Below are 72,089 nucleotides of genomic sequence, written 5' to 3' on the forward strand. Positions count from 1 at the left end.
ATCCCTGCAGACTTCTGTCCCTCCAATACAGAGCAGTATCAAGCAGATTACTAGCCAGCAAGCTTACTATCATCTGTCCCTGAAATCACTAACAGCTCTCCCCCTACACTATCTCTTCCAAGCACACACAGGCAGATTTTTCAGATACATTTTTGCCCTTGATCCCCCTCTGGCATGCCACTGTCCAGGTCGTTGCACCCTTTAAACAACTTTAAAATCATTTTTCTGGCCAGAAATGTCTTTTCTAGATGTTAAAGTTCGCCTTCCCATTGAAGTCTATGGGGTTCGCGAACCGTTCGCGAACCGCTCGCATTTTTGCGCAAGTTCGCGAATATGTTCGCGAACTTTTTTTCCGACGTTCGCTACATCCCTACCCACAATACAGGAGACCACACGGGCACTTAATGATATAAATTACCATTGTAGTGGTACACGTCATGCGATGTTTAATAGCGTATTTTTTACCAGTATGGGGGTGGGTGAAACTAAAACCCAAAATCAGACTGCTGCACATTATGCAACCGGTACATTTGAACACACCTGGTCGTGATGTTAAGAAATGCTGTCGCTGGTACTCGGTGTATTTGGATACCGGATCCGCAGAGCTCAAATTCTCTTTTAGACTCCGGCCTCTTTTGTAGCTGACTTTAGGTCTCGTGGGGAGCTTTTTGGTAAGTCCCCCATCACTTTGTACCAGGGGCCAATGCCTTAGTACACACTTACGTCTATAGTCAGCTGCTACATCATACCGACTAACATAATACATATCATCAGTGTGTTTTTTATTATTGGACTTCTCATCCGTTCTCTCAAGAAGCATTTCCTCCCTGTCGAGTTCTAGGGCCCATTGCATTGTATCATAAACCAATTTATCAGGGTATCCTCTCGCTAGGAATTTTTTTGACATCTCCATCAGATCTTCTTTTCTTTTTTGCCAATCACTATCGATACGGACTACCCTTAGCATCTGGGACTTTATTTTGCTTATATGTTTGTGTATGAACAAGAAAAGATATTGAGTGACCCGATATTCAGACAGTTTGGCGCCTTTTACCGGCGCTACATCGATGATGTCTTTTTTCTATGGTTAGGTACGGCTGAGAGCTTGGAAAATTTTGTCGCAAGACTTAATAATGAGAATAGTCCAGTCAGATTTACCCTTAAATACCATAGAGACAATATCGAATTTCTCGATGTTAAAATATACAAGGATGAAAACAGGTTAAATTCATGTATCTTTGTGAAGCCCACAGATAGAAATACTGTATTGCATTACCACAGTAACCACCCGAGGCACCTCTTGGACTCCTTACCAAAGTCCCAGATGCTAAGGGTAGTCCGTATCGATAGTGATTGGCAAAAAGAAAAGAAGATCTGATGGAGATGTCAAAAAAATTCCTAGCGAGAGGATACCCTGATAAATTGGTTTATGATACAATGCAATGGGCCCTAGAACTCGACAGGGAGGAAATGCTTCTTGAGAGAACGGATGAGAAGTTCAATAATAAAAAACACACTGATGATATGTATTATGTTAGTCGGTATGATGTAGCAGCTGACTATAGACGTAAGTGTGTACTAAGGCATTGGCCCCTGGTACAAAGTGATGGGGGACTTACCAAAAAGCTCCCCACGAGACCTAAATTCAGCTACAAAAGAGGCCGGAGTCTAAAAGAGAATTTGAGCTCTGCGGATCCGGTATCCAAATACACCGAGTACCAGCGACAGCATTTCTTAACATCATGACCAGGTGTGTTCAAATGTACCGGTTGCATAATGTGCAGCAGTCTGATTTTGGGTTCTAGTTTCACCCACCCCCATACTGGTAAAAAATACGCTATTAAACATCGCATGACGTGTACCACTACAATGGTAATTTATATCATTAAGTGCCCGTGTGGTCTCCTGTATTGTGGGAAGACGATACGTCAATTAAAAGAGAGGATTGGGATGCATCGAGCCAGCATAAGGGCAGCATTGGATCCTGACAGGGATGACAAAAGTAAGGGCAAGAAACAAGATATATCGCAACAACTAGTGGCGAAACACTGGGCAGAGGCTAAGCATAGCCCTGCAGCGTTCCGTTGCATGCTGATAGAGCATGTCCCAGAAAGAGCGAGGGGAGGTGATTTTGATAAGGCTTTACTCCAGAGGGAAGCCTACTGGACCTACGAATTGGACTGTGTGGCACCAAAAGGGTTAAATGGCCAACTGGTGTTGAGCTGCTTTCTGAATTGAAACTTCTAACATCCTTGCTTTCACGATGAGCGAACATAGGATACTTTAGTAAATAGGCAACAAGGTTTCGAATGTATCGTTTTTGTAGTCAGTAAAAAAATGACACAGTGTTTAAGATATAATGCCTTTATTGTGTATCTGTCGCAACAGTCAACATCACAATATATACTTTGTATGTTTTTGCAGGGTATACATGGAAGGAATCTCAGCTGTATGGATTGTTTTATGAATGCACACATATTCCACTCGGTGGTGGCATCTTGTGGTGAGAATGCTAACTACATGTCACATTTTAATCTATTATGTTCACTGAACCAATTATTCTAATGAGATTTTTTCGCACATGTATGACGTCATGACTAAGCGCCCTGTTTGGGTAGGGCCATGTGTATAAAAATGCACTCACTAACACTTGTATTTTATCCTTGATAAAGGCCCAGGCATGGGCCGAAACGTTGGATGCACAAGTTACAATAAAAAAACTTTTTTCACGAAACATTGGAGTGCGGGTCCTTATCGAATGATTGTATGCTGAAGCTTTGACCGAGCACCCACAGTATCTCCAAGACTGGATTTGAGTGCAAGCGTTTTTCTACATATATATATATATATATATATATATATATATATATATATATATATATATATATATACACAACCTTGGCAGGTCTGAGATGACAGATTTTTCATATTCAGACTTTTTCCATCCTCAGGGTATAATAAATCCTGAAAAATCTAGTTTTTTTCACTAAAAATTAAGATTTTATAGTCAAAAAAACACAAACACATTCTAAGAGTTCTTGACATTTTGAAATAACCCCCTAAGTGACTTGTCCAGGGTCTTAAAGATTTGCCACAAGGAATCAGATCCTTCCTTAAGTAAACTTTAAATAAAAGATGTAATCTGGCCACAAGATGTCGATACTTGCATTTGATTAACTAGCATCTCAGACAGAGCTTCCTTTCTCTGCACTGTAGGTCTAAAATATTGCACTAATCTGTGTCTGTGCCAACATTTGCAATTCAAAGCATTTTTACTGGATTATTCTGGAGCAATAAACATAATTGTTAAACAGAGTGGGCAAACAAAAATAAAACCACAAGTGTTTATGCTAATCAAACCTACATGGCATTTCCTGAGTCCCAGAACAGTGTAGGTACAGACTTGTAATCAATGAACAGTCAGTGTCTTGGAGCTTAGCATTGTGGATCCAGGTAAGGCTATGGCAGGGTCCTTCAGTATATTCTGCAGAACTTTGTTTTATTTTGTATTATGTTATGGAATAGGAACCACAGGAAGCAGCCATATAAATGTGTCATTTGTACATTGTATAAATAAACTAGCATAACTCATACAAGAAACCTGTAACATGTAGTTTCTAGTAGATCTCTACTAATACAGTCACCTACAAATAATTCATAATTTTCCCTCACAAATAATTCAAAATTGTTGTAAATAAGCAGTTAAATTGTAAACAGTTGCCAGTTTCACATCTGTGTGTGCCACAGCAATACATGCAAGGTAATGGCACAGTAGCAGGGCACGTGACTGTTATTTCTAAAAATATCATGAAATGTTCTGCACATGCGAACACTGGATTTTCCCCAAAAATCGCCAGAATTCATCACAAATTGGGGGAATGTATTGGAGTGTTGGGAGACCGGGGACAGACTGCACATTCTGGTAATCATGAAGATTTGGGCTCTGTTCTGCTTTTGGATTTTGTTTATCAGCTACATTTAACTGAGTTTATTTTTTAAAATAGCCGTACCAAGGATGCCAGTCAACAGCTGTAAGGGCAAACAAGGGTTTGTGCTGTATTAAAAGGGGCACTGATTTGAGGGAGGAGAGGATAATTCTTCTCCTAAACAAAGGACTGGTAAGGCCCTGTCTGTAATTTGCAGCTCAGCTTCCAGTGCTCATAAGGGATATAAATGAGAGTGTTTAAAGAAGAGTGACTAAGCTGATAAAGGGTATGGGAAATCTCAGTTATGAAGAAAGACTGACCAAGTTGGGGAAGGTTAAACCAGAAAAGAGGCACTTAAGGGAAGATTTGATACATTATGTATAAATTTACAAGGTGAATGTAAAACATACATAACTCTCTGATGCTTTATTCTCTAATATGTCCTTCCAGCAGACCCAAGGGCATCCAGTGAGATTAAAAGGAATTGACAGAATGTCCTTAAACCTTGAGCTCTAAATCCCTTCTACAATACAGCAGTTCTATAAAAGTGTCCTGATCTATAATCAAAGAGTACTATGTTTAAAAAAAACATGCAAAAACATGGAACTTTATATTTTCAGTCCCGTGTTATCAAATTATGCTTTATTGGTCTGTATACAAAAACATTGTACAACTAGAACCCTAATCTAAAGGTAGACTGCAGTCTGCAGTGTTAGCTAAAATATATAGAGGTACAATGAAGGCCTATTGTGGGTGGAGGGGGCAATGTTTTGTAAGTCAAAAGTAGCTGTTGACCTAGATGTAAGGACAGTCCCTGAAATGCTTGTTGGCATTCAGAGCCCACATGAATGATTTATGGTAACATGAAATAACACGTGTTGGGACCCAGAGGTGTGCGAGGCCTGATTTTTTTAACCAAAAGCAGTCGCACCTCCATGCATGATAGGATGGTTCCTGAGAAGTTTTAATGCATTCAAGCATACCATTTCCAAACACCAAAACAAACCAACAAACTGACTAACCTTTTTCTTCAAAGATAATGTAGCTCCTACTTTAAAATATGGAATGCAACCTGGTTCTTTTCAATATGACTTTTACTATGCATATATTTTGCAAAAGTAGGTACATTATTCTTTATATAAATAGTAATATAGCTTCACCAGAATGTTTACAGAAGTGGAGATTTGAAAAACCGATTTAACAGTAAAATACACTCTATATTTACTTGAAAAATGGTTTTATTTACATATGTCAAAACTGAATTTTAAAAAATTATGCATTTTTGCTACACAACAAAGCACATAATAAATGAATGCAAGTCTATGTATCCATACGTATGTATATTTTTATTTATATAGCACTACTTTTGTACAGAACTGTACAGCAGAACTATACATTAATAGAACAAACAGGGGTCATTACAATATTAAATACAAATAGAGATACAAAGTGTACAGTTTCATTAAAGGTTAAGAGCTAAATGTCAAGGAGACAAAAGGAAGGAGATCCTTGTCCCCTACATCTTACAATCTGAGTTTATTAGGATGACGTGATTTTAACTTTCCTAAACTTACCACAATGTGTTGATTGAGTTACATCCACTCATATTGCATTTGCATACAATTTGATGGGTTAAATCCTGGAGATGGTACATTTTATATTTCTTGGCATTTAAATGCAGTAAACTTTAAACAGACATCAAACAAACCCCCTACCATCTCAGCATATTACTCTAAAAATATTTAATTGTATATATGACAAAGGTGATAAGGACATTATTCTTAAAGGGCATGTAAAGGCAAAAAAATAAAATCCAATTTTTACTTTCTTTAATGAAAAAGAAACCTATCTCCAATATATTTAACTAAAAAATGTGTACCGTTTTTATAAGAAACTTGACTGTATGCAGTGAAATTCTCCCTTCATTGGAGGAATTGTCAGACGGTCCCTAACTGCTGAGCAGGGAAACAATTGTACTTATGAACAGTAGGGGGAGCCCCAGCCTTACTTTCCAGCCATGCAGAACTCAAGCAGCTTTGTTTATGACAATCCCTAAGCAGCCCAGACCACACTGAGCATGTGCACAGTCTTAGTCTTGCAAATATGTTTAACAAAGTTACAAGATGGTGACCCCGTGTAGCCAACTTTGAAAGCATAAATTATTTGTTTGTTTGTATGCTTGTGGTGCAGTTAGTTCATGTTTATATTTAATATATAAAATACAGCATTTTTAGCCTTATTCTATTTTAGACTTTGCATGCCCTTTAAACACAAAGGTTTATTAAACTTACCTGTACGTGGCTGGGGTTTTCACCTAAAACCTGGAAAGCTTTTTATTCTTGTGAAAAATCCATTGGTGTTTTTTTTTCAGATGTCATTCTCCAGCAAGTCAGAGTATTCAAGTCCAGAAAATATTAATTCAGGAGATCACTTGGTTTTCTGCAAACGAAAGCCCTGACCATGGTCGTGTAAGTTTAATAAATATGCCCCTTAGTATTTAAGAAAATGTCCTTATCACCTTTGTCAATACATGGGTATTCTGCCCTAGCTTGGTTACAACCTTTTCCCATTCAAAAATCTCAGGAGTTCAGAGATTCAGAGGGCCATTCTATTCAAAGGTGCACATCAGCATTTTCTTTTATGAAAAAATCTGTGGATTTACTTAAATCCAGTTCCAGTTCAGATAGTAAATCAAACCAGTATAAGCCTATAAGAATAAAAGCCTAAAGAGAATGTCACACAATTCAAGAATTTTTTTCTGGCAAAGAAAAATGTAAAAATAAATAAATTATAAATGTGATAAATGAACTAACAAAAAATCTGACATGGTCTTGTGATTTCTAACACTTGAATTCCATTGTAAAAAAAGACAATACGTCCGACCACAACATCTGTAATCATTCAGATACTAAAAGAATACTTAATATTTTTTCATACCTTTGAAAAATTTTACTAAATAATTAAATCAATTGCTAAAAAGATCAAATCATCAAAACAGTGACATAAATAGCAATGTTAATTTTAATGATGAATTTGCTTTGCTGCTAGATTTTTGTGGGTGTATTTGAGATCATTTTTATTCACTGACAAAAAAAACTGCAATCACAAATTCTTGCGCATTTGAGTTTTTCATTTCAAGATTTATCATTTAACATTTCAGCAACTTAAATCTGGTATGTCAACGTGAGGTGAATAATCAATATTCAAGCTATTTCATGGTTTCAGTTTAATTTAAACTTATTGAATTGAATTTTTTATAAATATTTTTTAGAGCAATCAGGTTTTGTCATCAAGAAAAAAGTTAATCTCTTTTTTGCAGTCAAATTTAAGAAACCTCAGATCTGAAAATTGATAAATGGACTTTATAACCTGATAACAGGAACTGGAGAAAATACATTTTACAAAGTAAATATCAGCAGTATGATTCTTTTAGTTGCTGCAGTTGTTTCTTTTGTTTGATGCAGTTACCATGCAGGTTTATATTAACATATTGAACAGGTTGAAGATTTGGCATTTGCCCCAGCTGCAGCAGCTGCAGGAAAAAAATGTAGATAAAATCAATTGAAACACTAACACTCAATTTATAGTTTTTAAGTGCTAGATATGTTTTCCTATGTTTTTTTGAAAATACTTGCATGTATACTTGTGCATGTATACTGCTATCAGGCCAACAGGGTGGTTTATTGCTCACTAGAACAAAATCCAGTAGCTCTCCAATAATTGTGTAATGTAACAGATGATTTTAGACATATTTTCAGGCCCCCCTTAAAAAGTCTTAGGGTGTTTTAATATGTCAGTTAAGATGTCTTCTGTGCATACTTAGTGGCTTAAAGCAGGATAAGTGGAGTGATATCTAAATTAGAAAACATTTTTAATGATCCTGTTTCTAAAAATAATTGGTCCAAAAAGTGTCTATCTCAGTACCACAGAGAACAAGCTGTTTTGGAGTATGTAATTAAGAGAAGTAAACTGAAAATAAATTGATTGTGTAACTAAAGTGACTTTGGTAAAAGAGGATTCAGAAAGATTATGGATTAAGGTTAATTAAATTAAATATGTTTGTTTCTGAGTGCAGAGCTAGACAGAATAAAATGTATCCAGAAATCAGTAGAACAATGCAATCTATTTGTATTATGAGGGGTGCGGTTCTACAGAAGTTTATAGAAGTTGACTCAGTCAACCAAATCATTTTTTCTGTTAAATAATAACATGGAAAACTGGTATTACCATATTAAAAGGCAAATGAACACTAGTGCTAAAAAAAATCTCCAACCTTTCCGTGCAGCAAGTTCCTCTTCCTTCTTTTTCTTATCCTCTTCGATTGCTTTTATTTTGCCCTCATATTCATCACCAAGAGCCTTCCACTCCTTCCTGTTATTTAACAAGCCATCTAGCATTGGCTGTATTTCTTCATGGAAGCGTGCAAATTCCTAAGTTAATCAAATTCATGTGACAAACAAGTCAACATTGTGCGCTAGAAATTATACTGATGCTAGCCCTTTTTTCCTCCATTGTGTCACTGATGCATGTACTAACATTCTAATTAAAAAACTGATGCAAAAACAATAAAACAACCTTAGTCTTCCATTTTTGTGAAATTAAATTATGAGGTTAAAAGGAAATTTATATTTAATTGTGCATATGGTATAGACCTTTGAAGCTAGTGTCATGTTTGAGACTTATTACATTTATGGTGATAATACATTGGACTTCTCAGTGCTTCTACATGATGATCAGAAGATACTAGACTAACAAAAAAAGTAAAGAGTTCACAATATTTTTATTTAGCATACAAGATCTCACATTCAAGAAAAAGTACACATTTTATTTGGCAACACTATCCTTTTAAAATTAGTTACATATATGCTTTATCACTCACCTTGTATACAAATGTGCACACAAAGTCGATGAAACCACACTGAAGTTTTGGCAGCTCTGCAGACTTATTTCTGTCCATCATGGGCTGTTAAGAAAGATACATAGCATAATTATATGATATTGTAGAAAACATGTACAATCAGTAAGATGTAAAGTAATAATTATAAAATGTTGATGGGACACATGGGCGTCATGCTAATAAATGAGAACTAGTCAGTGATGAGCAAATGTTTTTGCTATGTATGATTTCGCTGTGAATTTGTTTCACTGCTGGTAAAAGTTTTGCAAAATGCATCAAAAACTCGCCACAAGGTCGGTTTCGTGTGTGACAAAAAAAGAAGCCTGGTACACACGAAAAATGTGAGCATCATATTATCTTCCCCTCTCCTTCAACATTAACCAATGGGATTTAAGCACCCAAATATTATCTGTTGATGCTCAGTTTATTAGTTGTACCTGTGGATTATAAACTAGTAGTATTTTAACTATAGATAGTTACTAAGCTTAGTAATAGATGCTATTACCAGTCCACCAGATATGTTTTTGAGAAAATGGCAACATGGAAGCCTTTTTTCCCTTTTCCAGTTGTAGGGCATGTGTGTAGTATAATGAGCGAGAACCGAATGTGATTTTGCTTTTCTATTGATTCCAATGCCTTTCAGCCTATTTTGATACCAGTTTGTGAATTTTGACATAAATTAAAACATGATTTCGAAAGTCAACAAGAAGCAAAAAAAAAAGGTACCACAGAAAACACCCATAGACTCTTTCTCTGTCGAACTGGGGGGCCCGCTTGGTGTTTTTGCCAGCTGGTTGCTCTACCTAAACTTGTTTGATTTGATAAAGGTTTTACAAGTGTTGTGCATTTATCATTTCATGCTAGAGTGTCAGCAGAGCCCAGCAACAGCTGTTCATTCCAAAAGTGGATAAAAGATCTTTACTCACAATAGGCTGCTGTTGAAGAACTGTTCTTTCCAGGTCTCCCTGTTCCCAGAATTCAGCTGCCACTAAGAGTGCAACCTATTATAGTAATAGAGAGAAGTAAAATTTAACTGCAAAGGTGTATATTTGTATTTCAATACATGTATTAATGCCCACGATCACCTAAGAGCACACAATAATTATGATTAATTAGCTTATAAAATGCAACATCAGCTGTATTAATGCCATTTTATGTTCATCACTCTCATCATCTATATATCTACAGTCCAGATTAATTTAGCATTTATATTTATTATATTTATTTATTTTACAGGTGGATGTGTCATGGGACCTAAAATTGTTCTGCTTAGCAAAAATGAAATTATATGGTCAGTTTAATTTGTACTTTAATAACTTCAATAACTGTGCAATTACTATGTGTATGTATGTATATATATATATATATATATATATATATATATATATATATATATATATATATATATATATACACACAAATTGTTTCTATAAATAATATAGGAATTGATTTCCAACCTTGCTCTGAACTTCCCAGGGCTTGGTAATAGCAGATAAATCACAAGCCGTCATCATCATGGCCCTGCAGCAGAAACAGTACAAAATATTTTTTTATCTGCTTTAATTGATATTCAGCTGTAGTCTTATTCTTCATGGCTTTCATGTGTCCATATATGTAACACAAACCTTATGGCACAAATATGTTCTCTTGGAACACTGTCTACACTGGACTGCCTATACTTATTCACTGAAACTTTCTTTACTATGTCAAGCTCCTAGAGCAACTACCCTTGGTATTCAGCCTACCACTAGCTAGTCCTCGTTCACAGAGTCCCACGTGATACCCTTGTAAAGGACACAATATGACCTGCTGTACTATGGGGCATTAACACTGTATTTTTTAGGTAAATCGTTTAGGGTTAGCTACATAATTCCCTACATTTTAGCACAACATTCCAGTAACTCCTGAATATTCATTCTAATTAATAGTAAAGTACCAAAAGTGTTATATTTTATGTTCATTACAGTGAATGTCCCTTCTTGATTGAAGCAGTATATTGCCTTACATAACAATTTCTTTTCTTGTTGTTTCCAAAGATAAATATTCAATCCATTTTTGCCCATCTTCATAAGTTTTTGATTGGTCAACAATCTTCTGAAACATTGTTCGCTTTCTGTGAATAACATGAATGAAAATGTTTGCCTTTTGAACATATGAATAAGGAGCAATACAAATCTCATCTGTATGTGGTAACTCTCTCTCTCTCTCTGAAAACTGCAAAGAACTGGTTATGTAGTGAAATTAATAAAACTTAGATTAATAAAAATAGAATATTAACCCATCAAAACTAACTAACTAAAAGTTGTACTTCTGCAGTTTGAGCAACAAACATTCAGCATTCAGATAGTTGCTATAAATACTGCATAATAGAAAACTTTATTACTTTCCATTGTTGTTGTTCCTCTCACATACTGTGTATGTGTATATATATATATATATATATATATATATATAAATTATTTTTTTTTAAAGATTTTATTTAATTCCCTTGGGTAGCTGTAACAAGGCATTTTGAGGACCACGTTTTCAGTATTCCAAGAAACAGTACCAAAGCATCCCAAACCACATCCATTTCTCTTACACTAAAATTGCCTGATAAACGCTACAAGGCAACTATTGTCTGACCAGTGCTGGTAAAAACACTTGTCACCAGATTTCCGAGTCTATGGAAAACTGTTTAGTGCTCTATAAAGCAAAGTTTTATTGTTACATAAAATGCAAACTTCAAAGCACTCAAAAACACTAAACAATATTGGTAAGTGGAGGCCATATTATTTATATATGGTAAATTTGTGCAATTTCATCATTTTATTCTGAACCACTATTCTCATCTTTTCCTAATAAAGATAATCCTGTTATACATATGAACTGGACTTCCCTAAAGAAAATAGGTAGTACATGCATATGACAAAGTCAGTTGGGAATTTGTGTATAATAAGATTAATGTTGCTCCATAAAAGTATAATAAAAGTTTGATTCAGGCTAAGGGGTTTGAGAACTAGATGACCCTTAGTCCACTAGCACTTGCATCAAGTGTTATTGTATACTCCCCTTAAAATATTTTCCTTACTTGAAATAAAGTGCCAAGTCTGTAGCTATAATAGCTATATCCATGAGATGAATCACATGTTCATGCTGTCTTCTGTTAAGATTCTGGAATATGTTCATTGACTATGAGAAAAAACAGAAGCATACAAATACATTTTACTAATCTTTCTACAGTATAGTACAGGATGCAGCTGGGGTAAGGGAGGAGTTTGTTTGGTTTATACAGATGGCTTATTATTGGGTTGCTTTGATTTTGTATGAACAGGAAGTAAAATGTGACTTCAGTTTTAGAATTTGCCCTCTTTAGTGCAAGGCATAATATAAACATAGTTTCACATATTCCTTAATTAAAACAACTGGCAAAAAGTAATGCCCTTTTAAGGCTAATATCCATACAAAAACACCCGTGTTATCAAAATATGCACGGTCTGTTTAACTTTTGATTTTACCTCATCTGCCAGCAGAAACTTTCCAAACTCCAAGTGATGTCTTTCTAGAATCGATGATCCATGTAATTTTGCTAAAGGGTGTTGAGATCTGTAACAAGAATAAACAAGGTTTACTTAAAATACAGTACATAAGGTTGCATATTCAAGTGCATTCAACAGACTTATGTAAAAATAAAACTGACACACTCATAGGTGCCCACAGGACGGGAAAAGACTCGCAACTCTTGGAGTTTCTTCTCAGGCAGGAAAGAACAAGATCCCCATGTCTGCAGACTTTGTACTTCTCATTTAAGGACCAAGCCACAGCCAGGTTAAATGATGCAAATATTAACTCAGCATAGACCAAGGCATGGTAATGTCCTTTCCTATCAGGGAGACCTAATGTAGTCCACACTTGCTCTGGATCTGTATAACACTTATGTTTTTTTACACCAGCTGAACTGTGAAAATATTTTATTATACTTGCCAGAGTTAGGGTGATGTGATGTAAAGGGTTGTTTGATAACTGAAAAGTAGCTAAGTGAGGTTGTTCATTTGAAAGATTATCTACTGTATCTGATCACAGATCAAAATAAACTATGTTATGTAATGTTCTGATAGAAACTATGAGATAAGTCACTACATTCAGTAACATGGGATCTTTCTTAAAGGAGAACTAAAGCCTAACTAAAGAAGTAGTCTACAAATGCTATACATCAGGGTTTTGGGCTTCTGTACCAGCCCAAGGCAACCACAGCCCCTTTAGCAGGGAAGATCTGTACCTCCAGATGCCCCCGGTAGCTCCCCATTTTCTTTTCTGCTGATCTGCTGCACATGCTCTGTGCTGCTGTCACTTATTGAGCTTACAGATCAACTAAAAATATAAAGTACACATAGAATATAAATGGCACAATTAAAGGCTGATTACTAATTACTATAGATATTTACTACATGGCAGCAAAGAAACCAGTACAATTAACATCATTATTTAATAATCAGCCTTGTAGCTTTAGCTTATATTACAGGCAAACCAAATGTTCTGGTTGACAACCCTAAGCTTCTCACCAGTTGCTCAGAGCCCACTTTCCACGATAATGACCCCCTGTGACAAATTTGAAATTCTGGATCATTGCTGCTATTGAGAAGCTGAAAATTTAGGCTGCTGCAATAAGTGCAGTATATAAAGTAGACTTTTTAGCAACATTAATTTTTAGGGTTTAGTTTAAAGGTATTACAAAAAATACTGTGCCATTTGTGTAAAAAGATTTATGCATGTATATATGAAAAGACATACTTCATCTGGTAAAGATTGTTAGTCCCTCTGTGATCTATATCATGACAAAAACCAGCAGTAACCATTGCCATCGCCTCTAGATCTGTATAATAGCGTTTCAGTTTGCCTGTCTGGGAAAAGTGAGACAATAATATCACCATAAAGTACAATGACCACACGTACAACAATGCTAACAACAGTACCAGTTATTAATTATTTACAAAAGACAATACACTGTTTTGTGATTAGTGTTACTATCCAATTTCGTGTGGTTTTGATTTTGTTCTCTTTTGTTGTCAGATACAGAAATATTAATAATGCTGTAACAAAATGCTTCTCACATTAATACAGAAATATTAATAATGCTGTAACAAAATGCTTCTCACATCCTATACAAAATAATGTTTGTAGAACAACCTGGACGCATTAATTACTCATTAATAAAAGCTTAAAATATAAATGTATATTTGATGTTATGTAAGATCTGTTGTGAGGTGGCTTCTGGTATTGTATTTAACATCATATACTGTAGACAGATTCTCAGAACTTTTAACAGAACATGGAATGTACTGTATTAATATATATTAACTATATATACAGATATAATAAACAACAGCTATGAATATCCTGTAAAATATATCCTTATAAACAGTGCTTAGTTATAGTTATAATTGGTGCTTAGTGATGCAATTTCTGTCACATGACACTGAAACTGGTGTATTGTAACAAATAAAGTACCCCCTGCTGTAAAATATGAAGGTATTATAAGTCACCTAAAAGTTTCATGAGCTGTATAAAAGCACTGGGCCTTTGGCCTCATGCATTTGTATAGGGATGGAACTCCACTGTGACTTCCTGTAAAATCCTATTTTACAGAAGGGGGTACATTAGTCACTATATAATTACTGTTTGTTGAAATCCAAAAAAATATTCTACTAATGTTGAATTTGATAGCAACATACCATTAATAGTGTAAACATAGTTTGAGCCACATTAAATCCATGACGCCAGTTGTGATAGGTAACTTTTCTATATCCTTTCTTCATTGCGTACATAAACCTCACCAAGGCCTATAAAACAGAGTTGAAAGTGAAACAAACTTTGGGAAGCAGAAAAAAACACTGTGAGGGTACTACCCTAGACAACACTGGGACTGCTCTTGTGAGATATCATATCATATGTGAGCTTCCAATTATCTCCCACACTCTGCTGGCCTGTACCTAGTCATCTCTTATTTATATTCAAGGAAGTCCTGATTTTCCCTTCAAAGCTAAAGGGATTGGGAATGGCATAAAATATTGCCTAAAGCACATTATGAGGTTAGCAGTGAATTAAATAAAAATACATACCTCTGGTGGAATCTGAAACTTTTTTACAACTCCAAGTTCATAATACATTTGGATACCACATTTGACAAGATCTATCTCCGTACAGTCAAAGTCTGAGAAACGAAACTCATAAATTTCAAATTTAGTAGGTCCTGGTAAGACTTGTTTCTGTAAACATAAACAAAAATGGGTCGCTGTCACAGATTTTCACAGAAAAAAAACTTGTATTAGAATGTTTATACATCAGAATATTCAAAAAAGTACAAACATATTACAGCATCTTGTACTAATAAGCAGTAGAATATAAACAATATGAAGTAGAGTTGTTCAGCAATAGTCATGGCGGCCCCTAGGCTGCAAAGAACCAAAAACTATTACTTTGTCTCAACAATTATAGGGTCCAATACAATTGTATCTACTGCATTATAGTGGTGCCTGTCCTGATATAATAAATTATAAATAAGAGTCTTCCTAATGAAGAACTCATGCCATAAATAACCCACATTTGGTAAGCTAAATTGAAAATCATGTTGTCCATGTATACAGCCAGATTTCCATACTCAAAATGTCATACAATATATTGACATTTCCCATAAAAATCTATAATAAAACAAGTGAAGTTACTTACTTACTGTATATTGCTAGAATCACAGAAGTACAGCTGTAATGTATTTAGGTCCAATATACTGTAAATGTTATATTGGATGATTAATATCCATCCCTGGAGATGCCAAATAAATGCTGTGAGGTTGGAGATCACTGCACTAGAGGAATCTCTGGTGTGCAAGTTGTAGAATGCTACGGGATGCAAGAGCCTGTCTCTTAGTGATCACTTAACAAGCACTCGCTCTGAGTTGAATACTGCACTTTGCCCTAACTGCTGGACATTTCAGGTTCCCAATGCCACCCCCTCCCCACTCAGAACTTACAACTAAGCTGGTCAATGGCGCATCACTTTCTTTTAAAAAAAACTGCATTGTGCAGTTATTAATGTTAGTAAAAATAATTGATGAAATTGCATACACTGATATTTTAATGGGAATTGTCTGGTTCTTACAAGTATTTTTGCGATCTCATCCTCCTCACATTCTGTAACTTCCTTTCCCATCTTTTCTCTTGTAGGCTGTAAGAGAAATATAAAAAGATTTTAACCAACACACACACAGCTCACATGGGAAGCCTTGTTCCCTTGTTCTCCTCCAATTCTGCCTTTTGAATTAAATTCAAGCTAGGGGCATTCTAGGGGATACACATATGACCCCCAACTCTCCCTTCTTCTGTATGCAGAGCTGACAAATACAGACAGACAGTACAGCATACTCTTTAAACTCTTTATAGGAGCACACAATGTTATGACAGATGGGGCACTGTCTACCTTACTCTATTTCTGCAATGTAAACAATATAGAGGATTATTTATCAAAGGTAGAGTTGTTTTTTTACCCAAAACATTCTAGTTTACGCGGGTATTTTTTAGTCAAAACTCAAATTTCAGGTTAAAAAAACTTGAATAGTTTGAGATACTGGGAAGCAGGAAATAGCTTGAATCTGAAAAAATTCCAGCAAAAACCTGTCAAGGTCATGTAGAAGTCAATGACAGAGGTCCCTTGAACCATTTGAAGCTGCTTGTAGCCTTCATGATGTTCAGGTTTTTTTCAGTGGGTTTCAATTGAAAACTCGTATACTTTGAGCGATTCCAGTTTTTTTCCTGCGGAAAACTCAATGAATTTGATTATTTGTGTTTTCACCCTGAATTCACAGATTCAGGTTTTTTTCTATTCAGATTTTTCATAGATTAGAAAACATTTTGAGTTGTGAATTTATTTGAGGAATTTATTTGACGAATTCGTTGGTGGACACCCCAGCCCATTTGCCCCCATATACATTAGCAATATTGTATATTGGTGCCCATACTGCATTTAAGTTTGTGTGTATTATTCATTTATTTGCGGTATAACAAAACTTTACAAACCTCTAAAACTCTTTGATAAATTACCCCCATAATGTTCGTAATGAATATGAAAACTGATCAATGCTGTGGCATTTCAGAAGGAAGAAAAGTATTTCAGGCATTTGCCATGCCTACCTGGCTGTTACTTTGGAGCAGTGTATATTTTATCTTTTTCTGATGCATGAGTACTTATTCTGGGGTCACAGAGACAGCTGATTGTAGAAACTGACTACTGAGGAAAGGAAGTCCTATGATCTTACTGTGAAAGAGTGGATTGCTTTGTTGTGATACTCTGCATCACCACTACTGTATCACTTATTAACAAATGTCCGATTTCAGATGGAATACTGCCTGTACCACTGATACGTGCATGGCCTAAATTGTCTTTAGCTAGGCAAGAATGGCGCCAGCTTAGTGAAACTTAACCTCAAAGAGAAAGTCCACTTTCTGACCCCAACCAAACTAAATTCACTGGATTTGTGCCACTGACACAAAGAAATCCACTTTATAATATTTACAAAGAATGTTCCTTGCCAGTGTAGACATTGACAAAATGTTTACAGGTATTCTGCCTGCATACTATGGGTTCAGCAATGGTATTAATGCTCTGCACCTACAATTGATCATCATATGACACTAGGGGCAGATTTATTAAGGGTCGAATTGAAAATGAGAATTTTCAATTATTTTTTTTGGTCAACTGTCAAATTCAACTAGGGAATGATACAAACTCGATTTGAGTTTTTAAAAAAAATTTAATTCGATTTTCAAGATTGACCTTTAAGAATTCAACTATTCGCCACCTAAAACTTGCTGAATTGCTGTATAAGTCAATGGGAGAGGTCCAGTGAGCAATTTGGAGATGTTTGCAGCCTTCCTGACATTTGAGTTTTTTTCGGAGAAAGAACTCGAATCGAGTTTGATCAAATTCAATTTCGAATCTGATTCGAGTTTTCGACTAGGTAAAATTAGTCCGAGTGTAAGATATTCGATTTTAACAAATAATCCAATATTCAAATTTTGAGTAAAATCAAACTCACATGAATTCGAAATTTGAATATTGATAAATGTGCCTCTAAGAAAGAACAACAGGTATGCAATACTTTAAAAATGGATATTAATTACCAAAATATCCTGAATTTCATCCTTGTCACATTTAACATGGTACATCACCATGTCTTGAGCAATATCCTTACGGTTTTCCAGCTTGTTCATTTTGTCGTATGTGTCTGTATTTAGTACTGACCAACCAAGGAACTGGGTCAAAGACTTGAAATAGAAAAGCATGTTGATAAATGTTGATAAAACATTTAAAAGAGTTATAAGTGGATTAGGAGACAATCTAAAAGCTAAATAAATATTAAACTATATTAAACTAATCATTAATACAAAGTATGGCTTGCATTATCCTGGTGTACACTTTTCAGAATACACTAGCTACTGTATTTGCCATCTGGCAAGCTATATACTTTATTAGCAAACTTTATTTCCAACAAAGCAAATGCACACTTAAAGGGGATCTAAATGCCAAAAATTAATTGGTATAAACTTATTCATGGTGGTATTCTGAGCACTTTTGTAACTTACTGTCATTTAAGGTGGTTTCTGAGAAATAAGCATAGTTTTATATTGCTATTCAGGCTTAAGCTCAACAGCTGTCAGCTACTCTAAAGGACATGTTTATTAACATTAAAATTAAAATTTTTATGGCAATACAGCAAAAACAGCAAATTCAAGTTTCCGAAAGTGCAAAAAAAAAAAATATAAAAACTCCCCATCTAAAAGCTGTTGAATTCATGTTGAAGTCAATGGGAATAGCGATGAGTGATTTTTTTTTCGCCATGTATGGCTTTGAAGCAAGTTTCACCGTCGCTGAAAAGTCTTGTAAAACAGTGGAAAAAAAACACCACATGGTCAGTTTCATGTGCTTAAAAAAAACATGTGTGTCATAAATTCCACATTAACTAATGGGATTTGAGCAAACGGGAGCACCCAGATATTATCTGTTGGTGGTCAGATTAACTAATTGTGCCTGTGTTTATGTAAACTATAGATGGTACTTTTTGGTTAAACAGCAACATAGTGTAGTAGTAGAACAGTACCAGCCTGCCAGAAGTAAAGTCAAGAAGACAGTCAAACTGGCAACATGAGAGCCCTTTTCATATTGAAAAAGCAGAAACAAAGTGGATAGGAGGTCCTCTAAAAATGCAAGGCAAGTGTTTAGTAGCATACTGAGCAAACAATGCATGTGATTTTGCCTTCCCATTGATAATAATGCAATTTGGCAAAGTGAAAACTGGCAGATTTGCTCAAAACAGTCAACAAGAATTAAAAGTAAGGAAAAAAATGTTTTATTGGTAGCCCAAAAGCGAAAAAGTTGCCATGAAAAAACACGCATATAGACTCTAATTTATTTTGCCACAAAATAGTTGCCCATAGACTTTAATGTGTTTCGCTCATCGTTAATGGGAGTTGTATTAGCAAAAATATAGCTACTTTTCAATTCTGTTTTTGGAGACGAATTCAAGATTTCAGAAACTACATGAATTTATTTTTTGGGTTAAGATTATCTTTAAGTACCTGACCAGCAAGGGTGCTAAATGCACTGACATGTTCAAAAAGGACAGTATTTACAATGCATAAAACTAGTGTGCAAATTGTACTCATTTGGATGCAGTGATTAAAATTGCATCAAGGAATGCAAGCTCCCTTTCATGCTTGCAATTACATGGGGGGGGGGACACTGTATTATGAATAAAAAAAATTGTGACAAGTAAAAATCACACTTAAATACCAGTTTCTATTAGACCATTCAAAGCTAAGTGCTTATTGAATGTTACTGGCTACTGTAACACATCTGTTAGTAAATCAACCTCACAGTAGCATAAAACCAATCCACGTGCAGAGAGAAGAGGCTTGTGGTATATATATATATATATATATATATATATATATATATATATATATATATATATATATATATATATATATATATATATATATATATTAATATATGTAGAAGGGCTGTGGCACACACTTACTGAAGCAAAGACCCAGGTGCTAATCAGAGAAAATTGTATATTCATGTAGAAAGCTGCAGCAAACTGGGATTTATCAAAATAAAACAAGTTTTATTTTGATAAATCCCAGTGTGCTGCAGCTTTCTACATGAGTATATATATATTAAAGTACATTTTGCTGTGTTGTAAATAAGCAATGACATTGACATTATAAATTACTTTGTGTACTGAATAGCCAATGTACCTTCTTCCCTTTTTATATAATTTAGCCTAGTACCTAAAATTTTCCTTATGTTGATTTGGATGAAAGTATATCTATTTATATAACAGAGCGTCAAGTCACAAAATTCACTAATCCGGAAATACTTCCAAGGTGTTTGAAAGAAAAAAAAATAAAGGTAGTTTATTTTTTAATAGAAATGGATAGTATAAATAACAGAAAACTGCAAATTATATTAAAGTAATGTTGTTTTATATTAGCCCTTTAATTGTAAAAATATTGTCAGAATTGTTTTTCAATATAAATATCTGTAAATTCTTAATTTTATGTCATCAGTCTTTATGTTACTTGATCTTACTTCCATCAGTATTTCATCCTGTTCATCAAATGGCTTTCCGTCTTTTCTGTTGTAAAAAGTTGCAACACCAACAATCTCCTCTTTCTTGTTGACTATTGGCATTGATAGAACATTTTTAATAACCCATCCACTGTCATCCATTGGTTCTTTCTATAAAAAAACCCGGAAAAGACCTGTTTAAATCAGACAATAAGAAAGCCCAAACAAGTGCAACTAAGTGTGTGGAAAGTGTCAGTTATGAGGAAATGTTGGCCAAGTTGGGCCTGTTTACATTGGTGAAGAGGCCATATGATAACTATGTATAAACATATAAGGGGACCAAACTCTCTAATGTTTAATTAAACAGTAGATTCTTCCATCAAACATGAGGCCATCCATTCAAACTGAAGAAAGGAGGCTCCATTTTAAGACGCATTGTATGGTGATAACTGTGAATTTCTGGACCTCTCTCCCTGAAACAGTTGTACAGGCAGATACATTAAAGTGCTGCATGCATTTTTTTTAGAAAGCGAGAATATACAGGATTACTGAAATTAACTTGTAGTACAACGTTGATCCAGTGACTGTAGAAACTTGTTTAGATAATCATGAAGTGAAAAATTATGAACCTGTTTCTTTCCAATTTTTATTAAATAAATTAAAAATATATTTTCATCTGTGGTAGCATTTAAGTCATAATATTGAATTTTTGCAATACCCTAGTGGATAAGGCAAAGAATCAGTCAGGTAGCCACAATAATCCAACATTATCTGTATTGATAATGCATACATTGAACATGCATTCAGTCATTTAAAAGATTTCTACAGAATTTGTATCAGTAATAGATCAGTGACCATAATGTTAATTGTCTATCACTGGAGAACATTCTTACCTGAAATTTGAACATTTCATCTGCAGCTGCATTCATAATATTACAAATCTGGCACAAAAATAGAAAGGACAGTGTGAAAAAATTTAAATTTATTGCTGGTTTTCTAAAGAATCCTAGTAATTGCATACTGTATACGATTTCCTAATTAATTAATGTTTAATTTGTTAGGTATGTCACAATTAACTCTTCAATAGCAATTGCTATACTTGTATCTATCTTGGATGGACTGAAAAAAATAAATTTTCCAAGTCTATAGTATTCATTGTTTATATTGGTTTAATCACTACATTGGTGGTTAAAAACATTTGTAGTATATACTTATTATTCCAAGGGCAACTAGTTCCTCTAACTATAGTCACAAACAGCTCATGAAAACACAGATCATGTATTTATTGATTAAATATTAAATTAATATTTAATGTTATCTACTTACAAAGCCACTCTCAGCCACGTATGTTGGAAGACCACTAATCAGAGCCCAATGATCTGCTGGGGGATTTCTTAAAATAAAAAACAACAAGAAACATATCATATGAAAAAGTTGAAAAGATAGATAGAGAAATTACACTGACCTTTTGGATGGACTACCTAACAAGTCGCCAAGGCTAAAAGGGGGTTTGCATAATAAAAAAAAAAAAAAGGGGGTTTGCAGACTACAGTATAGTTCATGCTTCCATAGGCCCTTACTCCAGAAAGCATTGGATAATGAAAAATGGTGTCACGGTTAGAAAGAATGTTGTTTTTGTTAAAGAGGTAGTTATCCTTCACAAATTTTTTCAAATAGCACAGAACTTGTTTGCTATTTTTGATATATTCTCTCTTAACAATGTTATATTTTAAATACTGATGTTTTCCAGTATCAGTTTAGTATACAATACATAAACTGCTACATAAATACATACATTGCAATTTATATATAGACCAAATAGCCTAGAAGCATTTCAGGTTTGAAACATGCTGTTTCACATGAGAGAAACCCTTTTTTTCATCTGTTTGTGTATTCATATAAAAATATGCACATTTCATATTATTTGTTAAAAATTGTTGTTCTTTAGTTTGCTTACGGTATAACTTTAATGTCTTCTTTTCCATGAAGAATATAATCAATTACTTTGTAAAATAAAATTTCCTATGAAAAAAACAAAATCATGTCATCCTTTGTAAATATTAGCCAGTTAAATGTTTTATCAAAAAAACTATTTTGTTATATCCAAGTTATGCAGGGCCTTATTTACAGTATATATAGGTACTTGAGGGCTCATGCCTTAGAGTAGCAGTTTTACAGAGCAGCCCCCTAAATATGGAAAAAAATTAAACACTCAAGATACAGCCCTGAAGGTATGCACACTTGAAGAGGTTGTTCACCTTTACATAAATTTTTAGTATGATGTAAAGAGTGATAGTCTGAGACAATTTGCATTTGGTTTTCATTTTTTATTATTTGTGTTTTTTTTAGTTATGTTACTCTTTTTTCAGCAGCTGCTATTTCAGCAAACTGGTTGGTAGGGTCCAAATTACCATAGCAATTTTAATAAGAGACTAGCATATGAATAGGAGAGGCCTGAATAAAAAGATAAGTAATAAAAAGTAGCAATAACAATACATGTGTAGCCTTATTTTAAATGGGGGTTAGTGACCCCTAACTGAAAGATGGAAAGAGTCAAAAAAAGAAGAAGGTAAATCAAAAACTTTAAAAAATAACCAATTGAAATTGCTTAGAATTAGCCATTCTATAACATACTAGAAGTTATCTTAAAGGTGACCAACCCCTTTAAACTTTAATCACATAAAAAAACAGCAGACTAAAGTTCTAAATGCATCTTTAATAACCGGTTATTCATTGTCTAATAACTTACTCTTCCGTCAGGAGTACGGGGTCCTGTGTATGGGGGAACCTCTCCCATTAGAACTGGCCAGACATCAAAAAACTCCTGAAAATTGAAAATATAATTGCATAGTGATTACCTGTAATTGTAATACCATTTGACACTAAAATATGGAGAACATTCATAGCTAGAGAGGTATACCCCCTTTCTAAAGACCTTTTAAGGAACTATGCATCTGTGTACTCAAGATCAAAAGCAAACTTACTGAACAGTTATGCCCCATGTGGCCCCTTTTAAGTCTCTGACTGACTAATAGGGTAGAGATATGAAAGAAGAAAGTTGGGTTCTGGCTATGACATTAGACATCTGTTCACTCCAGCCTTTATATAACTACATTAACTATACTGGAAGTGGTGTATAGTTGCATAGCCTATCTTTTTACTCAGTTTTATTTTTATACTAAACTATTCCTTTAATAGGGGTGGGTCTTAAAATGAATCACCCTTTGGCATACTACTTAAAGCTGGAGAGTGTCATGCTATGCTTTAAAAATGAAAATCAAATAATATTATTTAACATGCAAACGTAGTAAAAATAAAATAAACAAATGTGTTTAGTAATAGGATTGAATGAGGACCATAATTAATGCGACATATTACACTTATATATTATTACAAGGCTGAGTAAAGCCATTTTTCTTTTCTGGGAAATATTCAAAATTAGAAAAAATAAAGTACCTTTTCTTTTGTCATATCAAGGAGGCCAACTGAATATCTGTCACAATTTAGGTATGCTCTCACTGTATAGAAGGCCTTGTGAAATTGTCTCTCGATATCAGTCAGCTCTTCAAACACTTTGTTTGCAGACCATAATAGTACCTTAAACCATAGAGAATACAATTCAGTCATGTTCAGTATATTGGATCATGTTGTTTCCCAACCCACCACAACAGAACTTTAAACAATGGATTTTCTCCCAATGTATTACTCTATCACACGCAGAACAGAAATGTGGTAAAATAAAACAGAATTGCAAAATCTGAATCTTCCAATAGTAAGGTTAAGGGTCTGATTTATTGAGAATCAAGTTGTGGCACCAATTGCTGTATCCTGAACACCACCATATCTCTAAACAACAGATCCTTCTGATGAGTCTGAACTTTTACCTTGCAATGTGATGTGCTTTTCTCATTTAGATATATTGCAGCATTGACCAACTTTGTATGAGAGTTGGAATTAAGGAAGAAGCGGAGATACTAAGGGGCATATTTATCAAGGGTCGAATTTCAAATAGAAAAAACTTCGAAATTAAAATTCAAAAAGACCAACCAAAATTAAGTCAAAGGTTTTTTTGGTCAAATAGGTCAGTTTTCGATCGAATAGGTCCGTATTCGAATTGTACAAATCGAAGGAATAGCGCGTTAGATTGAATTTGATTTGAAGTTCTTCCCAAAAAAACTTTGATTTTTCAAAGTCCACCAATTGACTCCAAATAGGTTCTAGGAGGTCCCCCATAGGCTAAAACAGCAATTCAGCAGGTTTTAGATGGCGAATGGTCAAAGTTGGATTTTTAAAGAGACAGTACATAATAAATTTTGATATTCTAATTCTTTTCAAATTGGAATCGAATTTGGACTATTCCCGAGTCGAAGTACACAAATAATAGCTCGTAATTAAAAAAAATTTAATTCGAAAATTCACCTCGACCTTTGATAAATCTGCCCCCAAGTGAAGTATTGATAAAAGCCTCTCCCAGTGCTTTTAATTGCCTAAATAATATGTGAAGGCTGATATTAATTTTATGTTTGATGTGATAATAATGATGATGTCATGAGTTCCTGCCAAGTGTGAAAAATATAACAAACTTTACCTGGCCTCTTCGAGTTTCACAGTTATGTAGGTAGCTTAGGTGATAAATTTTCAGATTTAAAGAAGCAAAATTCAGATACTTTAAAAACACCTGAAATAATGAAAAACATAATCATAATTTGCAATATCAGTGAAAAGAACCATTGCTATAGCTATGGATTGATACATTTTGTGGTAATTATATCAAAACTGAGTTAAACTTGCAGCTGGTGAAATAATTCAGTGCCAAATATTAGACTGATTAAATAAATGTGTCTTATTTTTTTTAAAAAAATGTTTTTAATTTTTACCGAGAGGTGAAAAAAGTTAAAACAATACATGAATAATTGTAGTATAATAACTCAGAATCTGACACATTTCCACAGTGGATTACACTGATTATACACCATTTGCATAAATCCATGCCCCAGGGGATCTTACAATCTTAAATTTCACATTCACTCACACAATGGTCAATTTAGTCATAAGCCAATTGTATACTTTTTGGGTGTGGGAGGAAACAAGTGCATACCTACATAGATATGGGGAGAACATACAAACTCCGTGCAGATAGCGCCATGTTTAGGACTGAACTCATTACTCCAGCATTGCAAGGCAGAAGTATTACCCATTAAGCCAACATGCTGCCATATTAACTTTACTGTCAGGATTTTGCTCCTGACAATCAGGAAAAAGTTTGTTAAAATTAAAAAAAAAATAGGGAATCCTTGATCTTGCAGTTGCCTATATTAAATGCCTTCATCTGTCCTGTATTTGATTTGATTTTCTTTTTTTTACAATACACTTTTCATTATACAAGTAGCTAATTATACAATTATTGCTAATCGTATAATGTTGTCGAGGATTATAATTGAAGATTGAAATATATCCTGTGCTGTCTCACAGAGTGCTTGAACACTAGGAGAAATGGAAAAGTGGCTTGGTTATAATTGGCATGACAAAACTGGCAAAATGCAGTAGCTGACGTCTTGAAAGGAAGGAGGCATTGTTTCATTCCTAAAAGGAAAGCCAGCACAGAAATTGAGAAATATATCTTAGATATGTTTTATTTGTTATTACCAGTAGTGAAGGGTGAATTTTTTCGGCAGGCGTGAATTCGCGGTGAATTCCTGTGATTTGTCGCCGGTGAAATAAATTTGTGAAACCAGCACGAAATTTGACGGCGTCAAAAAAAATGGACGCTGGCGTCCAAAAAAACAGACGCCTGGTGCCGTTTCGCAAATTTCTATGGAAATTCTCAAATTTTTCGGCGAAACAAAACACCCCAAATTTGCCCATCTCTAATTACCAGTAAAATGTGTCTAAGCATGCTAGCATAAAAACTACAGTTTTCCTAGGACCTTTACTAGGATCCTCTTTACAGATGGTTATATGAAATGTGGTCTATAGTCAGTGCCTCCACTGGTGCTATAGCAACTGTGACAGTATGCCATGTGTGTGAATTGTTATATATTGCCAAATTAAATTGTCTTTGATGTTCAAGCTATTTCTGGTCTGTATCTCCCACATCAGACAGTACTTATATAAATTTACTGTATGCCATAAGATTATTGAGAACAGGAATAAACATATAGCATGCTGGAAGCTGTAAATGTTTCACTGGATGTATGTTATACCTTTACCAGACATTAAGCCCGTTAAATTAACGGGCGCTAGAACATACGGTCCGTGGGGCACATGTGCAGTAGCGCAATCCCACGGACACAGGGACTGGACGCAGAGACACTTCAACTTTATTATATAGGATATTACAGATGTCTCATTTGGCACTGAACTATGACTCTCACCATCCACTGTCATTCTGATTTCACTGCCCTACAGTTCCACCATTCTTTGACGTTTACACCACATATTTGAATAAAATAGCAACTCTAGCTATCCTCTTATAGTCAATACTATGATATCACCAATGGTAAAGCTGAAAACTCAACCTAAGCATTGGAGTGAGCACATGCTAAATCTTGTAAAACAATAACATCTACAGTACTTACCTCTTCATCATAATTTGTAAAAAATGGCCCATCGAGTTTATTAACTGCCATTATGACCGCAACAACATCTTTACCGTTCAGGATTGGTGTGGCAAGTATGTTTTTTGTCTCATAATCTGTCAGTTCATCTGCAAATTTGCTGTAGGTTGAGCACTGCAATATAAATGTTTTGTACACGTATTTTAGAATACAGTTTTAAGACATTATATGGAGAGAACAGAACAGTGACAGACAGAGGCAATCTGAGAAAACATATAAATATCTATGGGGTAACGTAAAAAAAAAACTTTCATCAAGTCTATTCGGTATAACTAATCACATCTAACATACTGAATGAAGATACAGGTGTAGGATCCCTAATCCAGAAACCTGTTTTCCAGAAAGCTCCTAATTATTGGAAGGCCATCTCCCATTTTAAGCAACAAATTCTTATTTTTAAATTATTTCCTTTTCTCTTTAATAATAAAACATGTCAATAACAGATATGAATATTCTGTATTATTAATCATAAAAAACACATTGAATGAAGCTATAGGTATGGGATCCCTTACTTCAATGCCTATTTTTATAGAATAATGTTTTAGCCATGTTTATCTTAAAGGGAAGCAAATTACCTTACACACAGACACTTGAAAGGGTGGCTATTGAACTGACTCAATATATATATAAATATATGTTATGATTTTGTGTTTGCTAACTATAATTAAGCATGCTTTTGTCCAAGTATGTCTCTATTTTATTATATTTTGCCCGTGTGTTCATGAATAAAAATGCAGTATGTTGCACTTGAAAACTCAATGGAAAGCAAATGTATTGAAAGCTCAACTATACAAGGTATCTCAGAAGCATAGGTGGGCCAAAGCCATTCACTCAAACGCTCAATGTCTTCTTTTATGAGACAGCGATATGATTTTAAACACCTTAGGTTCTATATATTTATAAACCAATGAATGTAGTAATTTGTGACTCTTAAGTTTGATAATTGCTCTTGACTGTACACTGTTATAAGAAAATTCCCTTTAGACCATACAGATGGAACAGAATATATTTTCAACATTAGCATATGTTGGGACCCTTCAATTGATTAAACACAGGGATACTTCATTTAAAGGGATTCTGTCATGATTTTTATGGTATAAATTACTAATTTACACTGTGTACATTTGTACATTGCACATAATTCATTCTACAATATAAAATTTTAATCTTGAAGCAATAAATGTATTTATTTTTAAGTTGTAATATTGGTGTGTAGGCAGCCATCTCGGGTCATTTTGCCTGGCCATGTGCTTTCAGAAAGAGCCAGCACTTGACGGGAAAATACTTTCTGAGAGGCTAGTGTTTCTCTTACTCAGTGTAACTGAAGGAGTCACAACTTGCAGGGCCTAGCACCCGCCACTTTTACGAGCATCCCGATCTCATCGTGAGTGTGCATGCATTGCCACCCTAGGCCTGGGCCTAGCCACAAATCTGGGCCTGACAACTTGGGTTAGCCAGACTTGGACTGCTGTTCTCATATCTACCACTAGGGAGCATTTATAGCAATGCTGGTATCAGGGAGCTGTTATTTGGTTACCTTCCCATTGTTATGTTGATGGACTGATGGGGTGGGGGGGTGATATCACTCTAACATGTGTAGCATAAAATAGTAAGTGAAGTTCATCAGAGCGCAAGTCAAATGACTGGAGGCACCTTGTAAACTGACAACCTGTCTATCCTCATGTCAGATTTCAAATGTTCTTTTGAAAAATGTATTTGCTATTAACCAATCTGTTTAAGTTATTACACTATAAATATCAGTCATATGAGTCATCTGCAGAAGATAAGTCAGAACTGGCAACACTATAAAAAACTTGACCATGTCAAAAATCTGCGAAAAGTGCATTTCTTGGAAATTACTTTACAACATTTTTGTAATGTTTTCAAATGTTTTCAAATGCAGCAAAACATGCAATTTTTTGTGTTCCAAGATAATTCACTCTTATGTTTCAAAAACAGACTGTGCTCTGAACTGATTGTTATTATATTGCATTTATCTTCAGAGACCAACACAATAGAAACTGATAAACATCATCAATAGAAACTGAGAAACTCATAAAACATAAATACAATCCTGTCAAGATCCCATTTTGTTTAGTAAATTCTGTATTTAACTTCGAATAATGTGCCAAATAACAGACATAAGTAAATCCTTGTATACCATATGTAGGTCACATATTGAGTGGCCATGGAAAGAGGATTGGCATCTTTCTATGTCTTATTCTGTATAAGAAGAAAAGCAGATTGTGCAACATTATATTAAGTTCTTATGACAGCACTGAGGTTAATACAGTATAAAAAAAACCAATGTATTTAATGCATTTACAATAATATCCAGTGGGTCAAAAAAAAAAAAACAGCTCTTCTTGGTGAAAATGCATTATTTAATTGAGGGAGCTGTTTCTTCAGCTTTATTTCAATTTATTTTAAAACTGTAATGGTATTTTCCACTTTTTGTCTATTCTTGTCTAGTGATGGGCGAATTTGCAACGTTTCGCCGAAAAATTGGCGAATATTTGACGCCGGCGCCCGTTTTTTTGACGCCGGCGCCAAAGCCGGCACCCGTTTTTGACGCCGGCGTCCATTTTTCGGAAAATTTTTTTGTTTTTTTTGTTTTTTACTATAAATTTTTTTTTTATAGTAAACATGCCCTTTACTATAATCATTATGCAGATCAACCAGCCTGCATCCTATTTTGTTAAATTGCAGCACAACCATAGGTTACTAAAAAGACAATCACTCAATTACTCTAGAAACCATGGTTTACATACCTCGCTAACATCCTTGACATTAACTGTCTTCTTTGTATGAGCAACGTGTCCAATAATTCCAATGTCCAAAGGATACACTATTTCACTATCAGGTGGAACAAGGCAGTCTTCCAGCTTACTGTCAGGCTGAACATTAAATAGTCTTGTAGCTAACTCAGGAGTGCCATTTCTTTGCCTGTACATAAAGAGACTACATCGATCTGCGTGGATAAGAAAACTGATTCTTCTCAGGGTTTTGAACACAACTTTCTCCATGTTAATACTTTCTTGCATGTCATTAACAAGTTCAAAGAGAATCTCACTCTCTTCAACCTGAACAAGCTCCCTAAAAGTTGCAAAATCAACAGAAAGATCTTTCCGACCGAAGGCGGCAGCAATGGTTTCTGGCTTGAGCTTCTTTTCAAAGTACCTATGTGTAAAAGCAGGGTTGTTATCCATATAATTTGTGACATCCTCTAAAGTTAGATTCACTTTGGAGGATTTCATTATTGCAGAGTTTAAAAAATATACCGTACAGGTATATTTGCTTCTGTGATGAAATGTTGAATGAAGGAATGTCCTTGAGGTCCAGACCGATGCTCTGCAGGTAGAATGAATGAGTCAACTATATATTAATCTTACAGTGATCAGCGAAGTATATCCGTAATGATGCTGAAGGTGAATCCTGGAGAGGACAGATCTACTCAAGTAAAACAGATCAGGTGACTCTTTGTTAAACCTTCAAATCAATCCACAGCAAATGAACATGAAAAAAAAACACTTTTTACTACAATAAACATTTAAAGACCTACTACATAAATACACTCTACAGAGAATTATTCCTCTCTGTATAGATAGATAGATTCTTTCTATGCTTCTCTGCAACAGATTTTAAAACAAGCTTCTTAAGTTTTAATTAAACAGATACTCATATGGTATTATCTCTGGCTAACAAGTGATAATCTTATTATTTCCATTCTGTTTTCCCACACTCAAGATGGTAATATATACATAGTCACAGGAGGGCAGATTTAATGCAATAAGTACAATGTTTCAACTGGTTACCATGTTGTTTATGTGTATATGTATGTATATTTGTAAATGTACATTTGTAAGAGACATGTGGCTCTGTAATATCACCATGTACCTTAAATTCAGCCTAATTAAGTACCTACATGTTGCACTTCTCACCGAGCCCCGACTTATACCCTGCTTACTCTCATTTTACTATGCCTTATATAGATTCTTGTTATATGCTGACTACACTTGGCTGCACATGTCAAAACATTAGTGCTAGCTGCAGCATAGCTAAATAATGGTCAAAATTCTAGTACCAAAATTGAAAATATTTTCTGACTATTAGAGAATTGAACTTCTGTAATAGTTCAAGCATTGCTTGTGTGTTTCCTTCCATTGATTTACTTCATTAAACTTTTTCCCCAGCGTCAATGCTTGAATACTCAGATGTGCGACATACAACTATATAATTGTATCAAAGTTAATGAACAGTGTACTTTACATCCCTGTTTCAACCACTTCTACCAGGGGCTTTTTTTCTTAGAATCCAACTTCCAACAGTAACTTTAAATATGAAGCATTTTTGGAGCCTGTTCCAAATACCAAAACTGATTTTGTCAGCCATACACCAAAAAGGAATATAATGGTCAAAACCAAGTTAGTTTTGTTTCCTACTATGCCTTGAAAAATGACATCACCTAAATCACCTGAAAACAGTTGTTTTAATATCAGAACACATGAAAGATTCCCTCTAGGTGAATTATTCACATTCAAATAAAAAGAGTTATTATTCCTTTGGCCTTAACCCTTTAGATGGAGGGGTAGACTAGTAAAGTGTAAAAGAGCTCTGGAACGGTTTTTTATGTGGGCATACCCTTAACCTCTCACTTTAATTACTCTAGGGTTGGAATAAGAGAAGACATATAATATAAAAAAAACAAGAATGTGCCAGTGCATTAAACTCTTTTAGATATAGAAGAAATGTGCTTTGAAAAGTTGTGTTTCTGGTTACTTTATTGAAAATTTCCGCAAAAATCATACTAGTCCCACCCATCTGTTCCACTTCCTGCTGCTTCCTTTCCCAGGCTATGCAGGGAAGCCGGCAGCACTCAGCACACTACACTGTAGGATAGGAACCAATCAGCAGCTAGGCTGACCTGAAGCTTCATAAAAAGGTAAATTAAGCATCAGAAAAAAACAGACTATAAAAAAGGATCAGTACTTAAGAAGTACACTAATTAATACTGAGTCTACGCATACTATAGCTACCCCACCCTTCCAAACATCCATAGAAATTGCAGCTGCAGCAGTGACTCTTGTTGGTGATATTGAAGAGAGATCAACAACACGTATACCGAAACCAAATATGGCCAAAGCAATACAGCCTAACATTCACAGATGGGAAGGGTAGCTTGTGGCCTGGTTTATTTTTTCCTTTATTGAAAACATGTATACCATTGAATATTCATTTCAAGTGCATTGTTATGCTTTTAATTGTTCATTGTTATGCTTTAATCTTAGTTTACAAATAAATATACAGTTAACCCAAGTACAGTACACATCTTAAGAATAAAAACACATAGTACCAGATACAGTTTATATTTTAGTAGTGTTTAACATGTTATGTATGTACAGCCTTATTATTGAAGAATTTTATAGTAAACTCAAACTATTCATGGACACACATCCATGCTAAGCAGTAGTAGACAGTAGACAATGAATGCACATAGCTCTTTTATTCCAACAGTTTTTAAGGGAAAATTTGAGCAACATTAATTCCTGCCTTATGATCTCTGAGGAACTACAAGATGAAACAGATCAATGTTTAATGAGATGTACAGTATTTACTAAAACACAGTGTTCCACGAATATGGGCGGCATCTCATTCCTTGAAAAGACATAACTGAACTAATTCAATAAAAGTATGCTGAAGTCATCAGATGACTAGTTTCCCATAGGGACACATCTGGACCAAAAGATGAACAAGAACATTTATGGAAAGTTTAATTGAGCCCCACATCAAGATCACTTCACCTAAAAAAACTTTGCTCATGTAAAATGCATGTTCATTTTGTAAAAACTTAAAAATCTTTTGTATTAAGCAAAGACAACAGCGCAGTGCACTGAAATAAAAATACTTTTTATCTGACTTTTTTTTAATCTTTTTAAGTTTGCCTGGAAGATTGGTCTTTGGAAGTGCCTTCTCATTTTTTCTATACGGTTATCCGCTCCCTCATCTGAAGGTTCAGGGCGGTGCACCTGGACCCCATCTCCAAATTTGTTTGTACTTTGAGACCTGAGAATTCCATAGTTGTTATATTAAGACATACCCTTAAATCCATATGACTCATCCTCCCCTGTGGATAACACAGCACCCCCTCCCCCAACACATGATTAAACACCTAAGAGGCCCCTAACAACTTCCAGGCTTATGTTCAACAGGCAGAGAAGGGCACACACAGGGATCATAGGACAGGCAGAGTATGGCACACCCAGGGAGTATAGGGTAGGCACAGTATGGCACACCCAGGGAGCATAGGGCAGGCAGAGTATGGCACACCCATGGAGCATAGGGCAGGCAGAGTATGGCACATCCAGGGAGCATATGGCAGGCAGAGTATGGCACAAACAGGGAGAATGGGGAAGGCAGAGTATGGCACACAGGCAGAGTAGGACAGGCAAAGTGTAGCACAAACAGGGACCATAGGGTAGGCAGAGTATGGCACACCCAGGAAGCATAGGGCAGGCAGAGTATGGCACACACAGGGAGCATGGGGCAGGCAGAGTATGGCACACACAGGGGGGATTACATGTCTGAACAATATAGGAGTTTATAATCTGAATTTGAGGTGAAAACAATGCAGGGGCAAGGCATTGATACCTTTTAAAGTTTATACATAGTAAACAGATACAGCAGGCAGACTTTTGTTTGTTTGTTTGGGGGGCCACACATGACAGGGTCATGCCAGTTGGGCAGCACTGTGCTAGTTGAGAAGAGTACTCACAGGGCTAGGCAAAATGTCACTGTGTGCTTGTTTTTATGGGGTGCACAATATAAATAATTGATATTGTGAGCCAAAGTTTCTTATGTTGGTCCTGGTTCTAAAAACAATTCCAGTTGAAAGTCTGATTAATATCAGAAAAATTTATATTTGTAGAATCTGTGAAAAAATTAATGCTTGTTCCATCTTATCCACTCCAGGAATCCCCAACCTTTTTTACCGGTGAGACACATTCAAATGTAAAGAGTGCCAAATAAGGGCATTGATTGGCTATTTGGTAGCGCCATGTAGACTTCATCCTGCAGAAGACTCTGTTTGGCAGTGCACCTGGTTTTTGTGCCTTAAAAACTTGCCTCCAAACCAGGAATTAAAAAATAAGCTCCTGATTTGAGGCCCCTGGGAGCAACATTAAATGGGTTGGTGAGCAATGGTTTTAAAAAATAGTGGTGAGCACAACTTTCCCTTGTTTGTTATAGTTATACAGGAGCAGTGACCAGCTCCATTTTGTAGCTCCCACCCTTCCCAGCTATAGTCAGGTGATCCCACTGGTGTCTAATAAAAGGGCAGCCAAGTTTGGGAGTTTTACTTTGAAAGCAGCTAGTAAGTTGCAGGTAAAACTTAGTCCCTTTGTAAAATGTATAATTAAGCAATTTAATTCTTAATGAATCAGATGAAAATTAAGCGTAGGACTGGCCAGATATGGGATGACTTTGACGTAGTTGGCCAGCTTAAATATATTGCAATATATGGACAAACAATCCCTGTGTTGTTTAAAGGGTAAGGCATTTTTTAGTAGCAGTATGCACAAAATGTCTCTGTCTTAAATATATTGATAATGGGTTAAGTGCAGAGGACCTCTTGTAGTTGACTATATGTATTTTGTGGTCACACCCTCATTGCACCCCCGCCTAATGGTTTTAAAAAATAGTGGTGAGCACAACTTTCCCTTGTTTGTTATAGTTATACAGGAGCAGTGACCAGCTCCATTTTGTAGCTCCCACCCTTCCCAGCTATAGTCAGGTGATCCCACTGGTGTCTAATAAAAGGGCAGCCAAGTTTGGGAGGTTTACTTTGAAAGCAGCTAGTAAGTTGTTGGTAAAACTTAGTCCCTTTGTAAAATGTATAATTAAGCAATTGAATTCTTAATGAATAAGATGAAAATTAAGCGTAGGACTGGCCAGATATGGGATGACTTTGACGTAGTTGGCCAGCTTAAATATATTGCAATATATGGACAAACAATCCCTGTGTTGTTTAAAGGGTAAGGCATTTTTGATAATGGGTTGAGTGCAGACATCAAAATGTCTCTGTCTTAAATATATTGATAATGGGTTGAGTGCAGAGGACCTCTTGTATTTGATTAAATGGGTTGGTGAGCAACATGTTGCTTATGAGCCACTGGTTAAGGACCAGTGATCTACTCAGTAAAGAGACTGTGAAGCTATTCAATCAATACCTTGTTTTTTATTAAAAAAGACACTTCAGTTCTTGTTTTAACAACTTGACGGGGTTACACAATCAAAAGTACTGTGTCCAAAAGGAATGTGCGGATCTCCAATAATAAGAAAACAAATGTAAAAAGTAGAAAAATGTATTAGGACATAAAACCTAACGCGTTTCGTGCCTATTGGGGCACTTACTCATAGGCCTAGGTTAGTCTTAGCCTCCGCCGCAATGCACTCTTCATTTCCTTTCTGTGCCTTCCGGATTGCTGATTTACAACATTTTTTATAGTATTTATATTCATTAAATGCAGCTTCTGCCCCAACAGACTTTTAGTTTTTAAATGCCTTTCTCTTCTTTCCTATTAACTTCTTTACTTCTATATTAAGCCACATAGGGTGATTCTTAGAGCTTCTACATGTACTCCTTACAATTGAGAACAGTAATGATTTAATATCATTTTAAATGACAACCATTTATGTTCTGTGTTTTTAGCTGAAAACGTAATGCCCCAATCAATGGTCTGAAGGGCAGCCCTCAAGGCACTAAAATTAGCTTTTCTGAAATTCATGGTTTTTGTGGCCCCAGTATATATATGTTTTTTGCACCAGACATTAAATGATATAACATTATGGTCACTATTACCCAGGGGTTCAATGACTTGGACATTTGCTATACGTTCTGGGTCATTAGAGATCACTAGATCCAGAATAGCATTTTTTCTGGTTGGCTCCTCAACAACTTATCATTACTTTACCCAAACTAGCAATCTTTTCTATTTGCACCAGGAGCTTTGTCTCCTCCTCCTACATTAGGGGGTCTATAGCATACTCCTCAATTAATTTGCTGGACTCTTTGGTGAACTCTACCCATAAGACTTCTGCCCCCTCATTTCCTAACATAAACTCCTCCTTTATATAAGCTTTTAAATCCTGCCTAACAAACAGACATACCCCTCCTCCTTTTCTATTGCCTCTGTCCCTCCTTATATAGCCGCTGATATTAACTGCCCAGTCATACGACTCATTCAGCCATGTTTCAGCCACACCAATCACATCATATTTTCCCTCCAGCTCTCCAATTTTACCAGACTTCTTGCATTTGCAAACATACAATTAATACTGGTACCATATTGAACAAATGACATGTGGTCCTCCCTATCCTTAACAATACCCCCAACCAAATCTCCTCCCCCATTTTCCCTTCCTTTGCCCACTCTCTCATCTAACCTGTCTTCCACTGAATCTTTTACTGAACCCTCCCCCCCTCACGCCTAGTTTAAAATCTCCTCCAACTGTCTAGCCATCTTCTCCCCCAAAACAGCTGCATCGTCATTATTGAGGTGCAGCCCATCCCTAGCGAAGAGCCTGTAGCCGACTGAGAAATCAGCCCAGTTCTCCAAAAACCCAAAACCCTCCTCCCTACACCAATCTCTCAGCCACGCATTAATCTCCCTAAACTCCCGCTGTCTTCTTAGCATTGCTTGTGGCATAGGTAATATCTCTGAGAAAATTACCTTAGAAGTCCTCGCCCTCAACTTTGCACCTAGTTTTTTAAAATTGTTCTTGAGGACTACACCACCTCCTCTAACTTGGTCATTGGTACCTTTGTGTACCAAGACGGCTGGGTCTTCCCCAGCCCCTCCCAATAATCTGTCTACTCGTTCCACCACATGCTGAACCCTAGCACCAGGCACACAGCTGACTGTTCAGCATCAAGGGTCATTACGGCAGATTACCCTATCCACCTTTCTAATAATTGAATCCCCTATAACTAAAACCTGCCTTTCCTTCCTTGCACTCCCCCCACCACCCGTATTAGAGCCACTGCCTCCCAGGGTGCTCTGAGAGTCAATCTGCCATGCCAGTTCAGAGTTTTCCTCCTCCTTCAGCCAAAATGGTGAATTTGTTGTTTTGGACAAGCTGTGGACCAGCCCACCCACCCTTCTGTCCCCTACTTCCCCTCCTGACTGTCACAAACCTTCCTCCCTCGTTAGCCTCGACTTCCCCTTCTCCTCCCCCCACTCCACTAGCCCCTAGCAGTGGTTGCTCTGCAAGCCACCTTTCCTCCCCCATGTTTGCTGCTGCCTCAGTGCTGCAAGTTCCCCCCTTAGAGTCTGCGGTTCAGATTCCAAGATGTAAATACTGCATGGAACTGCTGCTTCAACACCACATACATGTGACAAGACACACACTGAGTAATACCAGCAAACCCACTTGCACTCATATTTACACTGGGTACTTACAGTCTCCCAAATGCAATTTCTCACAAGCGCCTTTCTGGTTTTAAAAGCCTTAAGGTTTTTAACGCTGCTTAACACTTAATTCACATGCAACACTTGGTCACATGCAACACTCGCTTACCAGCTCCCACACTCTTTGAATTCACAAAGTTAAGGTTTCAACCAGAGCACACAAAGCCTGATCAGAATTTACTTGATTAACTCCTCCCCCTTAATTAGAAGAAAGAGGGAAAGAGGGGGGGGGGAATGCTGTTTGCTAACAGCAGTAAAATAACAACCCCTCATTAACTTTTTTTTTAAAATGTTCCCCTTAGAAACTCTAAAGCTAAAACAAAAAAAGAAAATAAATGCACTTAATGTATCTACGAGTTTACCTCAAACAGAGAAAAGAAAAAGCTGTTTGTCTCAGTCAGATAACTCACAGAACACACAGCAGTCAGTTATTATATACTTACTCACCTTCTTGCACCCAGCACTCTCAGCATGCACAGCAAACACCCACGCCTTAAGGTTTTTAACGCTGCACGAATTACAAGGTGCTTAATAAAGCATTTAACCTTTTATTTTTTTTGTTTTACATTAAGGTGTCTATTTATTAATGGTCGAGTTTTGTTTTCTCTAAAAAATTCGAAAAAAACCCCCTAAAATTTGTCGAGAAAAATTTTCATGATTTATTATGACCCAAAGCAGCCAAAAACCAGAATCTGAAAATACTCCAGCTAAAACCTGTCAAATACATGGTCAATAGAGGTCCCTTTAACCATTTGAAGATGTTTTTTGCCTTCACCATTTTCTGGTGTTTTTGAGTGTTTAACCGTGGATTTCACTCAAAAACTCGATAAATTTGAAGTATTTAAGTTTTAAAGTCTATAATCCAGAAACATTTGAGGTATTCAAGTTTTTAAACCAATAAACTTGATATATTCAAGGTATTCAAAATGTTAAGCCTTTTTTTCTGATAAAATGTAAGAAAAAAAATTATAAGTAATTAACCCCCTAAATGTATACCAATTTTATACAAAGGTTTCTGAACAAAGTACTGTTTGTCATGTTATTAATGAAGTTTGCATCTGAATAAAAACATTACTTGAATTATATACTATACTATATGGCTTTTAATGTACATTATAATACCATTTTTCGTCTGCCATTTATTAAATGAAACACACTTCTTCAGTTCCATCTTCCAATCTATATATGATATCCATATATATTTGTATTAAATATATTATACAACTATTTACTTTATAACTCAGCAGGCCCTGGCCCATGATCCAGCTGTGAATATTGAAGGTGCAGCTTCTCTACCAGGACATTGTTATTCTGGAACACAAACAGATTTATCATACTCTGACCCTTTAAGAACTCAAATTTGACTATTCGCCACCTAAAACCTGCTCAATTACTGTATAAGTTAATAAGAGAGGTCCTGGGATCAATTTGGTGATGTTTGGTTTGTAGCCTTACTGACATTTGAATTGAGTTTTTTATAATTCAAATCGAATTAGATAAGAGTTTCCAGTTCGTTTAAATTTGTTAGAGTTTAACAAATTTGATTTTACTAATAAATTTCGACTAGTCTAATTTATGGGAGTTTAGTGAGAGTTTAAAAAAACAAATAAAAAAATTGTCCAGGGTGGTGCCAAATAAGTACTGTGATTGGCTATTAGGCAGCTCCTATGTGGACTGGCAGCCTACAGGAGGCTCAATTCGGCGAACACCTGGTATTTATGTAATCTTAACTCGCTTCCACACCAGAAATTTAAAAATAAGCACCTGCTTTGAAGCCATAGGGAGCAACATATTTCTCACAAGCCACTGGTTGAGGATCACTGCTCTAAAAGAACCATTATATATGTGCACTTCACAAGTAAATCAATGCAAATCAAGTAAATAAATCAATTCCATTTTATTTGAAAAAAAAATCTAAATTCATTATTTACTATGGTAAAATAAATTTAATTTTATTTATTTTCCCCACATGAAATGCAATTTAATGTATACATTTTTGTAATTACACTAGCATTAAGGCAATGTTTGCAATAGAATTAAAAGTAATTCAATAAATACAGTAGGTCAATAAAGTAAATATGGAACCTGTAAATCAGAATGCCCGGGAACCGGATCTTTGAAAGTTTGAATCTTCATACCTTAAGTCTATTAGAAAATTATGTAAATATTAAATAAATGCAACAGGCTGGGTTTCCTTCCAATACGGATTAATTATATCTTAGTTGGGATCAAGTACAACATACTGTTTTATTATTACAGAAAAAAGGAAATCTTTTTTAAAATTTTGAATTATTTGGATAAAATGGAGTCCATGGGAGATGGCCTTTCTGTTATTCAGAGCTTTCTGTATAACAGATCCCATACTGTTCTTTTAAAATAAAAGAAACATACCTGTATCAGGTAAAAACCAGGGTTAAAACTATAGAGAGAATAGACCCTGCAACTGCTGGGGGGTTCCTGTGAACTGTTATTGGAAATTGTTCTTGTTCCCTAAATGATAGACCCGAGCTATGGGGCCCAATACCTAGTCATTCCACTGCATAAAAGTTTGTGTAAGATTGACCACTAAGCATGTGTCAAATAACTAGTCCATTATTTGAGGGTCATTGGAGGTTTGCCTAATTTTAAACCTTTCCTATTTGTTATGGAAGTTACATTAAGTTTTAAGTTATGTCAATTTTCTTGGTTTAAGGGGTCCAATGTTCTTGCTTTGGTGTCTTAAACATATTAATTTCCTGTGCTATGCATTCTATAAAACCATTGCAGGTAATTGGCATTTGCCAAAAGTTTAAACCATATTCACCTGTCTGTCCTGCTCTGAAACTTCAATGCATGATACATAGATTACATGGGCTAATATTTAAAGGGGTGGTTCACCTTTAATGAACTTTTAGTATGTTATAGAATGGCCAAGGCTAAGCAACTTTACAATTGCTCTTAATTTTTTATAGTTTTTAAATTATTTGCCTTCTTCCTCTGACTCTTTCCAGCTTTGAAATGGGGGTCTCTGGCCCATTTTAAAACCAAATGCTCTATAAAGGTACAAATGTATTGTTAGTGCTGCTTTTTATTACTCATCTTTCTATTCAGGTCCTCTCCTATTCATATTCCAGTTGACAGATAAGGAGTGACAGATGAGGATAGCTCAGAGACAAGCACAAAGTGAGCAATTTTAATTTATAAACAAGTGGAAGACACATGCAGCTGGTTGGTTATCTCTAAGAATGGTCTCTTCCCTTCCATTAGCAGAGCTGTGTTTTCTTTCATAATTGGAAGAAAACACGAGAGAGAAGGATTAACCCGGATTAAAGATAATGGATTAGCAGACTTTAAGCATCTTACTTAGTTCCACTGACCAAAATAGCCCTCCGGGTTGTCTCTGGATTTCTTATTTAAAGGCAGAAATAATAAACTGCTCTGAAGATATAGGCACAAGTCTAATAAAGGATTTCTAATATTTCAATTTATACAACGTCAGGTAAGTCTACTCTGTCGTTTTAATGTAAGTGTATGTTAGTTTAGTCTGTTTTATTCATATGTAGATGGTATCAGTTTATTATTGTTCATTAGTTTCTTTAGAATTTTATTTTTAAGAATGCCACAGTTTGTGCAGCAGTTTAGGCAAGTGTTACACACTACTGAGGTGGGCACAGCAGAGACAAGTGAGTGGATCTTTGGGTTCTAATAGGTGTATGGTGTCATTGTATATATGCAAAACAGGAATATTTTTGCAATGGAGACCCAGAAACATATGGTTACACCACTGTGTGGACACGATTTAATGTAATTCTAGCATAGTATCCTGTTATTCAAAAATACTTGAAAATACAGTGTACAGTATATACAGAATGTGTGTGATATTCAAGATAAGGCGGTATTTCCATAAGTAGCTCCATGCCTAAGTCTACTTAGGTTTATTGAAGAACAACACAGTTTTGCAAGTTACATGGATTTATACTGTGCTACCATTATACTGTGCTGCCATCAAAAAGGGATTTATAGATTAAAATCAGATCAATAAAATATTACAAAAATATTTTACATTATGATAATGGGTTGCTGCAAGTTTCCTGAGCTTTTTGGACAATGGTTTCTAGATAATAGATCCCATATGTGTAATTAATGTATCAGAAATTCAGGTTTGCTGAGCCAGAAAGCTCCAGGCATCATACAAGAAAGAATTATATATAATTAATCTACTTCCTAGAAGCATTTTTTAATGCTAAATTATAATTAATTAACTAATTATGCAGGAAACCTATTTTAAGTCTAAAGATTTTTTTTTATGTAGCAGCCTTTTATAAAAGAGGATACTTAAAATTCCCTACTCAAAATAAAATTTTAAATGTACATCTATTTATATAAAGTATATTGAAATATATAATGCTACATAATGTATTTTAAAATATTATAATAGTATAACAGTATAACAGTATAATTTATATAAAACCCTAATAAAATATAGATTATATAGATAATATAAATGTACATAGTAAATTAATCAGTAGCCAATGATTAATTCATTGGTCAGTCTACTGCAAGTTAGAAAAGCAATCTGGTTAATACTGCAAAATCACTAGGATCCTTTAATCTGGCTCTTTTTCCACAGTATCACCAAACAGTAGCACCACTCAATTTACTGTACCAATGTAAGCATTCTTGATGCAATTCCTTTGTTGTAACTCATTCCACAAAAATAGTTCTCATTCAAAATTTGATTCTCAGTGTCGTTCCACAGAACAGAATCTTAGGTGCGATACAGCAAACTGTGATTTGCTGGTGTTTTCATAGAATATTCTTTCTTTGCAAATGATATACAAACATGACTATTAGTAAATAATGAATTTGAATAATGCCTGCAATGAGGCTAGCTATGTGACAGCTTTTACTAGAAACTATATATATACATTGAAATTGTTACTTGCACATATTGAGCTACAGCAAGTCCTTTAATGCCTTTTTACAGAAAAATATACAAGTATGGGACCTGTTATCGAGAATGCTCGGGACCTGGGGTTTCCCGGTAAAGGGCTCTTTCTGTAATTTGGAGAATAAAGTCTATTACAAATAATGTAAATATTAAATACACCCACTATAAGGGGCACATTTACTTAGGGTCGAATATCAAGGGTTAATTAACCCTCGATATTCGACCGTCGAAGTAAAATCTTTCGACTACGAATATCGAAGGATTTACCACATTTCCTACAATCAAACGATTCGAAGGATTTTAATCCATCGATCGAACGATTTTCCTTCGATCAGAAAATTGTTAGGAAGCCTATGGGGACCTTCCCCATATGCTAACATTGATGTTCGGTAGGTTTTAGGTGGTGAAGTACTTGGTCGAAGTTTTTTTTTTAAGAGACAGTACTTCGACTATCGAATGGTCGAATAGTCTAATGGTTTTTAGTTTGAATCGTTAGATTCGTAGTCAAAGTCGTAGTCAAAGGTCGAAGTAGCCAATTCGATGGTCAAAGTAGCCAAAAAACAGCCACAGTTTTGTCTGTTAATCAATGTTTTTATTAAAATAAATATTTACAAACATAAACTTTGTAAGAATTTACTTGAACAGCCATATATTTATAGGAATGTTTAATAATATAGGTACTGAATTGCACCAGTTCAGTTGTCCATAGCAACCACACTGATCCTTGCTTTCATTTTATAATTGGCAGTATTTTTATAATTGGCAGTAACCTGCAAATCATTCGCTATGGGCACATGCACTGGTACGATGTAGCACCATGTAGCACTTTGTAAGCAGCCCTAATGACACCTTTTTCTTTACTTAGTACCATCCTAATTTTTATTTTTTCAGAATGAAGTATTTTGTTCATCTTCTCCTTGTTGTTCTACTCACAATTTATGAGCGATGCAATGCTCAGTCCTGTGTGGTGGATTCTATTCCAGTAAAAGAAAACCTTGATTTAAAAAGGGTAAGACCTTTATATTGTATAATATTTAGAAAAACCAAACAAAAAAGTCATTGCCATGTAATTTTATGAATGGACTATATTTTTCATGCACAAGGGGTCTAAAATTTATAACACTAGGAGGTAGATTTATCAAGGGTCCAAGTGAAAATTCTAACTTTGAATTTTGAAATTCTAATTTTCAAGTGAAATCCGACTAGGCAATAGTTAAAATTTGATTCAAGTTTTTAAAAATGTTCAAAGTTTTTTGAAATGTATCATGTACTGGCCCTTTAAGAAGTCAAATTAGACTATTCACCAACCTTAACCCTGTTGAATTGCTGTTTTAGCCTATGGGGGACATCCTGGGATGAATTTGCAGTTGTTTGCAGCTTCCTGAAAATCGAGTTTTTTCCAAGAAAAAATTTGATTCGAGTTTGAAGGTCAATCCCATTCACATGAGTTTGAAAAATTCAAATTTTTTAATAAATTGCAGTTGGTCGATTTTCGAGTTCATGGGAGTTTATGGGAGTTTAAAAAAACTCCCATGAACTCTAAATTCAACCCTTGATAAATCTGCCCCCTAATAGTTTATTTGTATTCTTTGCTTATTCTTTCTTTATATTTCCATAATTATCTAGTTCTTCCAGCCATATCAGCAAGAACGGCTACGGGCCTTTTTGTTTCCTAATTAGAGTGGAAGCCTATAGGAAATAAGTAGGCATATTTATAGAATATCCCATTGGTTCCTGTGTCAGTCATTAAACAGAACATCCCCCTGTTTTCTGGCTGTCAACAGTATCAGAGTTTATTCTTGTTGGTGCGGCTGGAAGAATTAGCTAATTTTCAGTAGAAACTGTATAAAAAGTGTTTTTAGCTCCCATTAATCATTTAAAAGATGTCCTCATGACTACTACAATAAACTCACCAATTGCAGTGGCATAACTTCATGGTGCCCCCCACTCAAAAACAATGGCTACCCTTGACCGTCCCAATCTGGCTACGCATCGATCGGGATTTCTATAAAACTATAGCAGAACTGCCTCTTCTATAGGTATACCACAGGAAGTAAATAGCTGATGAGAATACTGAATTACCAATATTTGCCCATATGTGTTCTGGAAAATGACTGCTGAAAAAATAAAAAGTGAAGTACTAAATTCATTTTTGTTAATGCAATTAATTGCTCTACTATACTATTTTTTTTATAGGTGGACATTCTATTAACGTGTTTTCTTCCTTCTGCTAGTATGCTGGGAAATGGTATGCAATCGGAAAAAAAGACCCAGAAGGACTGTTCCTGCAGGACAATATTTCCGCTGATCATATAGTAGAGGAAGATGGTACAATGACTGCAAGATCGAAGGGAAGAGTTAAACTTTTTGGGTAAGGAAACAAATGCTAGGATCTAATACTGTACAAGGTGTTAGGATCCATTCACATTTTCAAAAATAAGGGCCATATTTATTATGTGGTGTAAAAAATGGCAGAATAATTCACCAGGCATCACCATGTAAAAATGGTCTTCATTTTTAAATGCTTTTTCTTTGAGCAACTTCCATCAGAACTTACATAGGTCTGGCGTTCAGACAACGTAAAATAAAACTCAGCTTGATAAATTCGCCATTTATTTTACACTGCTTTTTTCACTTTTTTTCAGTGAATTTTGTTTTACATAGCAGGACTTTACTGCGTACAGGATTATAACAAATTCTTTTGAATCTGCTGCACCGAATCTATGCCATTAAACGTCATGTGCCTCAAAAGCATTCGACAACTGAGTATGCCAAAAAATATCAGGGTTCAGACAGTAAAATTTTTTTAGTGAGAATTGGGTATTTGGATGAATTTAAAAACTATATATTACAACTGTTTTTTTTCCATCCTTTGTCAGATTCTGGCTTATTTGTGCAGATATGGCAGCTCAGTATACATTTCCAGACCCAAGCATCCCAGCCAAAATGTACATGACTTACCAAGGACTGGCAAGCTATCTATCAAGTGGAGGTTGGTAGCATTTTTATTTTTGGTTATTTTATTTATATTTCCATTTAAAGCTTACAACCAGTCATAAATTATATACGTTATTATTTTTTGTAAATGAAGGTACTAGAAAACATAGTTATTATGGGGTGCCTAAAAATAAGCAACCCCGTGTGTTTTTAAAATTGCTAATCTTTTGCTCCAGACAAGTGCAGCTGGAAGTTGAATCATCCCTGTACTTTGTTGGAGACTACGGTGTCTCGCAGGTATTATTGACATGTGCTAGGGGTAGGTGCATGGGCAGTACATGCTTGACTTCCAAGAATTGTTATACTTTGCATTTGCCCTACTAAAGCAAAGAACACTGGGAGCAGAAGAAAAATAAAAGCACTTTCCAGCACAGTACCCCAGAGCGGTTTACTTTTTATAGAAGAGGTGTATTGGCAAAATTATTGTTACTGAGAGGTCCTACTAAATTGGCACCCCAGTGGTTCCAACAGACATTTATTGTCTTTTAACAGAAGACAAACTATCTTATTTATTTCTTAGGAAAAAAAACATTCTTTGTATAACCAGCCTTAAAGTTCAGCATCTCCATAAACTAATGAGCCAGGCCTTCGAAGATGTCACAGGAGTTTCCCATCTTGGATTTTGCTGTAAGAAGCCCATTTATCAAAGGTTGAATTACAAATTCATTTGAATTTTTTTAGGGATGCACCGAATCCACTCTTTTGGATTCCGCTGAACCCCCGAATCCATTGCGAAAGATTCGGTGAATTCAGAATCACATCCTAATTTGCATATGCAAATTAGGGGTGGGAAGGGGAAACCTTTTTCACTTCCTTGTTTTGTGACAAAAATCATGCGATTTCCCTCCCCGTCCCTAATTTGCATACGCAAATTAGGATTCGGTTCAGCTAGGCAGAAGGATTCAGCTGAATCCGAATCCTGCTGAAAAAGGCCAAATCCGGCCAGAATCCCGAACCGAATCCTGGATTCGGTGCATCCATAATTTTCAATTTGAATATACTCACAATTTGACTGAGAAGTTATTTAAGAAAAAATTGAATGTCTAATATTTGATAGAATGGTTTGAACCTGAAAATTCAAATCACATTCGATTCCTATTGGTTTAGTAAGAATCAAACTTTTCTCCCGAAAAAACCTCAAATGTCAGGAAGGCTATTAACATCTCCAAATGGCTCAACCGACCCCTGCCATTGACTTTTAAATGAACTCAGCAGGTTTTAAGTGGCAAATATTCGAATTAGGACTCTTTCTATGGTCAAGGTATCTCACATCCAAAATTACATTTGAATAGGGGGATTAAAATTTGAATGTGTGAATTTTGACACTTGAAATTTCAATTTAATTCAAATTTACTATTCGACTCTTGATAAATCTGCCCCTTATACTCAGTATTTTGTGAGTTGGTTCCTAAGCTCTGTAACTGACAGCAGCACAGAGCATGAGCAGTGAATCAGCAGAAAAGAATAAAGGGAGTTACAGGAGCATCTTTGGAGCCACAGATCGTCTTCTGCTCTTCTGCTAAGGGCTGTGCTTACTTTGGGCTGGTATAGAAGCTCATAACATAATGTACAATATTTTTGCCCCCCTAGTTAGTTAATCTTTAGTTCTCCTTTAATGCTACTTAAAATGAAGAGTACTGTTAAAAGAGACAGTATAATTACTAATTCATTGTTAAATATTGTTGAGTGGCACAACAACCACATAATTAAAAAATAGTTTTTGACTGTGTATTTGTTCACTCTCCAGCCATACCAACATTTCTCTGTCTGTTATACCCAATACTTTTTTCTACAGGTGATAACTACTGGGTAATCGATACAGATTATGACAACTATGCAGTTACATATGCCTGCCGCTCTCTTAAAGAAGATGGAACTTGCAATGATGGCTATTCTATTATATTCTCCCGCAATCCACGTGGATTTTCACAGGCTATAATGAGAACTGTTCGCCAAAAGCAGGAAGAAATGTGCTTGTCTGGGCAATTCCAGCCTGTTCTACAATCAGGTATGTAATACTCAACATGTTTACTGTGTATAATTTCATTATGTATACAAGGTAATTGACTTTTAGACATTTTTCAAAATGGAGGTCTGTGGAAAGCAGTTCAAGGTTATATTATAAATATGCTCCGGTCAAGTTAATTAACTTAAAGATGTTGGATGTGTCCAAAGCAGACACTTCTAATTCAATAAATAAAGATTTTGGGCTGTTTATTAATTGGCTACAATGGCTGAACTCCCTGCAAAGAATGGAAACAGTATTGCAGTGTAAAGGGCCCGGGTACTGACAGTTGTGGATTATAACACATCACTTCTGCAGGCTCATCTACAAACACAAGAGCAAAATTATGAATGCTTTAAGCACTGCTCATAAAGGTACTCATGCTCATGCAGATGTGTTCTGCATCTCGGGCCACTCCCTAAATTGCATGTCTAGATAAGTTGCAAATTTGGGGATGGTTAGGGGACAGGGGGGGTTGCCTATTTGCCTCTCCCCCACTCCCCTCATAAATACATTGCTGCCAAATGTGGAAAGCACTGTATGTGCTCCATAACATAGCGCTGAGACCTTTGAGAATTGATCAAGGCTCAAAACAAGAAAATGCTACAAAAATGGCAGACTGCACCCATTTTTTACCCTTTGCACACTGTCCTCCACTTTGTAAATTACAACTTTTATGTTTGCTCAATTTTAAGTAGACTCAGTAGAATCTATAGCACTGACAAACATGAACATGGGTGCCAGTACTGTAGATTCCAAGTTTTTAGGTTTTTGTTTGCAACCATGAAATGGCGGAATAAGACCAGATCCTCTCAATTATTGTATATTAATTCACTGTAAACTGTATAAAAGGACTAACCCTTTTAATATTGCTTTTTTTCTAGGAGCATGTTAAAAGAAAGAAAACAAGGATCTTATCTTCTTGATGAACACAGAACAGGCTTTCTCATCGTTGAGCTATTTGGCATTTCAAAACTATTGGCTCTATAGTCTGTTAATGTAGAACACAATAACTTTTAAAATACGTTTAAGTAAAATTTCTCTACCCAAATGTAAAACCACACTGAATAATCAATATCTACACAAGGAATGATACACCCACATAATATACCCATATAACCACAAAACTTTAATATCTGGATATTTTAAATTAGGGGTACACTATTTCGTATAACACAAAAGTGAATCACATGACAAAGATTTTAGTTGATGATGTAACTAAGCTCTGCTTAATTATATAGTGAATAATGTACCCCCTATTGTAAAATATATGGATATTATAGACACCAAGAAGTTCTATAACCATATATAAGCACAAGTCCTAAAGCAGAGGTGACTTCTAATATCCTCATATTTTACAAGAGGGAGAGCATAATATATTATAATACACAAGTTCCAATGAGTAATGTGACAGAAATTACATCACCAAACAGTTTGTGAATGCTGTTTTTGTATTTGCCTTAGACATGACTGTTTTCATATTTATTACTGTATTCCATTAAAATTTAATAAGAAAACTGCCTTGGCTTTTAAAAAACAGACAATATATTTTCATGACATTTTAGGAGTCATTTATTAAAGGTTGAGTTGTGTTTTCCCATACAAGTTTTTTTTACGGTGTGTTGTGCTCGAAAATTTAATAAATTCAAGGTAATCAAGTTCCCCCCCCCTCCAGATTGCATTCAATTAAGTTTTTTTACATTCTGATTTTTTCATAAACAAGCAAACATTGGAGTTTATTCGAGGTAAAAAACTTCACAAACTCAACCTTTGATAAATAACCCTCAATGTTACTTGTGCTCAAAATATTACACACCAAATGTATTATTGAATAAAACACAACAAATACATTATTTTACAACATGTTTTAACTTATTTGTGAAGGCTGTGTGAGTCAATGGAATAATTTAAACATTTCATTTACAAGTCCAGAAAGAATAAAACAGGTGATCACACATATTTTCTGGCTACTAAACAATATTGGGCCAGATTAGTAAAATGAAATGAACAGTTATGTTTCTGGTAAATGATTTCATTTTCATGGGGTCTTGCCTACAGATTTTTGAGAAGAGAGACATTAGGTAAGTTGGAATTGTATTGCTTTTTATTGTCTGCTCTATGGAAAGACATTTTAATGTAGGAGCTTTTACATGCATTAATGAATACATTCATAGAATAATGCTCGGACAGTATAATAAATCAACCTATAGTCGTTTAACTAAAATACTAGGATATTTAATTTGGAACAATAGGCGTACTAGAATTAGAACATTCCAGCTCCAACAGATGAAAGTATGCAGTGGTGCTAACTATCCTAATATTTTGTAACACAATGAAGCAGCCCTTTTTGGATACATTTGATTGGCTCTTTACAGGGATTTTTAAACCACTGTGGCCTTGAACCAAATTTTGCCTCGCTTTCAATCACCTTCTCCATTCACTCAAACTATACAAGTTACCCCTTATTCATGCAATTCCATATACCTCACATGGCTAGGCAACAAAAGCTTTCTAATTGGCAGAAACCACCCATTATTTCAAACATGGCAATGCAAAACATAACAAACGTAACTATTGACAAATTGACGATGCTAACCAGTACGGAACTAACAAAAATTTTTTCATTTTTTAATTCAATCAATCGCTTCTATAATTATTATATTTTGTCTAAACAGATAGTACACCAAATGGCAGACATGAACAAGGACAACCCCTTGAACCCAGTTTGGGTCTTACGAACAAATTAGGACCAACTACCTTGGTGGCCCTCATTCCACACAACAACACAAATGGCATCCTTTCAATACCAATCTCATATCATAAAGGCTTGGCCCATCTTCAGCAAACTCCCCAAAAACACACAATTAAGGAATCAGGAGACAGGTCTGGCTGAACATTATTCTTTATCGTTGACTTTCCAAAAATTCTCCCCCTCTAACCCTAGTGCATAAATGACACCACATTTTCCACGTGGATTGGCTTGAACAGCATCCAATAAGGAAGAAAACATTGAAAAATTAACTTACATATCTTTCCTTCCACAGCCAACTGAATATTTGACAATCCATTTTTCCAGACATACACCTTGGTATAATACATAAGTTCTATTAAATAACCCACTTATCCAGCAGACAGACCAATATCGAAAAGCGATTGACAAATCACCCCCTCCAGCAGTAACTAAGCAAATGCACTTCTACAAACTGTTTGGAAGTGATACTATGATACATGAATCCAAGAAAGCCCAGTTCAGGTTACAATATTTTCACTATAGTACCCATTGTTACCCACCATTATATGGGATGTATTAAACCCAGAGTATTGCATGCTGAATTTCTTATCACCATGAGTCACCACATTTTATTTTTCTTCATACAACTTGTTTTAATGTTTGTAAAATAAAAACCTCAAAAAAGTCAATTTCCATATCCAGCTAAGAGCAATAGTTAAATGACAAGTAATTCCTTCAATGTATAAATCATTTTGTTTCTGTCTCTGTCAAAGGCTATCTCAATCCATTTTTTCAGTGTATTGTTGAGGCAGACTATATGGTCCAAAAATGTCCCAATAGTTTATGGTACGAACACGGTATGAGCCAGACACAATAGCAGTTTCTGAAAATAGAAATAAAATTAAAAACTGTTATTAAATCATAAAGAGTTCTAAATGTTTGCACTAATCTAATGAGTGTTATAATCATGATAGGAAACTTATCACTCTAATATAAACAGTAGTATTAGACCATCTTAATGGTGATTATACATGAACACAAACATGAACTATCCACTCTTGTCCTCTGAAATGCCTGCTACATAAGTGTGCTAAAGTAACCAGTGCTATAATTTTGTTTTGAAAAACCAGTTATAAAACAGGTTGTAAACAGTTATAAAAGAGTCTAGATAATATACCAAAACATAAAAAGCATTAACTAACACATTGGCAAATAAGGTTGCAAATGTGATAAGCAAACATTGCAGTGTTAATTGCATGTAAAATTATGGCAGCTTAAATTCATGTACAACATACTGTGTTGACATCATTTTACATTTCTTGGAAACACCTTGATTGCTTCAATTTGGTTTGAAAAAAACAAGCTAGAAGAAAACTCAAACTAGATATATGATACACAAAGAAGGCTAACATGTACTAAAATAAACAAACGATTTATGATAAAGAAAACCATGAAAAACAAAAGTAACAAATAATCGCACATAGCTAATAATATTACGACTAGGGATGGGCGAATTTGACCTGTTTTGTTTCGCCAAAAATTTGCCACCGGCGAAATGTCGCAGATGCCCATTAAAGTCTATGGGTGTCCATAAAATTTTGTCGGGGGCGAATTTTTTTTTTTTATGAGCGTCTTTCTTTTTTGTCGCACGACGCCATACATGTCTATGGGCGTCATTTCCGCAGCGAAACAAGGCGAAAAAATTTGCCCATCCCTAATTACAACTTGAAAATTCAAGGAGTTACAATATTCTTTACAGCTTCATAAATATGCCCCCAATTCTCATATAAATGCCTTTAAATAAAAAAAAACAGTCCTGATCTATTGTATTTTCTTGAAAAAGGAAAGTTTTATATCTGGCTTTCACATGAAGCTCTGGTAGATTAAAAATTACTAACACAGGTCATTGGGATTTTTATGGATAATTCCACCAAATATGCAACTTGTCCATATAATGAACCACGAGAATGAAAATGAGTTAGCCAAGAATTTTTCAGTTTTATCACTATGAAAAATAAATGCTAAAAAAAAACTAGTTGTTAAAACCATTTGGCATGAACGATATGTGTGTGCCAAACACTGATCTCTCCCTGGAGGATTGAACCAAAACTGTATAGTAATGAATTCTTTGGTTGCTATTATTATTATCAATAATAATCAATAATAATAATGTCTAGAAGGCAAAAGAGTCTGACTTAAGTACATAAACTCTGGTAAGGAGCATCATTATCTTCTATAATGTTATGGGTCATTACAGAAATGCACCCTCTATCCCGTTTATTATTTTGAAAATGTATTCATAATGGTTACCTGGACTATATATAAACAAGGTAAAGATGGTATCTTTTTTATTTATCCGACTGTAAGTGGATCCATTCTCTGAAAATTCTACTTCAAATGTCTTCAGACATCTAAAATAAACAAAAGGCATTAAGCATACTGAAGATTTACTTTTTGTGTACATACATTTACTTTGTTATTTATGTTGCTGAACCTTTGCCACCTCAAATGTGACAGTAGCTCCAGGGTTTACAGCAGCTTGTATCAACAGACATTGCGTATTTGCATGCACATTCCAATGCTTTGCAATGGCACCGTATTTTTGGGAGTTTTGTCGCCCATGTTGCCCCACATGTTATTATTGCCTTTATGGCTGTGAATGAGCATTTTGCCAGTATTAATTAGCAAAGTAATTTAGATAAGAAAGCTTAGCAATAGAAAAAAAAAAACAGCTGCACAGCAGTATAAAATGTTCAGTATTGTGTATAAACCTGGAACTATAGTAGAAAGACAACTAGAATGGAAGCTAACCAAATGTTGTACACTAATGTCAGTATATTACTTTATTGTTGTATTTGCTTGGAAACACAGTAGCAGATATTGTAGGACTGTTTGGACAATAATGACTTAATTGGCCTTGAAACAAGACTGCCAGACTGTAATCAGGGTCACCATGTTGACCCATGCTCCCCAACAAATGCTTGGCTACCCTCGCCCTACTTAATGCACACACGAAAATCTGTACATATTAGGTCTGTGTATTACTGTATTTCATCCCTGACCCCAACCACAATGCTATAATTATGTAAGTTTGTCATGCATGTACAGTATAAGGAAATAGTAAAATACTAAGTAAATAACAGGGTTCAGAAAAATATAGTAAAAATCACTAAAAACATATAGTTACCTGGATCTGATGTGTTTATCACTCCAAATTACTGCTACCTGACCCTTTGTGAGAGGTAGAAAATGAAGGCCAGTCACCTTACGAGAAAAGAAAATAATAACATTCAAATATATTGTATAATAATATGCTCAATACCACTAATACCTGGTACCGTTTATACTATTAACAAGCAAATTTAATTGTTCTCTTCATGGTAAAAGTAACATTTTAAATAACGTGTGCAAACTACCAAATTTAGTGTAGATGTGTTTTTTTAAACTATACCATACCAAATAGCATCTCAAAGACAGCATGGAAATTATATCACAAAAGGTATGTTATCTCACCCGGACTTCGTTGTGACCCAGGTGCAGCCGCCCTGAGTCCATCGCTAAGGGGAACGAGATTCTGCACACACCAAATTTCTGGACATTGCACTCTTCGGATCACATCAAGGAATCGCTTGGTCATCGAATCATTGGTAAAAAACTTTAATTTTATTAAATTTTAAACATCTTTAACAAACTGTTAAGCCCTGCGCCATGAGGTCTGACGTGTTTCGTGTCACTGCACTTCATCAGTGATCCGAAGAGTGCGCTGTCCAGAAATTTGGTGTGTCTCAAAGACAGCAACAACTTACAACCAGAAACTGAACTAGGTGGGGACGGGCCCTGGTGCGGGCTGTGCAGCCGGGCCCCACCCCCCACCCTCTTCCATGCGGCGCTGCAGCCACTGCAGTGGGAGCGTGACTGCCGGGGCCCTGCGGGGGTGCCGGCCCTGGCCTAATTGCACCCCCTGGTCCCCCGGTAGTTACGCCACTGCTTACACCACATGACACCACGTGAAATATATTTTTATATATTATAAGACTTATTTTTGATTTACGATAATAGCATGCAGAACCTTTTGCCACCCATAAGATTTAGCTCTCGCAGTTGAGCAAAAATGCACCGTGCAGTGGCACCCAGGCATTAGTAATTGAGTTCTTTATTATTTTTCAAGAAATCATAACGTTAGGTAGGGTGTTCAACATATCTGTTAAGCATATGTATCTCTTCTTCTTTAATAGGCCTAATATATAAGTGCATGTACAATGGATATGTTTTTACATGCAAGTGATCACTACACTCCACAAATAGTTTTTACAGACCATAGTGCCTTCTGAACAGAGCTCACTGAAACAGTAAATGACTACAAACTGTAGTACTGACTGCTTCTGGAATATTAGCAACATTGACTATACCATTATCTTTATTGTATCTACTATTGCCCTGCATAATGTTCACTACAATAATTACTTGCCAAAAGTACCAGGACAATCCATCTAGAATGACATGTCCTCAGTTATTACACCTACTGCTGAGTTCCATACTGCTCCTGGAAGCAATGTCAGCAACAGATCTATTCTACTAGTAGGGGGCGAGGGAACACACAAATCTAAAATTACCATGCACAATGCCAAATTTAGACTGAAGTCATGTAGAGCTCACCACCATTGGACTGGAAATGGGTCCTGTGCAGTGGATTTCAACATTTAACACCATCTGATAGTTCAGCGGATACCAGGAAAAGACTACTTGTCTGTATGCATAATGTTGATGGTAAAGTTTGGTGGAAGAGGAATAATATGGGCTGTTTTCAATGGATTGGTCTAGGACTCCTGGTTCCATTGAAAGTGAATGCTAATGCTGCAGCATACAATGGCATTCTTGACAATGCCATTCTTCCTATTTAGTAGAAACATTTGGTAAAATTTCTTTCCTGTTTTAGAATGCTAATGTCCTCATACACACAGCCAGGTCAATAGCTATACTTTTGGCCATATAGTGGTTTTATTTGTTTTTATTTGCACTGAACTCACTTAGGGACATCAACACAACAGCAGTACATAGCCTTTTGGGGTTACAGATTTTCAATACACTTAGCTCAAAGACTACTCACCTTATTAGGAGGTGAATGGGGCTTCTCGCAAATGTGAATGAGGAAAACTGAGGGAATTGGCAGCTGTACTTTTAAAAACATGTTTCCATCTTTGGGGAAAGCTATAGGTCCTTTTCTGATTGGATCCTGAAAATTGTTCAAATAGAGACATTTAAAATAAATACAAACACTAATTACAATCCCTCCTATAACATATTGCAGAATATTATGTGTAAATAATATAATAGGTCAACTGTTGTTAATCTACAGTTATTTAAAGATATTAAACCTCACTATGGTGGTACAGTTAATTACTGTGAGCCTGCCTACCTCCTTCAAAAAAAGCTGCACTGGCTAACTGGAGTTAGCTACAGTGGATAGGGTTGTACTGATGACATATTCACACATGTGGCCTTGCCAAAACTAAGCAATACAAATTAGCAGTTTTAATAGAACAAGTATATTTTCTTCATAGATGCTGTAGACACAAGTTTGTCTCAGTTTCCACAGTTGTGTTCAGAATGTCTTGGACTAAACTCAATCTGTCTGTGATTTCAGGAGAAGTTAAATGAAAACATGGTGTAAAAAATGTTCAAATGTTGTTGCCATGCAAAGTATACCCCGATCCCCATGAAATGAAAATCAAGTTATTTTTCTTACCTCCATGTCCCTTATTTGCTGAAATTGCTTGATTGTTGGAAAGTCAGGGCTTCCTACCCTTTGCCATTCCATAAATGGGTTTGTTAAATTGTTATCAAGATAATATGTTACGTATACAAGGTCTAAAAACAGGATAACAACAAGTTTACTTAATATAAACAAATTCTTCAGATGTTAAACATTAATAATTGTTTACCATAATCTGCATAGAACTATTAGTAATATAGATATGGGAGCTATTATGCAGAAACCAGAAATAACCACAAAATATTGGAATGCCACTGGCAAAAAAATTGATATAAACAAACAATTCTTTATTTTATTTTATATTATATTTATATTATGAGAGATATAGATACCAAAATATAGGAATACTATTACTCGTACAGTCATATGTAAATTATATTTTATATTTAAATTAAGAATGGAAATTTGCCTTTTCCCTTAATTATAAGAACTTTACAGCTGATAATTACTAAGCTGATATAAATGCATGCTGATTCTTTTTTTTTTGTTGTTGTTTAAATATTTTTTTAATAGCAGTCAAAATACATGGAGCTTCAAATTATGGAGAAAACCCAAATTATGGAGAAAATCTCAGGAAAAAATTTAGGAATCCTCAAGTCCCAAGCATTCTGGATAACAGATCCCTTACCTGTACTTTATCTATTTACAAGTTTAGTTGCAGATTCCATAATAATTCCCAATGGGTCCTTGAGTCCTTTAAATGACAGCTATTATACTGATACGCCAAGATTCAGACAGAATGCCATAACTGGACCCACAAATATATACTTGTGTAGATCTGTTAACTTCCTAGGGTCTGCTATGTGCTACAGATTTGCCTTGTCTGCTCAGTAGAGTAAAGAGTTACTATAGTGAGTCCTCATGCTCACAAAATAAAAATGTAGGTAAGAAGCAGACCATTGGTCAAATCACTGAACTGTAAGAGGTCTTGGATCACATCCCAAGTTAATTACTTCTCCAGTCACTTCTCACCCATGGTTCATATTTGTTAGCATACTGCAAGCATAAGCAAAAGCCTTGCTCTGGTAAGCAGAAAAGGGTAGGGCAATCTGTAATACTTTAAAGTTCCTACAGGCTAACAATGCTACTTCAGTAAAGTACCTTCACTTGTGTAATGTCACTATTTTTGCTGCCTCTTGCTAAGTCAGTATCCATACTATCATATAATGAATTTTATACAGCACTATTTAGTACACAGGGCTGCTTCTGGAACTTAAAGCACCATAGCCAGATAAGAGCCCAGAAATATGTTAACTATAATCACAACTATATATATATATATATATATATATATATATATATATATATATATATATATATATATCTATATATAAATATATATATATATATATATATAAATATATATATATATATCAATTATCAGCAGACCAGCACTGCCTTCTTTAAACCGTAATAATTTTATTGCCATAATATCAAATGCCCGACGTTTCGGTCCACATTTGGACCTTTTTCAAGGATCCTTGAAAAAGGTCCAAATGTGGAGCAAACGTCGGGCATTTGATACTACGATAATAAAATTATTACGTTTTAAAGAAGGGAGTGCTGGTCTGCTGATAATTGATATACATACAATTACCGTGCACCCCGCTATTAGCAACAACCTTGGAGTGCGGATACTCATTGGAAAAAGTGTATATATATATATACAGTTTAGATACTTCAAAGAAAGACCAGCAACACCGAGATTTCTTGTGAATAAAAGCTGAAAGTGTATTCAAACTTGCATGAACTGCCTGTGTAGATATATATACCCACATACACACTTTTTCAGGCAATTATCTTCTGACATGTGTTGATATTAGCACCTGACAGTTGATGCACACTAGTGAGAAATTTCACACGCTTGGGACTTCTAGACCTACCTTTGGATTTTGGAAAATTTGTCATATTTACTGTGATGGAATTTATAACAGAAGACGTTTTGTTATCATCAGAAGCATAACAGAGTATTGTTGACTGCCAGCTATCGGACAGTTCTCCTTTCTCTGGTTCGTGGGTGCTGCCAATGGCTCCAATAATGTTAGTGTTCCTTGCATTAGCATCAGTCATTAGCACTTCAGTAAACATTTGTACTTCACCTACAAAGAAATTAAACTAAATAGCAAAAAAATGCAAATAGAGCTTTGACAGAAATTAGTTCAATCACATAACTAAAGAACTGGATAGTTTAATTGCACAATTATTATACTATGTTTGATTGTAAACATCACAAATGGTTTGCCTGTTTAATGTACCGCATTACAGTGATATTTAAATTTTAAAATGTACATTTTGTTTGCATGATTTTGGCGTTACAGTGCAAACTGCAACTCAAACCTTAAATATGATTTTGTATTTTTCTTGAATTGACAGATAAAAAAAAAACGACAACTTTGCTATATTTTATTAATGTGCTCCCTTACACGCAACTTACATGTATTCCTGGTGGAACCAACTGTCTAATGATGTTTGTTACTACAAAAAAGCAAACTGATTATCAGACATGCTATGAAATATAATAAACTGTCCTCTTTTTGTTTCCAAAATATGAATGAAAAATGGATGGATTTTTATATAATCTGTCAGAATCTTTTTTGGTAACAAAACTTCAGTGGGATGCCAGCAGAATATTCAAGAAAAAAGGCCTTGTTTTCAATTTGTAGGTCAAGCTTAGGTACTGGTCTATGTAGCAGCTAGTTCTCCTTTTGTACTTATTTATGTGAAAAAGGAACAGCACCTAGCAAGGGAACCCTGTACTTCATGCCTGCTATTGACCAGGGTTTCCTTTGTACACTGAACCTTTGTTTTTTAAATTCATGTTCTTTTACTGCCCTGGTGACACACATAATGATGTTGATGGAACTCATATATATTTACAAACAAAATACAAATGGCATATTGTGTGTAAGAAAAACTACATGTTTTACACTTAGCCCCATTTTAGGAAATTATCACTTTTTTCAGCTAACAAAAATGTAAGCCTGTAATCAGTCATGCACGCTGACTCATTTCTGTGATGCAAAAGCTTCTTCACCACTGCTAAATAAATCTAGACATTTACCTAATAAGGCTAGAAAGCCCATTACGGTTAGCACAGGCTTCCTCACCATCTGGACATGGGGTGGATTAGTGTTGTTCATTTGGAATCTTGCTGTTAAGGTCCTCTGAGAGAAGTAGTTTGGGTGAAAATTCATGAAGGCGTTGTCATTACTCAGCAAAGTGTAGTTGATGCTGTTACTTTTATTTGATAGAAGTTGCAGGTGTTGATCTATTATCTTTCAAATAAAAAAAATACCAAAATGAAATGGCTTTAATTAATACATTTGAAATAATCAGTATTTACAATATAAAAACAATACTTAAAAATAAAAAGTACATATGATTGATAAGATGAATTAATTTATTCATTCATTAATTAATTAAGGGGAGATATTCAATAAAAAAAGATGTTCACTTTAGATTTGGTGTGCTTTTGTTTTTTTTTTCTTTATTGTTAAAGTACCTATGTGCAAAAGGATTACAGGGTGTACTTGACACTAGAAATGTCGGCTGTTTGCAGAGTAGCATTCTAAGGGGCCTATTTATTATGTCTGCAATGGTTTATGGCTGGTACTCTCAAAAGCTATTCCAAACTGATGTTCCAGATCATATTTTTATATAGAGGGTCTACTTCATAAAATGCTTTTCTCACAGCCAACTTTTACAGTACATATCACAGTAAAACACAAACACAGTGTTTATACTTTACAAAAATAATAGTTCATTAGTACCTATATGCAATACTGCTAAACATTACAAGCAATTGGCAGAGGGTATAGATCTAGGTTCAAGAGTCAGTAAAAGTTTAAGGACTGTCTTACACTCCTCTTTCTGATTAGCCATGGAAATAATATATAATCACCGTCTGCTTTGTGTTGTACAGGTATGGGATCTGTTATCTGAAAACCTGTTATCCAGAAATCTGAATTATGGAAAAGCCATCTCCCATAGACTCCATTTTATCGAAATAATGCAAATTTTAAAAAATGTTTTCCCTTTTCTCTGTATTAATTAAACAATACCGTGTACTTTATCCAAATTAAGATATAATTAATCCATATTGGAAGCAAAATCAGCCTACTGGGTTTACTTAATGTTTACATGATTTTCTAGTAGACAAGGTAAAAAGATCAAAATTACAGAAAGATCCCTTATCTGAAAAACAGCAGGTCCCAAGCATTCTGGATTACAGGTCCCATACCTGTACAACAGAGACTATATGAATCTGCAGTACTTCAGTACTTCTGAAGTTGAAGAAATGTCTCTGCATATTGGAAAACAATAATTGCAGCATGTAGATGAGTTTGTGGTGGAGCAGATATATAGTATCCTTGGCTCCTTAGCAATAACCATACTGTATAGCTACAATTGTTTTTAATAACATGTTTTTTTCCAATTTGTATATATATATATATATATATATATATATATATATATATATATATATATATATATATATATATATATACATACATTGCAAACGCTCATATAGCAGCTGCATTGCATAAAAGTATTGTTACTTGCTATGAACTGTTTGTATCCATCACCCAGTCTACTAAATTTAGCTAATAGGCTTATTGTTATTCTAAGAAGATAATAAAGATAATCTCAACCCTCCCAGAAAATGTCTCTGCATAAGAAGATAAAGGTCATCCCGCAGTGCTCACATTGGGGAAATCTACACATAGATATTAAGGCACATGTTCAACTTGTATAGAGGGTTATGGGACAAGTTTGCATAAGCTTTTATATAACCAGTCTCAGCTAGTGTCATAGTGTCTTACTTTAATAAGAAACGGAAGAGATAACTCATTAATGTAAAAGACTGCAAACAATATCCTGTTTACAAACATATGATTGAGTCCTGAATAACATAATATTTGTTAACACATAAATCTACTCACAACTAAAATTAAATCAACAACATTTGTTTTTTAACTGCAAGGAGTTCTGATTTTCTCCCTGTGTCTGTGTGGTGCCCTCCCACTCTCCCCAAATATATACAGGCGCATTAACTGGCTCCAACTAAAATTGAACCTACTGGGGGCGGATCCAAGATGGCGACCTGAGCAGACGTGTCTGTTAGCTGCTCCGTGCCTGTTTGATTTATCCTGTACTTATCCGGGACTTTGTGCCTATTTTACGGCTCACAACCCTCACTGGAAGCTGCCTTTCATGATGGGCAAGTATGGACCGAAGCCTGGTGCCACGCGCATGGACAAATACCTGTGCCCATCTCAGCCTGCGTCTGAGCCGGACGCCGACCATGAGGGCGCGGAGGCCTTCCCGCCAGCAGCGACGGGCGACGGAGCTGATCCTCTGCCATCGGGCCCTTCTAATGCCGACCTCCTTCGTGCGATTAAAGATACTCACGCCAGCACCACCAACCAGCTGGATACAATCAAAATTGAAATCTCGCTTATTCGGCAGGACGTGCAGAACCTGCGTGAATGCACCACTGACGTGGAGAGTCGCGTCTCTGCGTTGGAGGACACGGTTAGGCCCTTACCTGCGGAACTTTCCCGCGTCGCCAGGCAGATTGCGGAGGTCACTGCCAAGAATGACGACCTCGAGAATAGGCTTCGCCGGAACAATCTCCGCCTGATTGGCCTGCCTGAGCGGGCTGAGGGCCAGGCTCCGGAGCGTTTTATTGAGGATTGGCTGCGGGACACATTGGGAGCGGAGGTGTTTTCCCCCATGTTGGTGGTTGAGAGGGCGCACCGGGTTCCAACTAGGCCTCTACCACCTGGGGCTAACGCTCGCCCATTGATCATGCGCCTTCTCAACTACAGGGACCGAGACGCTGCGCTGATGGCGGCACGCAAAAAAGGTCAGCTGGTATACAACGGGTCGCCGGTCTCCCTGTTCCCGGACTACTCCACCGTTGTGCAGAAGCAGCGTGCATCGTTTGTTGGGGTCAAACGGCGACTCCGCTCCCTTGGCTATACCTACTCGATATTGTTCCCTGCCAAGCTTCGAGTGATAGATGGCGTGTCTTCCCATTTTTTCAATACTCCGGGGGAAGCAGATAAATGGCTTGATGGGCGACGGCAACGAGATCACCCTCGCGACGCTCCCAATGAGTAACGGGCCTGGACCTGCTCTATCAGCTTGGTGAGTGTTACTCTGTGTTTGGCCCCGCTTGAGTTATCCTGTAACTTGATTAAATGTGGCTGTTGGTCCACGTGGTCCACCACTTTCCTGGGCGCAGCATTGCCCCTTACGCTCTTTTTGGCAGTTGGGTTTTACTTAATTGCCGTGTTTTGCTGATACGGGCCCGTAACACACTTGGCTGGATCTCTGCATCGCTCCCTACTATTTAGCCGGTTCGGGCTAACCTGGTCCGTGGGATACCCGCTTGTTCAATGGCTCTACCTGCTGCCCTGTGTGTCCCTTTGCTTCGGGAGGTGATGGAACTTTACAATTTACTGGGCATTTACCTGGGAGCATGGCCCTTGGCTTTATCGAGTAGCCCTGGATAATTCGCTGTCTACTTAGGCTCCTGTGGATGGTCCCCCTGTGTGTTTAGCTACCACTGCCCTGCTCCACCTGCCCATCAGGAACTTATGACCTTCCTTTGTTATATGGGCTGCCCATCCTGTCCGACAGTGTAAGCAGGTGGGAGCTACTCTGATGCACCCTTCGAGGGTCGGGACTGTTATGGATGTTTGGGCTTTCCATATTGTGGGTGTACCTGCACAAAGCCATTCCATTATGGCACGGACTGTTTGGATTGTGACTGCACCAGCAGGCGTTTCCTGCTGTCTATCCTCCTCCGAGGAAGTTCCTAAGGTTCGGGGTCAAGGCCCTCCTACAGTTTGTTTTTGTTGAGGCTGGGCAGGGGTGGGAATGGGTTTTCATGGGTATTCTTGCCTTTCACTTTCTTCTTTTTTCTGGTCCTTTCTCTTTTCCTTTTTCTTTCCCTTTTTTCAGGTACGACATATGTATGCTAATGTTTCTGTTGCTGATTCAGGATTCGATATCTGTTCTAATGTCATTTTGTTGTATTTTGGTTCTATGCTTCTGGTATGTTGCCCCGACCCTAAATGCAGAATAGAACTATAGTCTCCTGGAATGTCCGGGGTCTGAACAGTAAATTTAAGAGAGCTCTCCTTTTTGATTATATTAAAAAGTATCGACCGGATATCTTAATGCTGCAGGAGACACACCTCACTGGTCAGAAATTGCTCTCATTAAAAAAGCAATGGGTAGCACATGCTTACCACTCACCTTTCTCGAGCCATTCCAGGGGTGTCTCACTGCTGGTTCGGAAAGGGGTGCTGTTTGAATTCTTAGACATTCGCTCAGATTTCTATGGGAGATACCTTGTATTGCACTGCAGGCTGGATAATAGGCTCGTGACACTAGTGAATTTATATTGCCCACCCCCCTTCTCGCTTACTCTACTGGAACATGTCTATAATATCCTTGCCGCATTGCAGGCAGCTCCGCTATGTATTTTTGGGGATTTTAATACCACTTTGGACCCCTCCCTAGACAGAATGGGTACCGCTTCCGGCTCCAGTGCCGGTTTATCTACCTGGGTTGACTCACTAGCACTATTAGAGCTGTGGCGTTGGAAACATCCGCTAGAACGGAAATATTCTTGCTACTCTGCTAGCTATGGGTCCCTTTCACGTCTGGACATGGCCTTGGCATCTGCAGATTTTGCCCAACTAGTTGCCTCTGCTGAGTATTTACCAAGGGCGTTTTCAGACCATGCCCCACTTATGGTGACACTGCTCTCTGCTCCAGATAATGGTCATTCCACCTGGAGACTAAGTCCCCTGTGGCTCTGTCACCCCCGTAGTTAGAGAACGGGCACAAGCGGAATACCTCAATTACTGGGCTCTTAACGAGGGTTCAGCATCCTCTGACATTCTTTGGGAGGCATCCAAAGTGGTAGCTAGGGGGGTGCTAATTAGTGAGATCTCGGCGGCCAGAAGGCAGAGTCAGCTAGATGTTGAGGCAGCACAGGTTGCCCTGGAGGAGGCGGAGGAGGAATATAAGAATGTCCAGTCTGTCTCGAGTCAATCTAGGTTAACCCAAGCCCAAAGGAATCTTGAGCTGGAGCAGACTAAAATAACCAGGAAACGGTTGCTTTATACTTCCCAAAGGGTATTTGACCAAGGGGACAAAGCTGGGAAACTCCTGGCCAGATTGGCGAACACCAGATCAACTCAAACACTTATTCCCAGGATTCGAGATATAGGTGGTGACTTGGTTACTGACCCCAGAGACGTCCTGGCCTGTTTTGCCTCCTACTATGAAACCCTGTATAGCTCTAAGGTCTCCTACACTGGGGAACAGCTTAGTGCCTTTTTGGATTCTATAGATTTCCCTACCTTGACGCTGGAGGAATCTAGTTACCTTGATACCCCTATCACAGAGAGGGAAGTGGCTGATGCAGTTGCGTCCTTGGCGGGTGGGAAGGCCCCGGGTGCTGATGGCTTTCCGTCGGCTTGGTACGCTCTCCATGGCATTCACATAGTACGTCATCTCCATGCTACCCTGCTGGGCTCAATTGAGTCTGGCTCCTTGCCCCCTTCGTTTCACAACGCTATTATAGTCTTGATTCATAAAGGGGACAAGGATCCAGAACTCTGTGATTCATATCGGCCTATTTCGCTCATCAACTCTGATGCGAAGGTCTTTGCAAAAATTTTGGCGACCAGGCTGATGAAAGTCGTTACCTCTATTGTCCACCCGAATCAATCCGGATTCATGCCCGGGAAGTCCACTGCCACTAACCTTAGGAGAGTATTTACCCACATGCAAACTGTTCATGATAATAGCGGGTCCAGAATTATGGTTTCACTCGACGCGGCCAAAGCTTTTGACTCGGTCGAGTGGCCTTTCCTTTGGGAAACACTTAAAAAATTTGGCTTTGGCCCACGTTTCATATCCCTGATTCGGCTCTTATATCAGAAACCTTCGGCCCAGATTAAAATAGGAAACCTGCTCTCCCCACCCTTTCCCCTCTCCCGTGGCACTAGGCAGGGTTGCCCACTATCTCCCCTCCTCTTCGCCATTGCCATAGAACCATTAGCCCTACTTATACGGCAGTGCGAGAACATACGTGGCTACAGGACTGGTCCCCTAGAAGACAAGCTGGCCTTGTACGCGGATGACCTTCTCCTGTTTCTAGCGGATCCGCAGGCCTCTCTATTGACAGCTCTACTGACGCTCCAGAAGTTCGGGCTCTACTCGGGCCTTGTCATTAATAATGATAAATCGGTCATTCTCCCATTAGACACGATTCCCGATCAACCTAGTACTACTCAAGGCCTTCAGTGGGTGTCCAAATTTAAGTACCTTGGGATCCTCATCACGTCTGACTCCTCCATGTATATCGCTGATAACATACAGCCTGTGCTTAGCCAGTTTAGGAGTGCTATGGGAGTCTGGGCTACTCTGCCCTTGACTCTGTGGGGCAGAGTGAATTTATTTAAGATGATCTATCTCCCTAAATTCTTGTATAAACTTCATAACTCCCCAATCTGGATCCCCAAATCTATTTTTCAGAAGATCAACTCAATCCTTATACCCTTTTTATGGGCCAACAAAGTCCCCCGTTTCTCCTGGACTATGCTTACCGCCCCAATTTCTAAAGGTGGTCTGGCACTTCCGAATCTGTATCTTTATTTTCTGGCAAGCCAGATGTATTATATGCACAGCTGGATACACATGGATGAAACGGATACGGGCACTGTACTTCTGGCTCTTAAAGGGATACTGTCATGGGAAAAAAAATTTTTTTCAAAATGAATCAGTTAATAGTGCTGCTCCAGCAGAATTCTGCACTGAAATCCATTTCTCAAAAGAGCAAACAGATTTTTTTATATTCAATTTTGAAATCTGACATGGGGCTAGACATTTTGTCAATTTCCCAGCTGCCCCATGTCATGTGACTTGTGCTCTGATAAACTTCAATCACTCTTTACTGCTGTACTGCAAGTTGGAGTGATTATCACCCCCTCCCTTTTCCCCCCAGCAGCCAAACAAAAGAACAATGGGAAGGTAACCAGATAACAGCTCCCTAACACAAGATAACAGCTGCCTGGTAGATCTAAGAACAACACTCAATCGTAAAAACCCATGTCCCACTGAGACTCCTTCAGTTACATTGAGAAGGAGAAACAGCAGCCTGCCAAAAAGCATTACTCTCCTGAAGTGCAGGCACAAGTCACATGACATGGGGCAGCTGGGAAATTGACAAAATGTCTAGCCCCGTGTCAGATTTCAAAATTTAATATAAAAAAATCTGTTTGCTCTTTTGAGAAATGGATTTCAGTGCAGAATTCTGCTGGAGCAGCACTATTAACTGATTCATTTTGAAAAAAAATTTTTTTCCCATGACAGTATCCCTTTAAGCTGGGCTCATGGGAGGCATTGAGGCATCTTCCTTATAGGAAACTGTGTGATTACACGACCTGCCCGACGACAATCACTACCCCGTTTAGGGCGTGGACCCTCGCCTGTCGCATGGCTGGTCACCCTACACTTGCTCAGTCCCCGTGTACACCGCTCTGGGGTAACTCTCATCTCCCTCACTTTAGGACACTGCAGGATGTCCAGTATTGGCGTGGATTGGGGATTAGGACACTAAATGACCTTCTCATTGACAATGTGTTTCCATCCTTCGCGCAACTGCAGGTTGGAGGGGTTAGGATGCAATTCTATAGGTTTTTGCAGCTACGCCATGCCTTCCACGCACAATTCGGCTTGCTCCCCATTGAATACTCCTCCCCATCAATTGCAACTGTGCTCCATAATCCACAAACGTGCAAGCTCACGTCGCGGCTTTATAGCTCCCTGATTGACTCTGTCCCTCCCCCATTTAATAAGGCCAAACGTAAATGGTTGCTTGTTCTCCCCCACCTTGGCGATGAGCAGTGGGACGATGCTGTTGATGGTTTGTATCGGGACCTTATCTCGATCAGGGATAGGATGGTCCAGTTTAAATTGATACATCAGTTATATTGCTCTCCATTAAAATTGCAGAGGATGGGGGTGAGGTTGGACTCGGTCTGTCCTAAATGTCAAGGGCTTGATGCCTCCTTTTTCCACCTAATTTGGGAATGTCCCTTAATTCATGAGTTCTGGAAGGGTGTGCTACGCTACTTGGTCGATAATGTTGCCTTCCCGAATGTCTTTAGCCCTGAGGTATGCCTATTAGGCCTAGTGGACGACCTTCTCCCGCTTAATAGGTCTAGAACACTGGCTAAAACCCTACTTTTCTATGCTAAGAAAATTATTGTTATGAACTGGATGGGACATACTGCACCGGCTGTGGACCACTGGGTTAACCTGGTTAATAAAGTACTCCCCTCTATTCGACTTACCTACGAAGCTCGAGGTTCCTCTGGGAAGTTTGATGCGGTGTGGTCCCCCTGGCTAGACGTTCATGCTGTTGGGGACGTGGGCATTTAACACACTGTTATAGCTGACGGTCTAAATCCATCTGGTTTTCCGGATCTACTTTGGTCTGTGGTGGGGGTGTGGGACCACTAGCTCTTATTGTTTCTGGATGTGGAGGGTATGTTACTTTGTATATTTTGTTTTTTGCTGCATACGGCTGTCTTGTACTTTTTTCTTTTTCCCTTTTTCTTCTTTTCTTCTTCCCCTTCTTTTTGTTTCTTTATGCCTTTATTGTTTGTATGGAAAATGATAAATAAAAACTTTAAAAAAAAAAAAAAAAAAAAATTGAACCTACTGAGTAAATGTGATAGGAACCTTAGATTGTAAGCTCCACTGGGGCAAGGACTGATGCAAATGACATATAGGGGCTGATTCACTAAAGGTCGATAAAGTGAGTGTTATTTTTAGCATGCCTTAAAAATGTTATCACTTCTTATATTTTTAGAATTGACAATCGATTCACTAAAAGTTAACTTGTCTAACGTAAGAAGTGATATTTTTACGTTCAATTTAGCTGAATTGTGTGCGGTATTTTATAGCATGCGTTATTTTGTGTGTTATTTTAGGGCATTTCATATAGTCACACGTTATTAGTGAAATTTATAGCACCTAAAACATTCGGGATGCCACTGGCAGAGTAGTAGTCTCTTTTTACAGTATTCTAGTCATTCCTTTCCCTAGGATACTTAATATAATTCCATGACACAGAACATAGTGAATTCTGGATCTACCCAAGGTATCATGAAAATGTGTTAGTGGCTGTAGGTAAGGCTCCATATTTGTTGAATAGCCCCAAAAGTCTACCTTGCTATAATGTTAGGACGTTCAAGACAATAACACTTTTTTCACAAAAAGTTTTTTTTGCCTAGTCTGATTTGATGTACTGCTGCAATGAGGAAGAGCCTCCTAGAACATGACTGTGCATCAAAATTGAATATGCCAACTACCTAGATATCTAATCCTGGACTTTATTTCCAGAGATTGTGACCATTTCTATTTTATTCCTGAAATATATATTTACTAGAGCAGCAGTGGGTAGCACTTCTGCCCTACAGCACTGGTGTCCTGGATTAAATTTTAGCCAGGCCACTATTAGCAAGGAGTTTGTATGTTCAAACAGTGACTGTATGGGTTTCTCTTGGGTACACTGATATCCACTCAAACTCCAAAAACACACAGGCAGGTTAAGTGACTTCTAAATGTGGTAGTGTTTTAGATTGTGATATCCATTAGAGCAGGGACTGATGAGAATGATGTATAACATCTGTAATGAGTTGCGGAAATATGACAGCACTATATCAATACCTGGAAAGTAATACAGATTGCTGTTGTACAGGAATTACTTGAAAAACAAGTAATAATAATTGAATGCTTGAGCACTTGAGTATTTTTTTGGGACATCTGCTACATTTTTTAATGCAAATTGTGTAACTGCTCTACTGACTTCAATATAAAAATGGATTAAGCTTGAGATAATTGTGATTGTGTACCCAAGCCAACCAACAAAACACCATAGCACTTACACATTTTATGATGCTGTGATCATGTTTTGACCACACACCATTTTACTTCAGGTTTTGACCACAAACCATTCACTTTACACAATAACTGTTCTGCACTATGAAAATTAGTACAAAACTAGTACAAAAGCCCCTACCTTTACTACCATGGCTGCATATGTGACATCACCCCTCCATGACTGTGGGGTGGACCATCCTACCAATGGATCTGCCTCATCATTGTATATAGGAACATTTTTGAAAAGTGGGAAACGTTCCTGAATTTCATTCACTGTCTCCATTTCTTGCTCCAGTATGTAAAAAGAACCTCCAGCTCCCTGTGAAACACAAATAATAAAATCTAACAATATATTTACCCAACATAATCAGTTTATAATATAGCTAAAGTTGAAGATTTTCTCCTTCACTTAAGCATACTTGTAACTGATTCTATAAAAAAAATATCAATACTGTGCCACAGTTATGCCAGCAGATGGCAGTCTGGAAACGGAAGATAAATATACAGAAATAAGTTAAAAAGGATGAACTACCAAATCCAAAGAATTTGTGATGATGGCAAAAGACACATGCAAATAAGGTTTAAAAATGTACCATTATATAGCACGTACTTTAAAGATCAAATAATTATACTTTTTTTTAAAGAGGTAAATTATAGCTCTCAAAAATATAGTCTCAAATTTGCATTCATATTGTTGCAGAGACCAATACAGAATATACTTAGAAAGTTCTACATGGAAGGACAATTAAATTCAGTAATTCAGTGTGAGTTGTGCATCCCTACATGACAGAAATGTTAAAACAAAGTACTGGTATAAGGTAAAGTGGCCATCTGTCAGGGCCAGGAGTGGTAAGAAGCAAGTTGAGCAAATCGTTACATAAATACAAATTTCTTTGTGAGACTGTGTAGGAAAAAAATGTCACCAGATTCATTAAGAATTCTTACAGGTAAGAGACCTATTATCCAGGACCTGGGGTTTTCTGGAAAATGGATCTTTCCATGATTTGGTCCTCTATAACGTAAATCTACTAAAAACTATTTAAACATAAATTATAATTGAGATCAAGTACAAGAAACTGCATTATTATTACTGACCAAAAGGAAATCTTTTTTAAACATTTGAATTATATTATTAAAATGGAGTCTATGGGAGATGGCCTACCCGTAATTTTGAGCTTTCTGAATGGTTTCTGGATAATGGATCCTATATCTGTACTACCTGTTTTGTTTAAAGGAGAGGGCATTTTTAGTAGCTTAATGCACAAAATATCTTAATGTTTTTTATTTATTAATAATGGGTAAATGCAGAGCATCTACTGTCCATTTAAACTAAAGGATAAATTTAGCTCAGAACTGGTCACAGGAAATATGCCCTATTTAGACCTATAGACCTATTTATTTTATTATTTAACAAATTAAGTAAAACATTTTGATACACTATGGCATCACCACGTTTTTAAAGACAGACATCACAAAGCATTCAAACTCTTATGTTAGCATATTTAGATCTTTGGTTTTGCACTAACCTTTTTATGCAGAGCTATGTAGTCAAGTCTCACCCTTTTTTCACCAGTAAAATAATTGGTCCCATTGTAGCAGTGTTCTAGAAGGCTCCAACAGATTGGGGATCTAGGTGGTGATCTACAGGAATCGCCAGGGCCTCCAAATTTTAGCAATGGACTTGCCTGCTTTAACCCCTCAGAGCAAGCATCATAGTAGTTGTGAAAACCTGTTTAATCAGAATATATTTACTGTCAATAAATGATATACAGCTATGGAATGTTGTGAATTTTTAAGTTAAACTGAAAGCATCATGGAGACAAGTATATCACTATGACTTATATGTTCCTAAAATGTGCTTGTTTGTATGTTTAAAAATCAATAAATGTCTTGTAGTTCAGCAGTTTCAAAGACCCTATAGGGGCACATTTATTTAAGTGTGAATTTTTGCGCAACTACGTCAGATGTTATTTTGTGATGAATATGAGTATTCATCAAGATGCACAATTACATCTCAGCAAAAGAAAGTTGGCATACTTTCTTCAGCACTGATTTTTTGGTGCAAAAATGTTATAACTAATTTTCTCTAGTGTTACTTCCTTCCTAGCGAAACTTCGTAAACGTACGTACGCTTACAACAATTTAAATTCAGTGGGTATATAAAGGTCATACGTATATATTTATTAGTGATGTTGGTTAATTGCTGTAAGTGACCACTTCTTATTAAAAATGTCCAAGGAAGCAAAAGGAAGACAGAGATCTTCTATTGTTCTAGGCCAGTGCTGTCCAACTGGCGGCCCACAACCACCCCTTGTGTGGCCCCCCCCATATGAAAGTCTGCCTGCTATGTCTGCTTACTATGTTCATTACAGAGATTAACTGGCTGCTGCATTGTTTACACCTCAAAATCAGATTATAAACTCATGCATTGTTAACGCATGTAAAGCCACTGCATTGTTCACACTCCCCTCTATTGTTCACATCCCTAAAGCCGTGTACTGTTCACATCTCAGACCCAGACTGAAAGTGCCCACTTTCTTCATTTGTTCACACTTCATACAAAATATTGGAGGGGCACCAGCACTGTGTTACAGTATGAAGTACATCTTCGAGTGGTCATGATAGGTTTCCCTGTGTCCTGCACTGTTTTGCCTTCCCTATGCTTTCTGTGTGTACTATATTCTGCCTGCTCTATGCTTTCTGTGTGGGCCATACTCGGCCTGCCCTATGCTCCCTGTATCTGCTATCGCCTGGCAAAATGCAGTGAAAGTTCTCCAGCAACATGGTAATTTGCTAGTGAAGTGTGTTGCTTGACTTTCAGGTGATTCGCAAATTCACAATTCGCTCTTTAGTAAATGTGCCCCTATGGATTGTTCAGGCCGAAGCCCATGATTTAGTATCCAAATTGAAACTAGGCTGTAATGCCTTAAGTATTGGCATAAATATTCCTTTTTCCTGTTAGTATTCCCAGTAATGTTTTCTCTAAGCAGTACATTTATGCTCCCACAAGTGAATTCACATTTTTAAAAACCTCTGTTTGCTTATTTATTAAAAAATCTGAATTAAAAAAAACTTGATTTAATAAAATAGTGGACAAAAACTTGAATACCTTGAATTTCTGAGTTTACAAGCTCAACATTTTTTTGAAAACCGCTAATTAAATTA

The 72,089-nt window shown here is 36.5% G+C and overlaps 3 protein-coding genes across 3 annotated transcripts in view; 1 reads left to right on the top strand and 2 right to left on the bottom strand.

The window, feature by feature from the left end:
- Nucleotides 1–5,253: 5,253 nt before the first annotated feature.
- Nucleotides 5,254–30,467, bottom strand: pde6b.L (phosphodiesterase 6B L homeolog). The gene is made up of 22 exons (XM_018252868.2): nucleotides 29,816–30,467; nucleotides 27,006–27,158; nucleotides 25,016–25,105; nucleotides 23,884–24,024; nucleotides 23,177–23,251; nucleotides 22,385–22,449; nucleotides 21,754–21,820; nucleotides 21,321–21,368; nucleotides 20,449–20,598; nucleotides 17,976–18,119; nucleotides 15,958–16,023; nucleotides 14,922–15,068; nucleotides 14,535–14,642; nucleotides 13,594–13,703; nucleotides 12,321–12,408; nucleotides 11,894–11,994; nucleotides 10,829–10,936; nucleotides 10,281–10,344; nucleotides 9,750–9,824; nucleotides 8,806–8,889; nucleotides 8,200–8,356; nucleotides 5,254–7,458 (listed from the first exon to the last, which is right to left on the bottom strand). Exons 1-22 carry the CDS (start codon nucleotides 30,299–30,301, stop codon nucleotides 7,409–7,411), a joined length of 2,577 nt encoding a protein of 858 aa, XP_018108357.1. The 5' UTR covers nucleotides 30,302–30,467; the 3' UTR covers nucleotides 5,254–7,408.
- A 10,487-nt stretch (nucleotides 30,468–40,954) lies between these two features.
- rbp4l.L (retinol binding protein 4, like L homeolog) lies at nucleotides 40,955–49,300 on the top strand. The gene is made up of 6 exons (NM_001094276.1): nucleotides 40,955–40,988; nucleotides 43,332–43,449; nucleotides 44,675–44,811; nucleotides 45,320–45,432; nucleotides 47,233–47,445; nucleotides 48,327–49,300. Exons 2-6 carry the CDS (start codon nucleotides 43,333–43,335, stop codon nucleotides 48,335–48,337), a joined length of 591 nt encoding a protein of 196 aa, NP_001087745.1. The 5' UTR covers nucleotides 40,955–40,988; nucleotide 43,332; the 3' UTR covers nucleotides 48,338–49,300.
- Nucleotides 49,293–72,089, bottom strand: part of idua.L (alpha-L-iduronidase L homeolog) — a 70,329-nt gene continuing 47,532 nt past the window's right edge. Inside the window, 9 exon segments of the mRNA NM_001093562.1 lie at nucleotides 49,293–51,056; nucleotides 52,484–52,584; nucleotides 53,361–53,437; nucleotides 55,281–55,406; nucleotides 55,920–56,041; nucleotides 57,830–58,045; nucleotides 59,008–59,221; nucleotides 69,064–69,243; nucleotides 70,451–70,653. Coding sequence (NP_001087031.1) covers nucleotides 50,953–51,056; nucleotides 52,484–52,584; nucleotides 53,361–53,437; nucleotides 55,281–55,406; nucleotides 55,920–56,041; nucleotides 57,830–58,045; nucleotides 59,008–59,221; nucleotides 69,064–69,243; nucleotides 70,451–70,653 — 1,343 coding nt within the window. The 3' untranslated portion in view covers nucleotides 49,293–50,952.

This window comes from Xenopus laevis, chromosome 1L (assembly GCF_017654675.1).
Source record: "Xenopus laevis strain J_2021 chromosome 1L, Xenopus_laevis_v10.1, whole genome shotgun sequence".
Taxonomy (NCBI): domain Eukaryota; kingdom Metazoa; phylum Chordata; class Amphibia; order Anura; family Pipidae; genus Xenopus; species Xenopus laevis.

What these genes read in the sequence shown, in the direction of transcription:
- pde6b.L (XM_018252868.2), bottom strand. Translation starts at nt 30,301, where the DNA reads ATGAAATCCTCCAAAGTGAATCTAACTTTAGAGGATGTCACAAATTAT. An exon ending in CCCGTACTCCTGACGGAAGA is followed by an intron (nt 22,450 to 23,176) that starts GTAAGTTATTAG and finishes TTTTTTTCATAG; the next exon opens with GAAATTTTATTTTACAAAGT. An exon ending in ATGAGATCGCAAAAATACTT is followed by an intron (nt 15,069 to 15,957) that starts GTAAGAACCAGA and finishes TTATGTTTACAG; the next exon opens with AAACAAGTCTTACCAGGACC.
- rbp4l.L (NM_001094276.1), top strand. Translation starts at nt 43,333, where the DNA reads ATGAAGTATTTTGTTCATCTTCTCCTTGTTGTTCTACTCACAATTTAT. An exon ending in AAAACCTTGATTTAAAAAGG is followed by an intron (nt 43,450 to 44,674) that starts GTAAGACCTTTA and finishes TCCTTCTGCTAG; the next exon opens with TATGCTGGGAAATGGTATGC. An exon ending in AAGCTATCTATCAAGTGGAG is followed by an intron (nt 45,433 to 47,232) that starts GTTGGTAGCATT and finishes TTTTTTCTACAG; the next exon opens with GTGATAACTACTGGGTAATC.